We start from the raw sequence: 69,459 nt of genomic DNA on the forward strand, positions 1-69,459 counted from the left end.
GAAAAACAGTGTGAAATAGTAGACAATCTTTTAACTTAAAACTGTGTCTACCTGAAGATAAACGTTAGCGCTAGTTACCTACATCATGTAATTTGTCAAAATGGCAATATCGCAATTTGAGATTCATTCTCACTTCAGAGAGTATTTATGAGCTTCCATCCTATCAAAAGCTTCTGGAAACAAAAAAAACTTGTTATCCTTCAGAGAGAGATGATATTTGTGTGAGTTATCAATGATGGACATATTGTAAATTGGGCAACCTCTCGTATAAGCTACTTTTTGACGGCCAGCGGACCTATACATACGACGTTGTATTAAGTATTTCCCTTCATTTTAGTAGGTATGTATTGGGCATTCTAATTCACTTTTTTCTTCACCATTCGCTCTCTTCGATCGCTCATTCGAAAAAAGTGAATTAGTCATGCCCAATACATACCAAACGATTGTAATAATCAGAAAACATATTATCCATGACTGCTTGAACTACAATGCATGGATTCTGCGCACCTTATTATACTTACCAGAGCTAATGAACTTCTTTAAACTGAACTATTTAAATGTTTTAACGCGATGAATATTGTCATTATAATTAAGCTATTGCAGCACAGCGGACCTTTTAATTAGATAAATGAAGTTCCTGAAGCAAAAAGACTCGTTAAAATTAGAATGTGTTGGTCCTGTGTCATCAACTGTACCAAAACGTCATGGTAAACTATTACCTAACACTATACGCAGCCTTGTTTGTGGTCCATCCAATTGCGGAAAGACAAATTTAGTTATTAGCTTACTGTTACATCAGGATGGTCCGCGTTTTCGTAACCTTTACGTGTATTCTAAATCTTTGTATCAACCTAAATACATATTTTTAGAACACGTGTTAAATAGGGTTGCAGGCATATCTTATTACAAATATAATCATAACAGTGAAATATTGAGCCCGCATGAAGCTTTGCCTGACTCAATTATTATATTCGATGACGTTGCTTGTGAAAACCAAAATAACATCAGGGACTATTTTGCAATGGGTCGCCATAAAAATATTGATTGTTTTTATATTAATCAAACTTACACTAAAATACCCAAACAACTTGTGAGGGACAATTCCAATTTGATAATATTATTTAAGCAAGACGATATAAATTTGAAACATGTTTATGAAGAACATGTAGGATCTGATATGACATGGACTCAGTTCCGCGAAATGTGCTCTACTGTTTGGAGAAAACCTTACAGTTATGTCGTAATCAACAAAGACTGTGAACGAAATAAGGGATATTATAGAATGGCATTCGATACGTTCATAGTAGTCGACTAACAATGGTGGTGTAACATTCATAAATAGATGTTATATTGGTAATTAATCAGTTTCATTTGTGATTTCATGCTGAGTGGAAACTTATTAATATGAACAGAAATTTAAAGGAACAAATTGTTAAATCAGCAAAAGCTGTAAAAAGGAAAGTTAAGATGATAAAAAATGCTAAAAGTGCTAATGACGTTGCTTTGGAAACGATGTTTAAGCCTATTGTTGATCCACTTAATCGATTGGCAAACAAACCTTGTGAAAAACAGAAAATAAACGAAGACGAAACTGAGCAATATCATTCTATAAAAAGAGCTAAGTACAGTGAAAGCGAGTCATCGAACTCCCAAAGCGAAGATTATGAAGAATCTGTAGATGAAGAAGAAAACTCGACAGATGACGTTTTTCGAACATCTGACAAAACCCTCACGACATCGCCACCTGAAGAGCATAACGTGAGCGAGAATTCATTTAAGTCCCTTCAGTCTTCTCCATCAAGTGTTGGAAACGCATCATTATCATGGTCCACGTCATCTGATGTGATGAAAGACGTGCCTTATGGCGTTAGAAATGAACGAGGGAAACTTATGCTTGGAAAATCACGTGTTTACGATGATGGTCGAACACTAAAAATCGGAAATCGAGTCATGGAAAACACTCAAGGTCTAAAGGAATTATTGTATAAAAAGATTCCAAATCTAGATATTGTTTCAAAGGATGATTTGGAAAACTATAAACTTTTACTTATAGACACTAATGCACATAGGCGAAATTGGGATGCATCCAAACCAGTCAATAGTAATAAGGGATTTAAATATACGAATGTAATAAAACCATTATTTAAATTTGCACGAAACGTAACTAGTAGCATGGAAAGTGTTTCACAGGGGCGAGGTATTGATATTTTAAAAAAAGTAAAATCTGATACCGATTTGGTTTATTGGGACGATCCAAACGAATTAGTCGAACGATTAAAATTACTACTCGCATCAAGAGAAGCTGGCAACACTGGAGTAGATAATGAAATTTATGCAATAATCGAGGAACTGTCCGAAGCTGGTATAATAAATGTGAAATATAAACATCATCAATCAGCTTAATACAGCAGTCTTAATTGAGCAGAGAAAGCAGAAAGGTTGCAATGAACATTGATAAATTTGGTCATCACGTACATAAACGTTTACGACTATCTGAATTTATTGACACGCTCGCTGAAACATTAGTTAAATCAGATACAGGTGACTTCGATTTGAAATCTTCGCGATTAAAGGGATTACAAACTCCTGAAAATGATGATGAAGCTGTGAATAAGGAATATGTCGATAGATGCATTAAAGAACTTAAAAATGAAATGAAAAAAATCCAAAGTAATTTAAAAATTTACTTAAACAATTTAGAAAAATTAACTTCTAGTAATTTAAGTACATTGTATTACACAAAAAACGAAATCGATCGCATGATTGAAGCAAAAACAAGTAAAAATGAGTAAACTAGACATAGTTAACGAGCTTCACAAAGCAGCGAGACGAAATTTTTTTCGTAGGCATACAATTATAAAAGGAATAGATGATTTATGGCAAGCAGATCTTATGGATTTTAAAAAGTTTTCTCAATTCAATAAGGGATATAAATATATTCTTATTGTAATAGATGCTCTATCCAAGTATGTATGGATTAGTCCTCTAAAATCGAAAACAAAAAAATGTGTTTCGACTGCAATGCAAAATATTTTATTGGATTCCACACGAAAGCCAAAAAATTTGCAAACTGACTTAGGAACAGAGTTTTATAATGATATATTTAAACAATTAATGAAAAAATATAAAATAAACCACTATTCCACATACTCTGTAAAAAAAGCATCTATAGTAGAACGTGTAATAAGAACGATAAAATCTCATATTTACAAACTGTTTAGTTTACATGGACGTTATATATGGCTAGGAAACAATATAAACTCTGTAGTGAAAGAGTATAACAATACTGTGCATAGAATAACGAAATTTAAGCCTGTCGATGTTAATACCTCTAATCATATCTTAGTTAGATCAAACATAATTAAAACCCAAAAACAGAAAAAAAATCTTAGATCAACATTAAAAGTTGGTGATTTTGTTCGCATAAGTAAATATAAAGGAGAATTTTATAAAGGTTATACCCCTAACTGGTCAACGGAAATTTTTCGTGTAGTAAAAGTTAATCAAACAAATCCTGAAACATATACAATTGAAGATAAACACAGGCAAATAATTTTAGGCACGTTTTACGAATACGAATTACAAAGAACTAAGTATCCCGATCATTATCTGATTGAAAAAGTTATTAAAAGAAAGGGAAGTAAACTTTTTGTAAAATGGTTAGGTTTAAGTAATAAAGAAAACAGTTGGGTTGATAAGAGTGAATTAGTACAGTAAATGTGTATATATATATTAAGCAAACTTATTTTTCGCATTCACTTTAAATTTATCGATGAAGGAAGGCAGTGGTATTATTAATAAGTTAATAGACAATTTACCTTTTGAGTTACATTTACCTGGATATCAATTTTGTGGCCCCGGAACAAGACTTCAGAAAAGGTTGCAGAAAGGTGATCGTGGTATAAACAAATTGGATAACGCGTGTATGTACCACGACATTGCTTATTCAAACAGTGATTTAAACAATCGACACAAAGCCGACTTAGAACTTTTAAATATGGCGAAAAAGAGACTAAATTCAAAAGATGCTGGAAAAGGAGAAAAAATCGCATCATGGATAGTAAAAAATGCTATGAAAGCAAAACTGAAGGCTGGTGCTGGTGTCAAATCGTTTATGTCGGGTGTGAAAAAAATACGATCTCAATTAAAAAAATTGAAATCTATAGACAATCAATCAGCCATTAAATATGCCTATGCGGCAGCAAAGAAAGTATTCACAAATAAAAAAGGAATACGTTTACCACGCCGTATTGCTATTCCAAAATGTGGAGGGCTTTTACCACTTATCCCTATTTTTGCGGGATTGTCGGCTTTGGGTTCTCTGGCTGGAGGAGCTGCAGGTATAGCAAAAGCTGTTAATGATTCGAAAGCCGCTCAAAAAAATCTTCAGGAAGCGGAACGACACAACAGGATGATGGAAGCAGTGGCACTAGGAAAAGGCCTTTACATCAAACCTCATAAGAAGGGAGCCGGTTTATATTTGAACCCTTCAAAAAACTGAGAAAGAGGCTACCCAGACGTGCACTCACCAATCTAGATATTTTAGAACACGCTAACGATATTCCATTCTTTCGAGGTGTTTTTATGAGAGACAAATTACCATCAAAACCTAGAAAAATTGAGTGTGGAATACTAAATTTGGATAGTTCCAAAAACCCTGGAACCCATTGGGTAGCCTACGTCAAGCAGAATAATTACGCTGAATATTATGATAGTTTTGGTAATTTAAAGCCACCATTAGAATTAATGAAATATTTAGATAACTTACCTGTCAACTATAACTATTTACAACATCAAACTTTTGGCACTACAAACTGTGGTCACCTTTGTCTGAAATTTTTAAAAAGTTATTGGAAAAATCATTTAAATATGTAATAAAGTAAATAAAATTGTCAGTATAAACATGTCTTTCACTGTGTCTATCACTGGGAGAGGAGCGTCTTTAATAACAGATTACTCACCACCCTTAGAATTACGCGGAGATTATGAATGTGGACTTTTGTATTTTTCTACTTTTAATTCGATACCTAATATCGATGAAAGAAATAATAAGTTTTATTATGATGAGAGTGAAGTTATCGAAATACCAGAAGGATCATATGAACTTCAAGATATTTGTGATTATTTAAGAGGTCATATTAAAAACGCTGTCTTAAAATTGACTTGTAATAATAACACTTTAAAGACAACCATTTTTTGTTCTAAAGAAGTTCATTTCAACAAAAATAATTCACTTGGTACAGTTTTGGGATTCGGCAAGGAAAAAATAAAAGCACATATAAGCACTGAATCTCAGTACCCTGTCAGTATTCTACCTACAACCATCGTGCGCATCGAATGTGATGTGATTAGTGGATCTTTTGTGAATGGAAAAGCAAGTCATATTATTTATGAATTTGTTCCTAACGTACCACCTGGTTATCGGATTATTGAAATACCTAAGAATTTAATATATTTTCCAGTTAATCAAAGTTCAATTACTGCGATTAATATACGTTTACTGGACGGAGAAAATAACCAAATTAATTTACGCGGTGAAGAAGTGCAGTTGTATTTACATTTTAGACCAAAATGATCAATTTCAATAAATACCCAACAACCTCATGCATTCAAGTCAGTCCTAAAAGAACTTCCCGTAAAAGAACACCGGTGCAGCTGAAAAAAAGGCTAACTAAAAGCAATAAGGAATTTTTAAAGTTAATAGGTTTGTTAAAATGAATATTTTAAATATATCTCAACAAACGTCGTACGATAACAGCATTGAAAGTTTTGAATATCACTCATACAAACCGTATGTAACAAGTTTCAACAAGAATGATGAAATAAGAATACCTATAAATCAACAAGACTTGTATGTGTTACCGTCACTCAGCACTTTATATATCGAAGGCAAAGTGAACGTTTACAACAGCAAAAAAGAAAAAGTATCCAGTGTGCATTTTGTAAATAATCCGATATTATTTCTATTTCAAGATATCCGATATGAACTTAATGGAATAGAAATAGATAAAGTTAAAAATGCAGGTATTACAACAACCATGAAGTCATATCTATCCTTGAATGAAAATGAATCCAAAAGCGCGAGAGCTTGGGGATGGTCAACTACAGGCACAACTAATGTTGGCGATGGTACATTCTCTGCGTCTATACCTTTGAACAAAATGTTGGGTTTTGCTGAAGATTATGAAAAAATCATAATGAACTGTAAACATGAGCTAGTGCTGTTGCGAAGCAATACAAATCTCAACGCTTTGAAGTTAAACTCGGGTGAAGTTGTAGAAGATATATTAATTAATAAAATTGTTTGGCGGGTTCCTCATATTAAAGTATCAGACCGTGAAAGAATCAATCTATTAAAACATTTGGAAAAAGATCGAGCTATCACTTTAGCATTCCGCAATTGGGACTTATACGAATATCCTTTATTGCCAAAAACACGTAAACATACGTGGTCCATCAAAACATCATCTCAATTGGAAAAACCGCGATATGTTATTATAGCTCTACAAACAAATAGAAAACATAGGAGTGATTTGTCAATGGCCGAGTTTGATCATTGTCATGTGCGTGACATAAGAGTTTTTTTAAACTCATCATATTATCCATATGAAGGGCTAAATGTTAGTTTCTCAGAAGATAAGATTACTTTATTATACGAACAGTACGCAAGATTTCAACAGTCTTATCACGGACGTCGACCAGAGCCGTTGATGAGTTTGAAGGAATTCAGAGACGTAGCTCCTTTATTTGTGATTGACTGCTCACGTCAACACGAAACATTAAAAGGTTCCATTGATGTAAGAGTTGAAATAGAGTCAGATCAAGAAATTCCTGACCAAACGGCTGCTTACTGTTTACTATTAAACGATTGCATATTTGAGTATAAGCCTTTGAGTAATATTGTCAAAAAAATATCATGAACTGTAACACAATATTCTTGGATTTGCAAGGATTTAAAGATAAACATAATAAATTTATAATCAAAGAATTAGCTTTAGCTACTCAACAACATACAGAAATATTTTTAATAAAACCACCATATCCTTTTTTTGCGCTAACTGATGAAGAGAAGCGACATGTGAGGTGGATAGAAAAGAATAGAGGACATCGTTGGAGCGAAGGCATCATTGACTATAGAGAATTCCACAGAATTATAAAACCTCATTTGAAAAATAAGAAAATTATTGTAAAGGGCGAGGAAAAAATTAAGTGGGTCAAAGAATTGAGTGAGCATGAAAATGTACTAGACATTAGCAATCAAAATATTCCTAATTTAAAATGCCTTCATGAACTTTATTCTAAAGATACCTAGTTTTAAAAATTGTTTAAGTCATAGAAATATTAAATGCTGCGCTTTAAAAAATGTTCTGTGTATTAAAAAATGGTGTGTAGACAATAATTTACATTTTGAATAAAAACATGGTGTAAAAAACTTTTGTTTTTTTATTTTATGTGTAATGTGTACCTATCAAAATTATTACTAACCTACCTATGGAATTAAAAGATTAGACATTATAAAGAAACACATTAATTATGAAATAAACATTTATTTTATTTTAACATAATATTACGCTATAATAACATACACTAATAATATTTCAATACATTAATAACTATTATTGTCACTTATTTTCTTACATATTTTTTTTATTACCGTTTCCGTATCGTCCATTATGTCGTCCAAATCGTCTTTTACAACATATTGTGCACTTAACACTACATTTTCTTCATCGCATTCAATGTTCGATGTATCGGGTAATTCTCCACTTATATCGATCACTTTTATCTTGATGAGACGAGTCCCCCTCTGATGCTCGTTGTTGATCACGTACGAAGCTCTGCGCAGCCGAGACTTCTTGCAGCGGTGGCTCCTGCGCCGGGGCTGCCGCTCCCGCGGCACGGGCACGGGCACGGCGGGGCTCGGCTGGTACAGCTCAGGGCAAACTGGCCTGAACGCACTAGCAGCTCCAAATGGGTCTTGTGCGTACTGGTTGAACACAATTTCGCAGTCGGACATTTTCTGTAACAATAAAATAACATAATTATAAAATACGTTACACACATTATTAGGAAATAGATATTTTTTTTAATAACCTTTTAATTTGAATCAAATTATACTTACAATTTTGTGATGCAATTGCACACCGCTTCAACCGAGCTCGAAAAGTAAATGAATGACAAAAAAATATAATAATCTGATCGGATTCTAATTTCTTGCAAACTTAACATTTTTCAAGTCCAGCTACTAGGGTTGTCAATCTTTTCCATAACACATTCAATAATAAACAGGTACTGAGAAAGTAACGAAAGATTTACTCGTTTTTATATTGGTTAGGATATAAACATTAATAGTTGTAACTACATTTATTTATATATTTATATTTTAATATCACAAAGTTGGTACATAAGGCATACATCGGGCATTCTCTGCCAGGTAACCTTTGAACTGAACAGAAAAAAAAATGTATTCATAACGTCAAAGCGTTGTAAGTAATTATTAGAACCAACATTCTAAAATTTATATCTGACAACCCTATCGCGCTGCAAACATGCTGGAACTTGCACGGCAATATGACCCCGTTTGTTAACTATTGGCATGATTGCGATTTTTTTACAGGTATGTATTTGTAAAATATTATAATCTAAATGTTTCGTTAACTAGCAGTTCAGGGTTCGATTCCTAGGTTGAGTTTAGCAATATTTTAAAGTTACATTACATAAAAAGTATTAAATAAAACAACAAACGTATTTTAATCTAGTTATTTTATTTTATAGGTAATTTACAATTGTGTTAGCCTAGCCTTAAACTAAGCGCTTGCAATCTAATTAAAACATTTACATAATTAAAATATAAAATAAACTTAATCTAAATATTGTATTGCATGCTCAATCTATTCATATGAATCTAAGAAACTTATTGTAATTACCTAAAATAATCTGGATTTATGGCCCCAAGCCAATGTATCTATATTATTCCTTAATATGATACGTTTATCGTCATTAGATGACAAAACCACTTTATTAACAGATTGAGTAAATATTTGATGTTTGATAGATCTAAAAATTATATTTTTCTTGCGAATTATTTTTTTATCCAACAAAGCTTGATTGTAGTCTTTGAAAAACAACTGCTTTACCACGGGATGTTTAATGCCTTTTGCCTTCTTTATTTCTTTAGTTTTCGTTTTGATACAATATAATTTAGATCTCAGACCAACAAATTCCGTAATAAGTTGTCCGCCTAGTTCGTCTTTAAACAAGCCAGGAACCTTTTTGTTTTGACATATTATACCGTAAGAATTATTTTTTTCATAGTTGCTTGTATCAAAATAGGTTTGAAAATTATTTTTAAGGTCTTTATATACGTCAGTAGTCTTCACAGAGTAAAGGAAACTATCTGTGTCCGTATAACAAAGTTTCAAATTGCTGCCATAAAACGGTTTCATAACAGAATAATGAAATTGGTACATGTGGCTTTTTGAAATTTCTAACACCGTAAACCCTATATAAATAGGTTTGTTCAATATAACGGACTCTGGTTTCAATTGAACAGCAACAAAATTTTCAGAAAAAATAGTAGAACTATGATAATTTGGTCTCGCTATTAATTGTTCTGCAGTGAATTGTTTTTTTGTTTTATTTTTAATATCAACCCACTTATTGACTAACTTTACATCGAGTCTTTTTTCCGTATCTTCTAAAGTTTTACCGAAAATACTGTTATTTAGCAACTTAAAGAAATCCTGTTCGAAAGTAGATTTAGCTTTTTGTCGTAATTCTGTATTTAAATCAATGTATTGTTTTAAATAAGGGCTCTGTTTAAATTTTATTACTTTATGAATTTTTTTTAGCTTTAAACCATGAGTTAAACACGTTTTTAAATGTACATAATGGATAACGTAGTTGAATTTATCGTATAAGTTTGGTATTAGTTTCGGAGCTTTTGAACCGGGTGGACAAAATTTTTGAGGGCAAAAGGGTAATTCGTTATGTAAATCGTGTAAATTTTCTGGGTATTCTAAATCTACTTCCAAAATATAGCCTTCCTCAGAATCATCGGGTGTCTCAAGGATTTCACGACGATCAAATTCTGAACTATTTAATAGTCTAAATTCCGAATGTGGTAAATACGAACACATTGCATATCCGTACAAATTATTACAATCTATGTAAAATAAATAGTTATCCGGAGAAGTCGGTTCGTAATCTGATAAATATTTGTTATTTGCTTTTGCATATCTCGTAGAACAGAGACATACTCCTCCGCGAGTACCTTTCTGAATTAATCGAATTATTTCCAAGTCCTCGATCAATTCAAGTTTAACGTTCGTTTTAAGAAGCATAGCGTCAAAACTCAAACTTGGGGCTGTAAGATAGAACGAAGGGTCTAAATTGTAATTTGTCTTACACGTGTGGCGAAACTTTTCAAACACATCTGCTAGTAACAATACATCTGATTTCAAATATAAATCTGTGTATTCGCCCAGATTTTTTAAATTAAATTCTTTCCAGACATCATTAGCATGTTTATAATCAGACTCTGAAACAGTAGAATCATTTAAACTTGTATAGAAGCACTGTCGAGGAGGCAGTTCCTTTTCATTGTATGACTCCCAGGTGGACATATATTCATATGGGTACACACCTTTCCGTCTTAACAACTCGAACTTCTCATGTTCAGGAAAGAATTTAAGTAAATGTGCAAAATCTTCTGTATTTAAATTTGAAACTAATTTTTCAAGGCTTGTGCCCAAAAATTTAAAGGAGTCTACAAAACGAACCGCCATATGTTTATTGTCATCTGTCGTGAAAAATTTAGTAAATGATATGTAATTTTCTTTATTTTTAGCTATAACCTTGATGGGTCCTGATGTTTGTCCCAATTGACAAATAAATAAATGGCTATCGTAGCCCGACAAGTTATGAAAAAATACAGGTACGAATTGCGGTAAACGAAAATTAAGATTACAGTAAGAATGTGCCGCACCGCGATACTTGCCTGTCAGGTGACAGTGGTCTCTAACTCTATCGTCAAATAATAATTGATTGCACAAATAACAATATTTTGTTTTTTGAAACATTTCCACTTCGTAATTTGTTAATTTTTTCATGGGGATTGGATTTTTGTAAAGTTGTAATATTCTTGATACATCTCTCTTAATATTTTTTATAAAAACTTCAACACAATCTTCACCGCGGTAAGATACGTAACGGTTTAATAAACTATTATAAGAGCAGACAACGTAATAAGCAAAAGCAGCTGGTATGTGTTTTTGAAACGTTTCGGTACAATTTGAACTCGGACCATCCGGACTGGTTTGCAAAAGGGATTCGAAATCCGCGTATATTACAAACGGCATATCCTGCATTTTTTCAAAATTCTTAAATTCAATAAGTGTACCACGCTTCGGCAAAATAGTGGTGACACCACCACACACATGAGAATTTAATTTATGTTCATTCTCAAAAAATATCATACAATCGTCACAAAAATATATTTTGCCGTGATGCTTAGTTATTTGCGATCTCATTAAACGAGTAAGATTTTTTATTAAACAATAATGAGAACAATTTCCTCTTTCTATGTACAATAAGTTTATATGGTTTCTTTTTTTATTCTGGGTTCGATATAACGGACCAACAATATTTGTTTTATTTTTGAGCCCATAAACATTAACGCTTATACTAGGATTATTTTTTTCAAACGTTTTTATATCGGAAAACCTCACGGGAAACGACATATTATTTACATTCACTACGTTTTTAAAATGAGGATAAGAAGAAGTTCGATGCGCATTGTTTTTAGCTGGGAACAACGCAGCTATGACGCTCCACAAGAAACAAAAGTCGTCTCTATTTTGAATGTTAATGCACGCACGTTTAAGCTTTATAGCTTTTGGCAAGTCAATAAATTTAGATGCTCGAAGAGGATTATACTTATTGATATTAACTTCCAAGTGACAATTACGTAAAAATAACCAGCCGCTGTCCCGTTCTTCAAATTCGTCAATTTTAGTTGAAATGATGTCAACTATTTCAGAAAAAATGTCTTGAAAATTAAAATTCCTGTGAATGATAATGTTTTCCGTAGCGAAAGACTTTATTTCAGTCTTGTCCGAATCATTGGTTCTCAAGTGGAATTCAGCAAACAATTCAAAGTTCACCTTAATGGTGTCGAAAGTTAACTGGCGCGCGCGGAGCAGCTGCAGGACGCGCGCGCGCAGCCCGCGCAGGAACTCGGCCGGCGGCTGCGCGGCGCGCTCGGGCTCGTCCGCGCCGTAGCGCAATCGGTACGATGCGATTCGACTACGGAAAGCACTGGCTACTTTTTCTATACCATCACATACTTCAACGGCTGAGTTATTTTTATGAATCGTACTTCTAAGATGAGCTGAGAAAGCTTTACTTTTGACGGAAATATCACAAACCGAACAGTATATAGATCTGTTCGACATTTTTAATATTTAATTTTATGTTACAAATACAAAAGTTACTTAAGGAAAGGGTTGTTATAAATAAAATCAAATAGATTGAGCACTCAGTACGTTATAAAGTATAATCAAGTATTTATTATTTCAATAACTTACAACTAAGATACAAATTATAATAAAAACTAAAACTACTCGTACCTAAATCTACCTACTTCCTATTGGGGAAAAATGTACCTTCCTCAACGAATTCTGCGCGCGCTCTCTTAATAAACTGGCGCAAGAGATTCACTTCCTCAGCGTCAGAATCCGTCTGGTACTTGAGCGCCAAGACCGATTTCTCCCAGCGATTCTTGGGCGGCACCGAGCGGATGTCCTTGGCGTTGTAGAGCCGCAGCTCCACGAACAGGTCGCCGGGCAGGTTGGCGGTGCTGCGCAGGTTGCCGTCCGCCACGCGGCGCGTGAGCACGGACTGCAGGCGGCCGGGCGCGGCGCGCGCTCTGCTGGCTTCGACGTCTTCCTCGTCGTCCAGCTCCAGCTCCCAACCGTCAGCCCGAGCTCGTTTGCGCTTCAACGCTGCAGGTCTCTTCGTCTCTTTGCCGACTCTGAAAAGATCAATCATCGATAAATAAATGATAGGTAGGTACAACTAACATCTTATAAATTAATTAATATGACGTTTATAATATCTTTACTATCAAACAAAAGAAGATGAATTTAAAGATGGGAGCAAAATTATCATCCATAAGAGATTTCTAATAAACTTAACTACCAGAACCAATATGTGTAACTCTGTTAAGTATTGCATAATAACTTACCGCTTATGAACTTGTTCGTCTTCCGAATCGAAGAGATCTTTTTCAAGGCCTGCAGCAGACTTGCGCTTAGACGGTGGGGGCTTCTTTAGTGTCTTTGTACTGAAATTATAACAAAAATATCTGTTTAATCACAAAGTAATTTTAAATAAACATACAGTAATCATTGGTGATAATACGCGAACTCAAGTTATACGACAGTCAAGCCTAAAATTACTTAAACTCACCGTTTGCTAGCATGCTCGTCCTCAGAATCGTAAAACACCGCCTTGCTCGCCTTCCGAGGTCGCTGAATGGGGCGCTCGTCGTCCTCCAAGTCCTCCCGCTTGCGGGCAGCTCGAGGCTTGGCTTCAACCTTGTTGTAATACTCAATGTCCGACCTAAAGATGATTTAATAAACATAACACACTAAATTAGCACTCACACAATAAACACAATCAAAGTGAATCAGTAAAAAACTTACGAACATGATTTTTGCAGGGAATCCTCTCGTTGAAGCACAATCACAATACTTTGCAGGTTCTTGATGAACACGGTATAATAACACTGATTTAATTCTTTTTAATGAACTCGGGGTCTCGATTTATACCAAAATTTTGCAAATTCAGACAAAGAAATCGTAAACATTTTTGTCGTAAAAGTTAAAAACTTTTAGATAAACTTCAATGCAAAACTGTGAAAATTAACATTGCGAAAAAGGTTTACAAGCACTGTCTAAAAATGTTCCTTATGATCAGCAAATATAAAATTTTACCAATATTTTAACGAAAAACAAAAGTTTCAATTTACAGCAAAGGTAAGCATGTGTGATCAAAGGTTAGTTTAGGTACAGTTAGCGTTAATATTTTATTAATAACAACATTTAAGAGTTACTTAATACATAAAAAATGTAGGTAGGTATCTCGTCTTTGAATGTCAATTGTATTTGACAATCTTGCAAACAAATAACACTTAAGCTAATATTAACACCTAACTTTTGATCGTTAACCTATTTTTGATTGCAAACTGTAGTAACGTGGAGATTACGGTTTCTGTTTTAGTTGCTTTATAACTTGCTTTCTTAAACTTTTGAAGAACATTTGCGTTAGTATTAGGTCAGGTTATGTTTTTAATGTAAACGTAAAAATTTTACACATGTCGTTGCAGGTGACTGTACTTTAAGTTCAAAACTGTGTTGTTAGTTAAACATATACGTGAATTGACATTATTTCATAATTAGAGTATTAGGGTTCCTTGTTGAACACATAAAATTCAAACAGTATCCCGCCCGTCAGTCATTATAATTCCATTTACAATTGATATCTTGTAATAAGTTTGTTTAGATTTTGTTGTTTACATTTTAATGACTACATAAAGAATATAACTCAACATAAATACTTTTAATGTTTTAATATCACCTACAACCAGTGCTCACACACCAGAGGGTTATAAAACTAATGAAATCAAATTATTTTAAATAAAAATTAAATTGTCATAATATGAAATTCGTTTAGTTCTAAAGAGGAAAACAACATGTGCCTGTGGAATATCTAACAACAGCGTTTATCAAAATGCCTTATTTTATTTGGGTAATATTCTACAGAACCTTTTCTAAAGTAACATTTCATAATTATTCATTATAGCATTTTCCCACGGCTTCACCCATGTGAAATTTAACTTGTCACAGATCTTTATAAATTATAGCTTATAATGTTATTCTGATGTACCTATAAACAATAATACCTACTGTAAAGTTTCCTCAAAATCCGTTTAGAAGTTTTTGTGTGGAAGAGTAAAACCATCCACACATCCACACAAACATTCGCATTTATAATATTAGTAGCATTATTTCATACAAGCAACAGCTACCTATAATATCATGTTGCAGTATCCGTCGGGCTGACGCTAATACCAGGGAACCAAGTGCTGACAAATCAAAAATGAATCAATTCTATCGTTCATTTGTGTTGCACCAGTGTTATAGTGATCGCCATGGGTTTCGCACTGTCTTGCGAGGTTTCTTTTCTAGGTACTAATTATTTCGAAACAAGTAGGACGCATAGCACAATGTGTTTAGTATTTGAAACTAAGTTCAGATTATGTTGATACGACCAATCGGGCCTGAACGAGCCACTCCATAGCGAAAGGTTCCGGTTCAGGGTGCCGACATTTTCTGGCAAAAGTGAGAAGAACGACATGTGCTTGTCCGAACGAAGTATGAAATAAAAGTACGACGAATCGCGCTAGAATAAACCTTCAGCAATAAACAGGCTAAGCGGTTCCCATCGAGCGTGATCTAAACAGTGAAGTGCAGTTTTGTGAATATTTTGTGTTGTGTTGTGGATACTGAAGCATAGCTGATTACTGGTGAGTTTTCTGATTATTACAATAAATCGTTTGGTATGTATTGGGCATGACTAATTCACTTTTTTCGAATGAGCGATCGAAGAGAGCGAATGGTGAAGAAAAAAGTGAATTAGAATGCCCAATACATACCTACTCATTTTTATTTTATTTTATTAACAGCTGATGCATACGAGCGCGCGCGAGTGCGAGTCGTTGTTATGTGTCATCAAAGGTGTCCCTTATACACCATATTGTAATTTTGGCAATTTTTCGTGGAAATATTTAATATAAAAAAATCGATTTTTCAACCCTCGACAACTCAAAAGTACGCAAAGATAAGTGACAAGTATCTTCGCATGAAATACTCAGAATCACTTGTTTTATAACATGTGTGATCGGCATCTTGACATCGTTTAAGAATTTCGAAAAATTTACAGAAACGTAATTTCTTCCATACAAAAAATATCTATATATTTTTTTTTACTACGAAATAGACGTCGTAGGATTGTAATATTTTTTTGCCTTATTAGTTATCATAGCAGTAACCATCAAAAAAAATTTCGTGCTTCTAGCATCAATGTCCATGTTTTATTAAATCGGGACCACCGTGCGCCGGCTGCGCTCGATTCGGATATAGTGACGTCACGCGGCCCTGCGTACGTTGACTTTTAGCGGCAAAAACGGCCTATGTTTATTACTTAATATCTTCGTAAGTAATGGTCCGATTTGGATAATTCAAAAAGATATATCTTTCTTATGTCTTAAAGATTAACGTAGATACTAGTTTTATTGAATTTTCTACAACAGTACTGATCCTCATTATTTAAATTCACAAAACAAGACTGTGCGCAATTAATATAATGTAATCCCTATGTTATAAACCTGTTATAATTTTACATTTTAACAGGTCAGCCTCAGATTTTCAAAGCAAAGCAAAGGTCCTTTTTTGAATATTTGGAATTTAGTATTTAGTCTTAGGTAGCTGGACTATTTATTTATATCATTATCGAACACAGAAAAGACTGCCATTGTACCAAAGGACATCATCCATTTTGGTCCAAAATCAAAAGTGCCGGCCAAAAAATAAAAGTGCTGTATTCTGACAGAATACGTCCGCCTTAGCATTTGTTACTATGGCACCAAAGCTGTAGCACCACTGTGCATCGTAGTATTTGAGTTCTAAAAATATATGAAACCTGACTTTGATCTCAAATACTACGACGCACAGTGGTGCTACAGCTTTGGTGTCATAGTAACAAATGCTAAGGCGGACGTATTCTGTCAGAATACAGCACTTTTTTTTTTTAGGCCGACACTTTTGATTTTGAACAAAAAATGTATGAATCGTCGATGAATTTTAGATCTCAAATACTCGACGCACAGTGGTGCTACAGCTTTGGTGACATAGTAACAAATGCTAAGGCGGATGTATTCTGTCAGAATACAGCACTTTTTTTTTATTGGCCGACACTTTTGATTTTGAACAAAAAATGTATGAATCGTCGATGAATTTTAGATCTCAAATACTCGACGCACAGTGGTGCTACAGCTTTGGTGCCATAGTAACAAATGCTATGGCGGACGTATTCTGTCAGGAGGATACAGCACTTTTTTTTATTGGCCGACACTTTTGATTTTGAACAAAAAATGTATAAATCGTCGATGACTTTTAGATCTCAAATATTCGACGCACAGTGGTGCTACAGCTTTGGTGCCATAGTAACAAATGCTAAGGCAGACGTATTCTGTCAGAATACAGCACTTTTTTTTGTTGGCCGGCACTTTTGATTTTGGACCAAAAATATATGAATGAATCGTCGATGACTTTTAGATCTCAAATACTCGACGCACAGTGGTGCTACAGCTTTGGTGCCATAGTAACAAATGCTAAGGCAGACGTATTCTGTCAGAATACAGCACTTTTTTTTGTTGGCCGGCACTTTTGATTTTGGACCAAAAATACATATATGAAACGTGGATGATGTCCTTTACCATAGAGTAGAATTAAATTGTAGATACATAGTAACCGTAGTTATACAGGGTGTTAGGTAAATGGGTATATGAGCCGACACTAGCCCATGTTAACATGGTCATATAAATGGTATGGTGAAGTCAGAAAATTGATATCTTCATTTTAATTATTTTATTTTTCATACAAATCGGATTTTATAAAATTAATTTTGTATGAAAATTAATAAAATTAAAATGATGATATCAAATTTCTGACTTCACCATACCATTTATATGACCATGTTAACATGGGCTAGTGTCGGCTCATATACCCATTTACCTAACACCCTGTATAAGTAGGTAAGTCTTTAGGACTAGATACACTATGTAGGTAGGTAGCACGTTTGGTACACGTAAGTAAGTAAGCTTAACCTATTATTTAGATAAATTTAATTAAATTAACGTACGTACACGTGAAGTTCGGTGGGATAAAAAGGATGGGAGGTAAAAAAACCTAAATGACCAATATAGACAAACGGTTAAACCACAGTAGATATAGGTACTGTGGTTAAACGCTTCGAAAACTATTAAATGATTATTAAGTAAAATATTAACAAACTATGGTATAAAATATTATTATAACCAGACGAAATTCTAAAATATGTAATTGTTTCTCTATCTTTGATTTGTAACCACAGAGCACGCATTTGTAACTCTAATCTACAACACTACGACGACTCTTCATGTTCTGTGTTCATGTTATCATCAGTGATGACGATGCGCAGTGCGCACACGTCTCGCGCCATTTCCGCTGAACGTGGCTGAGTGTGCATTTATATTTACATGAAATTAAAACACAGTAGATTTTTTATTGTTTAATTTTATTACATTCTTATGCGAGAACAATAGGAGACATAGGCCCGGTTTCTGAATTGAGATTTTTTGATTCCTTGAGCGTGCTCATCTTCAGGAACCAGGCCCTACATAAATGCAGTTGTACTATTTTCTTCTGTAAATTAAGTAGGTGTAGGTAGATAGGTATTTAGGAAACGTCATGTTGGCCAACAAGCCCCTGCATATTAAGATCTGTCACTAATTACCTACCTACCTGTTGTACATAGTCTGTCTAAAAATCATACATTCTAAGTTGTTCTTGCAAAAAAAATATCGTACAAACAATAAATTAATGACTAACCATCATTATCATATTCGTGCCCTACTTTTATTGTCACGGTATACCATACCTAGCTACTTCATCAAGTAGGTACCTAGGTAGGTTTTTTTATCCGCTACGGGGAAGCTCTTGGCCTGTATCTCACCTAATGGTAAGTGATGGATGATACTTGTTTTGATATTAACTAAACTTAAATGAATTCCTTATTTATTTATTTATTTTTCCATACTAAACGTTTCCCGGAAAAAAAACTTGTCTGATTAGAGAATAAAAGTAAAGTAGGTACTATTTATAGTAGATATTTTAACAAAGGAACCAAACTTACTACCAACTAAAATCATTAACACGCTTAATTTAACTTTGCACATGGAGCGGACCTTTTGGGTGCCGTTAATTAACGACGGAGAAACGGAATCTTTCGTCCATCGATGCATTATTTATTTATCTAAGTATTGCACAGTTATACAATATCAATTTAGTAGGTTTAGTTGGGCCAGACGATATTTTCTATCCAGTCGATGTAGTGCGCGACGCGCGTGTAGACACCCGGTGTGGTGGTGCCGCAGCCCTTGCCGAACGACGTTACACCAACGAGCCTGTAAGTCACGTCTGACTCCGAGATTTGAAGCGGACCTCCCGAATCACCCTGCAATTAAAGTCTAGGTTAGTTTGGCGGTTACTAATTCGATATAGAGTCATTGAGTTTTCTGTGTGCAGTATTTTGGGTCTGTAGTCGGACGCGTCCCTGGATTGCCGATAGGGGAATCCCCAATCATGGGGGACGGTTTACTGGCGCGGGCAAAAACACAGGGCCGGCAGGTTTTGTCAACTCGGAGGGCCTGTTGAGCAACCCAAAATTAATGTGCCGGGGAGGCCGTCGGGCGGATCATTAGCCCGGGCCGCGATGCTATAAGGACATTTTTTAACAACCCCTGTGTAGACGGGGCTGGCGAGATATTTTTGCTGGGGCCCATTCTTTGGAGAGCCGTTCTCGGTACTCCTTTGATCAGCAGAACTGACCAAGCAGCGGCATTTGGCAGACCGTAACCTATACCACACCGGAAAACGTAAAGTGGGACGTCCACCCACAAGGTGGACCTACGACCTGATAAAGGTAGCAGGGAGGCGCTCCAGGCGCTGGATGCAGGCAGCTACCAACCGTGCGATGTGGGAGTCATTGGAGGAGGCCTATATTCAGCAGTGGACGTCCTGTGGCTGAAATGATGATCATGATGATGAAACTATACCGGGCCGGTACTGTTTCACCAGGGTCGAGAAAATCTCTATAAAAACAACGGCGCGGAATGGTGGTGATGGTGGTCCCTCGAAGCCAGATTCTAAGCACTTGCACAAAATAGTTTAGGTATCTATACCTGGCAGGCGTCGTGTCCTCCCTGGGGATCGCCGGCACAGAGTTGGCCCTCGATAATCCCGTTCGGTAGCTTGCGCCACCCTGGGTATTCCGGGGTGCAGCGTTCCCGAGTGACTGGGTTCACTTTTGTTTTCAGGAGCACGTTACTTGTTAGACTTTCTGAAAAGACATAATAATAGTCATTAGTTACGGTCCACTTTAATTTGAAAAATGATTGTTGATAATTGGTTTCATTCTCAAAATCTACAAATCCTTCTCTTTAAAAGGTCCTGTCTAAGAAACGTTGAGTTAGAAGAACCAATAATGAATCCTATGGTATTTTGTATTAAATTGAGATCGATCTACGATTAGGTGCCTACAGTTAACACGAGTCAATAGTATAAATAATTAATGTTTCTTACGTGTAGTGCTAATCCGACCCCATCCCGTTATCGTGAGTGGGCCGAGAGGATCGGATGCGCTGGTGTACAAACAAGCAGCGTGAAGGTTTTCTGATACTTCCACAGGATTTGCTAATCTGAAACACGATTTTAAGACCACAGTAAATACCGGTTAAGGTAAGGTAGCTTTGATTACAATAAATATTTAATTGTAGGGTACCCGAAAGTAACTTTTGAGAAAATAAAATTGTTCCAATCACGCAAATTACCAACTTGTAGCTAATATAGCAAAGTTTGTGCCATGGAAAAAGTTGCAGTTAAACATATGTTTTACTTATTACTATGGTTTTAGTGACTGTAAAAAAATTGTTGATTACAAACCTTAACAACGCTATGTCGTGGTACTTTGAGCTATGCGTGTAGTTAGGATGCGTGATGCTCCGTGCTACCCTGTAGTCGGAATTTTCATTCCAAGTGTTGTCGCCTAGCACGATCACTCCAGCTCGTATCATTTGCGGTTCCACTCTGAAATATAAAGCAAATCAAAATCAAAATTCGTTTATTCCTGGAACATAGGTAAATTACATATTAAAGGTGTTAAAAAATTATTAGTTAGTTTTATTAGTTAGTTTTAACTAGCTGATAATAAAAGCAGTAAACTAGATAGGCCTATACCTATCGTTTGTTGCTCCCCTAATGTTTTATTTTTATCATTAGCTTAGGTTGAGCGATTTATTAATTAAACATCGTATTAACAGATTGATTGATTGATTATTTATATTAGGGAGCAAAGTAAAAAAAATGGTATTTTCATTTTCTTAATTAAGTAAGCGTAAACAAGTAAGGTAATTTGGTGAAAGTAGCTAACAAATTGTGTCATTTCAGTGAAATGTTCTATGGAGGTTTGGAGTACTTACTCCACTTACGTAGGTATTTCACTTCAACAAGGACTATACTTACTGAAACCAATTTTTAATCCAAATTACGAAAATATTATGTACCCACCGTTCTAAGTTGATAATACAATGTGCAGCAGTTAGAACGTAAGTATCCGATATCAAGGCGCCACCGCAGTCAAACTGGTAACCATTTCCTCTGTCGTATCCAATTGCCACCTGAAATGAAGACCTTTATGTTATGTTATAGAGTTTGAGAGTGTTATTGACTTAAATATCTCCTTCAATCAAACCGACTGTAGCGCTTCTAAGCGAGTTCATATTCTGCGAGATTTCCCTGGCAGTTGCTCTCCCCTGCCTGAAGTTTTAAAGTAAGTAGGTGCCTACATAATATTTGGCAAGTGTATCCTATTTACAGTGAATAGAGTGGCGGAAAAAATGTCTTTCTTCTTCCTACAGCCGGATCTTTCTTCACAGTGTTGGGTGGTAAACTTTCTCAGTTAGGTACCTACTACTTACTAAGTTTATCATATTGATATTCCTATTTTCTTCCCTAATGTTTCTATTATGTTCCAATAAATATATCCACTTTTGAAGTGGCTTGTGATTTTTGTTTTCCTTATAAGGAACAATTATTTTCCTTATTTATTAATAATAACCAATATAACTATATAGTTACGAGGAAAATTAGTAGGTACAAACCTGACTTCATATATCACGTAGTGAGTATGTCATGTCATCTTAATAGAAATTAATATCTTACCATATGAGGAAATTCACCCAGCGTGGCTTTTTCCCCACCAATTATATGAAGATCCAGTGGTGGTCTACTGGTCTCGATGATTTTCTTACATTCTGTAAAATGATACAACTTACTTTTATACAGTGCACGTAGAAAAATATACCTAGATTTTATGTGTTTAATTTACCTCTTTCTGCTTTCCGCTGACTATTATTTCCCCCTCTATTGTCATTTGTAGCACCTGAAAAAGTGGATTAAACAAACATCTACATTAGGTACTTACATTTGAATTACCCAAACATGTTAGTGCGTAATAGACTTACGTTTCACTGGAACCAAAAAAATAGGTCCAAGACGTAATCTTTCTTAATGTTTAATTTTATCAAGTTACTCGATCGTATATTGACTACGTCAGCTCTAGCAAGGTATGTAGATAAGTTGAGGATGCTTGTGATGTGCAAAATGGTTGTACCTACTTGTAATTGCTTAAGTATTATGACTTAAGTAAACTTCATGGTTTTGGGTTTAGTGGTATGGTAGGTAGTATGTATTGGGGAAATAATCATTTCGAATGTACTCTTAACATGTAGGTACCTAGGTACCTAATGAAAACTTAAACCTACAAGTTACAAGGATAACATTCTGATAGATGTTACTAATAATTTAGTAGGTAGGTTCCTTATCTTGGTGGCATAGAAGTCTTTTAGATAACTTTATTTCAAACAACATCAGGTACATAGGGCGAAATTAACGCCTTAGGACGTTCTCTTCCAGTCAACCTTTAGGACAAGTAGTGTAGGCACAAAATATTCTCGATCGCCTTATCGGAGATTTCTTTCAGGCTAACAACAGATAGGTAAAGAAAAAGAGCGTCGTCTTCTTTTTTAAAGTTAGGAAAAAACCCATATCCAAAGGAGATCATTAATAAACCGAGTCATTTGCATTGCATTTCTTGCTAATGACATTAGTAAAATCAAAATGATCGTCAAAATGAGGGGCGTTTATGATTTGTAAAGGCCACATCTAATCTAAGTAAGCATTATTTTTATATAAAATTAACAATAGGTAGTACGAGTAGGTAGTTACTATACAATAGGTACCTACTTAAACTATACTAGTACTTACCGAATTTTTCGGTTGTACGTGGACAGCAAACGACTTCATTGCTACCACTAAAACCACATCTTTGGTAGTTATGGAAGTTTCGCTTCTGTATAGCTCTGCAATAAACAAAGGTTCTTAAAATTTATGTTTTAATTTGACCTAATATGAAAATGATATTAATATTGTGTTGTTACACTGGGTGATAACGAAATAGGTAATGTCCTTACGTATAATTTTCTAAGTTTGCAAAAATAACGTAGGTATAGTAAAGTGATTTAAACTTCCCGCCTGTCCGAGATTAACCGGTAGATGTGATGAGATGAGAGATTGATTACTTTACCTTAGAGCCACCTCACATTCAGTTATTACTGTGCACACACCATCAAAAACTTCGTTATTTGGAACACATTCATCACCAACTAGAAAAAAGTGTTGAATAAGTAGGTAATCCACTTTAACATTTATGATAAAGTAATAAAGACCGTGCCTCACCATCTTGTGCTGCAATATTTTTTAAAATAATAGCAAAACTTATCACAAGGAATTGTTTACAGCACATTATTAAACGGTGACCTGCGTCGACACTCGACCGGACGAAGTCTCAACGTCAACGACACGAATATGACTAAAATGTAAAATGAGCGTGTTTTCCTCTTCGGCCGACCTAACAAAAATAAGTCTGATAAGTTCAAGTCAGACGCTGATGATTCGAACCGGTTTACATACTGCTCGTCCATGCATTATTATTTATTGTTGTAAACAATTTAACGTCACTAGACAGAACATTTGTTCAATAGATATACGTGGGTAGTTAGTATCTACTTGCCTTCGTTAATTTAATAAATCAAAACTATTGCATGTGGCTGTATGATTCTAAGAAACATTAATCTTTATTCTTAAAATTAGGATGAATAAGCAGTTTATATTGCTCTTTAATTTTATAAACAATTATAACGTAATAGGTACTTAAGCGCTAATCAAATATGTCTTTGATTGCTATATAATCATCCTAATCAACCTAATTATAATACAACTCGTAGGTACATAAGTACTTAGTCACCTCCTAATTTTCTCAGTGATTGGGCATAGGTAAGTAGCGTAAAAATAGATAAATAAATTTGTTCTAAAATAATTGTAATGAGTTTATGGAATAAAATAAATATCACTCCTCCACCCAATCCTAAAGTGTACTTTTAAGTCCACTCTTAACTACTTCCTAAACTCGATTCAGTTGAAATTCGAACTTTGAATAAGACGAGGACTCTCCTGATTATATAACGAAATAGTTCAGTCATGTGTTTCATGACCAAAGTATTAACTAGGTACTACCTAATCATTAAAATAAAATAATAAGGAACCATTTGGTCATTACAGAATCTTCTGTAGGTATTTAAAATTACAAAATAAAACAAAATAAATATGCGCACGCGTTGTCTCCCCACCGCCCCCTCAAGCCCTCCGCCGCACACTGGTTCAAGAAACGATAAAAATGGAATTAGCGATTTATTCACTTTTTTCGATGGAATCATGTGTAGAATGTTATAAAAAACGTTTTGTTTAAGTTCTATTTTTCTGAGAAATGCGTAGTTTTTGCTATATTACATGTTTTGTGTTTTATTTGTATGAAACGTTTCCTTCACGAGGCTCTTATTCAAAATGTTAAAATTTGTTAAAGATTACTACTTATAGGTTTTAAAGAGTTATACTAATAGAAGCTAATACAGTATCAACTTTGTCCCAGTGCGTCCCCGTTTAGGATATAAGTGATATTTTCTAAGGTACGAAAAAGTATACAAAATAATTATATGGATATAAGGCAACTTAATGATAATTTTTTGAATTTCTAAAATAAAAAGAAGCTAACAATCATTCCAATCTTAATCTTTTATTATTCAACATCATCATCAACATGTATAAATTCAAAAGTTTTATCATTATTTGAAGCTAGTTCATTAGGAAGAGGAGATTTTGGACACGCACTCATTTTTGGTCCTGTTGTTGACAAAAAATGATCCGAAGAAAGAAGTTTATTATTTAAAATATCACGATTGGTCACTTTTCGATTAAACTTACGCGTATGATTCTCTCTGATCTTTCTAAAATCTTTGTTCTGCGATTCTGCAGCTTCTTCCGATAGTGCTCCTATTGGCATAATATCTAAGTGCTTTATGATGTCACCTCCATGTATAAGAAGCTTATGCATGCTGGATGGTATGTAATACCAACCGTATAAACTGACGAACAACTCAGCGGTTTCCCATCCATATTGAGTGAGGTTTTGGTGGTTTATTTGCTCACCGGAAGCCATAGCCCATAATAATACAGACAACATAGCGATCAGATCTTGACTAACTCCAGTGATGTTGGATGTTTTTTCTGGATCTGCAAAAAATCTACGCGCAGTATTTCCGTTGTTTATTGTTCCAGCCCCTTGCTGCACAATATCTATTAGCAATCCAGTTTCATCGCGAAACCGTTATTGTATTTCAGCTTTTCGTTTCTCCATAATTGCTTTTTTATTTCCTCTTGCTGTCCAAGTTTTAAATTCTAGTCTATAAGCAATGTGTAATATAGTCTCCATAGCCCGTATCCATGCGTGCAATGAAGATAGGCCATTCTTGTACATATCGATATTTAAAGATCAGTTGTAATTTTGTTAAATTATTCATGTCAGTTGGTTTTGCTTTGCACTTAGATATTATGCCAATAGGAGCACTATCGGAAGAAGCTGCAGAATCGCGGAATAAAGATTTTAGAAAGATCAGAGAGAATCATACGCGTAAATTTAACCGAAAAGTGACCAATCGTGATATTTTAAATAATAAACTTATTTCTTCGGATCATTTTTTGTCAACAATAAGACCAAAAATGAGTGCGAGTCCAAAATATCCTCTTCCTAATGAAGTTAAAAATTTACTAGCTTCAAATAATGATGAAACTTTTGAGTTTATAGATGTTGATGATGATGTTGAATAATAAAAGATTAAGATTGGAATGATTGTTAGCTTCTTTTTATTTTAGAAAATCAATAAATTATCATTAAGTTGCCTTATATCCATATGTTTTGATTACTTTTTCGTACCTTAGAAAATATCACTTATATCCTAAACGGGGACGCACTGGGACAAAGTTGTTACTGTATTAGCTTCTATTAGCATAACTCTTTAAAACCTATAAGTAGTCATCTTTAACAAATTTTAACATTTTGAATAAGAGCCTCGTGAAGGAAACGTTTCATACAAATAAAACACAAAACATGTAATATAGCAAAAACTACGCATTTCTCAGAAAAATAGAACTTAAACAAAACGTTTTTTATAACATTCTACACATGATAACATCGAAAAAAGTGAATAAATCGCTAATTCCATTTTTATCGTTTCTTGAACCAGTGTGCGCCGGCCTGGCGCGCCCATCGAATACATTTTTAGCCGTTTCGTTTTGGCTAATGTGCACATTAGCCGGCTAAAGATGGAATATCACGACGCAAACTAACATGTTATCGAACTTTAGCTGCTTCTAGAAGATAAACTTAAGTTTAGCCGGCTAATCTTAAGTTTATGTTCACAACTATGTTTAGCCGTAACATATATACTTTCTATGTCTAATGTTTTATAGTTTAGGAGATATGTCAATTTTTATACTTTTTTCAGATTTTTCCGAAATTTGACCTAAAAACTGCTTAATTTTTTTTTCTCGCGTAATTTCAACAGTTTTTTTTATTAGATATTAATATCGAATATGTCTTTATTCAAATAAAATAGATTTCTGATCCAGATAATGATTGAATAACTAGTTACGAGCCGCCAAAGTGTAACAAAAGTACAAACCACGAAAAAAAATTGTACTTCGAATTCGATTAAAAAAAAACTAATGGTGATAATGGATTGCCAATAATCTTAAAAATATCTCTAGCTTCTCTTCTTTCCAATGATATATCACACGTTGTAATTAAATATTGGAATTTGTCAAAAATTCAAAGTTTATGGAAGAAAATGGAGTAATAATACAAAAATTATCCATACAAAGTTGATTTTGAATTTTTTTTTAATCTTTTCTTCATACTGTGATTATTATTTTAAATTAATTTTTCAAAAAACACACAAAAATAGTAATGAAAAGGAGTATAGCAGAAAATATGAGATGTTTGAAGAAACTTTGTATGGATAATTTTCGTATTATTACTCCATTTTCTTCCAAAAACTTTGAATTTTTAATAAATTTCAATATCTAATTACTACGTGTGATATATCATTGGAAAGAAGAGAAGGTAAAGATATTTTTAAGATCATTGGCAATCCATTATCACCATTAGTTTTTTTATAAATCGAATTCGAACTTGAATTTTTTATCGTGGTTTGTACTTTTGTTAAACTTTGGCGGCTGGTAACTAGTTATTCAATCATTATCTGGATCTGAAATTTATTTTATTTGACTAAAGGTTTATTCGATATTAGTATCAAATAAAAAACACGGTTAAAATCATGCGAGAAAAAAAATTAAGCAGTTTTTAGGTCAAATTTTGGAAAAAGTGTGAAAATTGACATATCTCCTAAACTATGAAACTTAATCATAGAAAGTAAGGTTCAATAATTAGCAAATGACCTCCTCTATACGCGTATTAGCTATGGCGGGTTCAGTTCCAGTCACCCTGTATAATAGTAACGGTATTTTATATCGGTATTGCTCAATCTACGACTTATATGATCAATGGTATTTTATGTCAAAAATGACAGCAGTTGAACGGGTGAATGAACGAAGAATGTATGGTTGAATGAAATAACTTGTCAACGAGCGGTATATCTGTGAGCGGTACGAATGAAAAGGCAGGGTTGCCAACTCTACGTATTTTTACGTAGATCTACGTATTTTAAGCCTTCCTTGCAAACCTACGAACTTTAGTCCCAGAATCTACGTATTTTCTATCAAATTTGCAAAATAGGCTGAATGGGCAACGTTTCCTTTTTTATCGGGTTATTAGTCCGATCACGGTTATTTGGCATGTGGCAAAAGTCGGAACTAATGTTATTTTGACATTTTCCCATAGAAAAAATGCTGTACAGCGCCCCCCTGTAAATGTCACTCACTGAAGAACCTTGACCTGTGAAATTTGAAATGAAAGAAAGAAAGAAATGGGACGTGACGTGACTGTGTGTGTAAACCGTCAAACGGTCAAAGTGAATCTTCACTATAAAAATATTTCGAACTAAAATTGTGCTAAGATTTCGAAGGTGTTGTTGTATTTCGATATTTTTCAACTTCATTATGGCTTAAAATAGAACCGCGAGCCTTCGCATTAACACATTATGCATTTTAACAAATATATTTTATGTATAAATTTAATTTGTCTGAAAACATTTCTGAAAATGATACACAATAAAAGTGTACTTTACTACTTTTAGGGTAATATAAATTGTCGTTTTATTACTTTTAACTACTCCTATTCTCTTTATTTCACTCAGAAAAAAAAGTACGTAGATCTACGTATTTTCTATATGGAAATTGTACCATTTCTACGTAATTTTCTAATCTGTCCTACGACTTTTTCAAAATCCGAGTTGGCAACACTGTGAAAAGGCTCAAAAAATTTAGTTGTCTGTGGTTTGAGTAACCGAGTTGTCGTCCGCATGTTGCGCGGAATAAATAGATTTTTGTTTTAGAGTGGTATCCTAATTATTAATAGATAACATAAAGCAATTGAAAATATAATTACAGCTATTTTAATTTAAAACTATGTGTGCGTTTTATCAGTGATGATTATTAGGGACACAATCAGTGCAATATAGTTGTCAAAGTCGATATGACGTCTTTGAGTGGACCAAATATCAACAAACACGCCGCTATGTCTACAGCTCAGCTGGGAAGCGGAAACCAACCTGCAAACTTCGGTATGGCTGTTGCAGTGCCTCCACCGCAAGCCATGCCTGTTGGATATCCACTGCACACAGCTAGCTGCAGCGATTCTTCATCAGAATCCCATTCTCCTGAAATGCCATCAGCCAAAGCCAGTGATCGAGAATCGAGGATTATTGCAGAGAAACAACGGAGAAGTCAATATAATTCTCATATAACACAATTAACTGCACTGTTATCAGATATTGTTCATGCTCCCCGAAAAGTAGACAAAACAAGCGTGCTAAGACTCGCCGCAAATAAGCTACGCAATGAGCATGTATTTGGAGATACTATTAAATGCGGCCACATTGAGACATGGTCCTCATCTTTCGTCAGGTTTTTTGATCTGTTCGGCAGTATATTGTTTTCTGTTACTTGCCGTGGAAGAATATTCCTTATATCTCCAAATGTGCAAGAAAAGTTAGGTTACTGTCATGTTGATCTCTTGGGACAAGATTTCTACAATTATGTCCATAATGATGACCAAAATATTCTACGACAACATATTTACCCTCCAGAACTACGCAGTGGCTGTGAACCGAGACTTTTTGAGCAGCATCAAAATTTTCATATTCGGATAACGCGGGCTGGGGCAAAAGCCGATCCACCTCGTTATGAGCATTGTCGTATAGATGGTGTGTTAAGGCGCTCTGACCATGCTACAGCAAATGGAGTTCAGGATCAACAAATTATCAGAAGGCAGCGTGTGAGAAGAATTCGTACTTTTTCATCTAGTGGCAATGATTTTGTTTTTATTGGCATGATAAAAGTTTTATCAAACTCCTTGCCAACTCAGATTTTACCTCCAACTGCTTATTCAGAGTATTGGACGAGACATTTAGTTGATGGACGAATTGTACAATGCGATCAAAGTATATCTTTGGCTTTAGGGTACATGACAGAAGAAGTCACTGGCACATCTGCATTTGTATTTATGCACAAAGATGACGTAAGGTGGGTAATATGTGTTTTGAGACAAATGTATGACCAAAGCAGGGAATTTGGTGAGTCTTATTACAGGCTGATGTCTCGATCTGGTCATTTTATTTATATGAGAACACGTGGATTCTTGGAAATAGACAAAGATTCAAAGAAAGTTCAAAGCTTTGTGTGCGTCAACAGTGTTGTTGGAGAAGATTATGGTCGGCAAATGATGGATGAAATGAAACGCAAATATTCTGTCATTGTGGACATGGCTAAGCAAGAACCAGAGAATGTAGACTTTATAGATGAAGCTCCTGTAGAGCATCCCAAACGGTTGGAGAGAATTGTAATGCATCTGGTTGAGCCATCAGGTGGTGATAGCGCTGATGAATTAAAATTACTGCCACCTTCAAAAGAAAACATAATTTCTGCTATCAAAAATAGTGAAAAGGTTGTTCAAGAAACTGGAGTGAGGTTCGATTCACGTAAAAGAAAAAATCCGGATAGTGATAATAGTGACCACTTAAAACGGCACAGTGGATTGCAGGACTACAGCCACTTCTGATCAGTGACAGACTCATTGTAAGTTTTGTGATTTTGTGTTCCTACATAAATAAGTTTTGTTACTAGTCTGAATTAACAGACGCATAGAAGTGTGACCAAATTGTTGATATTAACTAATGAATTTAGAAAAAGAAGTGTTTTTATGTTTTATCATGTTTGGTCATTGCTGATGAATAAATCTCAACGACATGACTGTTAATCATAGGTAATGGCATGTTACTGGGGGTATGGATACAAATAACAACAACAGATATAGGAGTGGTGGAAGGGCAAGTTATTTTTGGGATGCTGAAATAAAAGGGCCTATTACTAATAAAACAATAAAAACTAGTGATAAATTAATGTCAGGATCACTTGAAATTATGGTACAAGTTTTTCAACAATTGCTGCTGACTTAGCAATGAGTATTATTTTTTTTTAAATTGACCTATTATGAATGCAATTTTTTTTATTTCATATAAAACATAACTTGAATGAAATACTATTGCAAATATATTTTTTTATTTCAATTTACAAAGCAGTTTCTCACCAAATCATGTGAATTCTAATTTCACAATACTCTTTTATCTGGCCCTGTTTGAAGTTGCCCTCTACTCTCCTATTATTCATTAAAAAAACTTGTTTATTTTATCAATAAAATTATTTTACAGTACTTGATAGTACACTAGTTTGACAATAGTTATTAAAATTGACATGATTAAAGAGAAATATAAAAATGAAGGTATTAAATACTATTGAAAAAAGTATTCTAACTCTAACCAAGTAGTTAAATAAGCGTAACTTGCTGAAATAATAACACATAGCTATGGTAAACACTTTTTACTAAAACTTTGTAATTTTTTCTGCAAAACCTGCTGTAAGCGAATACTTTAATTCATATTTTCTTCACTTTCCAAAATGTTCATATCGTAAACCTTCGGAGAGACCAAAAAAATATGTCAATTTTAGTAATACATACGGTAAATATCATTTTATTTATTTTTTACTCTATACAGTAGGTAATTTTTTTTGCAGTAAGTATCTACAAAATGTTATTTACTGTGTTTGTATATATGTTACGGCTAAAGATAGGTGTGAACATAAACTTAAGATTAGCCGGCTAAACTTAAGTTTATCTTCGAAGAGGTGTTAATGTTAGTTTCTTCTATCTTTAGCCGGCTAAACTTAAGTGTAACCGCAGGCCCTTGGCTAAAAATGTAGAAGGAAATGGAAAAGGAAACAATGTAATAATGTTTACTATTTTGACACGAAATTCACGAAAACTTTATTAAAAAATAATCACTTTCATTACACATACTTTTATGTACCTATGTAGGTATTCAAAATTACAATTATTACAATAACAAAATATTATTTACTTAGAACAATATCTACCTAATCATTAAAATAAAATAATAAGGTAAACCATTTGGTCATTACAGAATCTTCTGTAGTTATTTAAAATTACAAAATAAAACTGCGCACGCGTTGTCTCCCCACCGTCCCCTCAAGCCCTCCGCCGGCCTGGCGCGCTGATCGAATACATTTTTAGCCGTTTCGTTTTGGCTAATGTGCACATTAGCCGGCTAAAGATGGAATATCACGACGCAAACTAACATGTTATCGAACTTTAGCTGCTTCTCGAAGATAAACTTAAGTTTAGCCGGCTAATCCTAAGTTAATGTTCACAACTATCTTTAGCCGTAACATATAGATATTATATGTGCCAAATAAAGGACACGGACCTCCGTATCATTTATGCCAATGTTTAGTATAATGTTAGCATGTGGTAAGGAAATTTGGATAGGTGCAGTGGTTTGGTACAAAAGTAAGATCCTGAGGTATCAAAGCCAGAAGATGTGCACTTGCAAAGCATATTAATTATTTTGGCGAAATTTAGCTGTGTTACAAATGTGTATTAATCTTGCTATAAGTAGGTATACCCTAACTAATGTTTGTCCCTGGTGGAATTTAAACCCGCTAATCCGCTATGCGAATCAGCAGGCGAGAATTAGATGGCACAGCTATTGGTCTTGGTAACTACTGGCTTTCTACAAAGCAATACTTGTATCTCTTGCGAATCCATGATCAACTGATAACAGTACCTGTACTTGGTATTGTTATGCACACCATTTGTACATTTGCTTTTATCTGTTAAGTGTTAATATGTCTCTGCCTCTACTTTTATCGCCATCTGTACCTACCAAATTATGAAAGTAGGGGTATAATGTAAGAAGATGTTGTTGTTTTTTAGGAAAGTATTTGAAGTGTTTGATACAATTGTTATTGATGTACAATCTTTAATATGAATAAAGCCTATTATACATACGTCCTACTGCGGGGCTTAGGCCTCTACCCAACCATGGGGTAGTTTATCAATTAAGTCAAAGGTTTTATTTCCAATGAAATATTGGTGTTAATAGGCTTCTTCAATAATTAAATAAGTAAATAAATATGACACAAAGTTCAATACTACATTTTTGAAACACTAATTTAAGTTACTCGAAAGTAAATAATTGCCTAGTTTAAATATTATTCCATTTTCTTATTAAGTAATGTGGACAGTGGCAATTTAAACCTACTTATGCCTATCATTTCATCAATTACCTACTGAGATATCAATAAATTATAAAAAATAATTGTCCTAATTTTATACAATCATTGATAAAATTAAATTTTGTTGTCACATAATATGCTACTATTACTATCTTGATAATATCTGTTTGTGTCAGGGTTGTAAAAATCATGATTTTTATTAGATTATGCAATCATTGCGTCAGTTTTACTTGCGAAAAACATTTTTATTTAGGTAGAATGAAGGTCTAATAGTGCTGGAAATGCCGCCAAAAAAAGTAAATTATGTGTAGATTAGGATGGTTTGTTATACCTACATATTTTTTTTGGAAACAAAAAAAAAACTGTTCGTCAAAAACAGCTTGTCTTAAGTGATGTCCATTTCCATTATAAAAATACGAATATCTTTTTACTAGTATAAATTTTCGAAAATCATGATTTCAATCATATAACCCTGGTTAATGTAAGTATTAAATACAATTAATAAATAATCAAATTACTGTCTCTTACATAAGTCACAACCTATTTGTAATCTTAGGGTTTCGAACTCCTCGAAAAAATACAGGTTGTAATGTATTTATGAGTGTGCAATATTTTGGTGAGTTTCTGCTTAAATATATTTGACCTGTGTTGTTATTTTAGAAAATAATAAAGTCCGCTTAAAAAAGAACAATTAAATATTGTTAAATCTACTTCATGGCGGGTTCAATTTAATATAGGACTGATGAAAGTGTGACCAGTTTTTCTGACTGATAACAAAATTATGGAGATGTCTGTAACTTTTGGATAATTCTATTAACTTATTCCTTAGCTATGTTGAGTGGTAAAACACGAAAAAGTGGATAGGCTAGTTAGCACAAGAAAATGTTGTACTTTTAAATAAGTGGAAATTCGTTAAATGTAGTTGTAAGATTAATAGTAGATAGGCATCTATCGAGTTACTAAATAATCAAATGAGATACAATGTTATCTATCTGAGTAAAGTGATTTGACATGTGAAGTAATAGAATTATTAAGATATAAGAACAATCTCAATCTTCTGACTGAATCTAATAGATTTCTTTTTCAAAAACAGTTGACTTTTAAATAAAATCGGCCTCAATATTTTTGACGTAAATTAGGCAGAGCCTAAGCTAGATAGGTAGGTAGGTACTTACCTATTTAAAAATATTGAGTGGAATAGATATTTTCAGCAAAAGCAAATCAACAACAAAAACAACACTGAGAAAATTGATAAAAAAAGAAAAAATGTGACTCGGGGGTTTAATTGAGAAGTAATAGTGTCCTCTAACACCAAATACTCGCGTTTACACCCTTCACGTGACGCTGTATACGTGTCCCAAAATTCAACGATAAGCCGGCGCCTTAGAGTGGAGATGGTCATGTTGGTTGAGTACTTTAGAAAAAATAAGAAAAAAGCTTACATTTTTTTCTCATTTTTCCTAAAGTAGTTATGATGACCATGTCCATCCTACGGCGCGCCGCGTCGTTGAATTTTGGGACACGTTGTTTATTTGGTCGCCTTTAATGAAGAAGAGTTGCGTTGCTATTCAAAATGGCCCAATAAAGCAATAGATAGTATAAACAGGCCTAGGATTGATCATGTAAAGTCATTCATTTAATGGAAAGCCACTTTTTCGTCGAAGGTCTATTTATTTCATCGATGTGCTATTTCAACGATGGGTCATTTGACCAAAAAACATTAGAACGACTACTAGTTCATATAATCTGTAATACCTATTTTGGTGCTAGCTAGGGCTAGCAGACAGCGGTACTTTTACATTTCGTATAAATATAATTAAAATAGAACTTATCTCTTATTGAAATAAGAACTTTGTGTTGCATAAAAATCTTGCCACGTACTTTATTGTTATAATTTTTAGTACCTAACTACGAGTACTATTCATTTGAAATAGGCGTTGTTGAAAATATTTTACCTATACTGGAAAGATATTGGAAATTATGGACGTGGTCGCGCGCGAGCAATTTGATTTGAAAATGCGTCATGAATACCTACCGTAAAAAACAGCGTCTTCAATAGTTAGGAGGAACACAACATCATTAAATAACGCATCTTTACCGTAGATGAAATTAATAATTTATTAACAGACATCGTTACCTTCGGGAAAATCCACAATGATGGCGAATTTTCAGGGTATTATATCCAGGGTAGATTGTGTTATGAATGGAAGTCCATTTCAAATTAACTACATAAATGTAAGGTGGGATTAGGATAGACTTTTGGATATTATAAAAATGTTCGGGTTTGTGAAAAAAAGTAATGCTATTCTTATATTAATTAGCATCATGCGGATTGATTATAATGTAGACAGACAGTCAGATGGCGAGTGTTGGAGTGTGTTTTTGAGGTCAACGTTTACAAAGTGACGCGAATTACTGTTGAATCTGCCATCTGCCATACTGTTGAACCTGAAGATGGGCATAATATTTCTCTACACATAACTCGGGTCTTTTAAAACTATAATTAAAATTAAATATTTCAATTTCTGCTTTTGATAATGCCTGCTTTTATAAGGAATTAACAAGATAATAAGGGAAAGCCGGTCGTTGTATCATGTTATGAATATACTATGTCTCGACTTCCATGTCCTTGAGGAATATGTTATTAAAGTAATATATAAAAGTCGCATCTATAGCTATCTATACAATCCCTGCATATTATGATTAAATAAAACTATCTTCAAAGGTAGGCACGTTAGATATCGTTGAGCATTTTCGTTCGATTTGCTCGGAAAAACGAGAGCACGAAAATATGGTGTAGTTTAAGGGACTTTCAGAGGACCGGATAATATTAAGTTGATTGCGATAGAGATGGCCGACCACGCGATTGCTCACCAGAAACCTCAAACTAGGTTTTCAGAAAGGCCAAAAACTTAAATCAGGCGGCTAGTAAAGTAATTGTTATAATTGTGTATGATTAATGATGTGTATCTTTTCATCTAGAAATAAATGAAATCCTGTTAAGGGTTTGCTATGCAAATCGAAACATGTATTTAATATTAAACGATGTTAGTGTATTTTCATGGATACTAATAAAATTAAATGTTAATTACTGTAAACATTGTATGAATGTAAAGGTTGTGAATTTATTCAACATCCATTGTGTTACACGATTGTTGTAAATCAATTCAATAATTGTATTCTATATCTATTGATATCTATTGACGTGAATGTGGAATAATTCAAGTATAATGAAATGATATTTAACTTGTATTTGATGTCCAGATTTTAATACGATATTAAATAAAATATCTATTTGGGTATGAGCATTTAAGCTGCACGAGGGATAAGAATATTCTGATTGTATGTTACATTGATAATATTTGATGTAATAAAAAATATAAAATTTATACGTTATTTTTTATTAAAAAATTGCCCCTTTGATTTTAATTAGTTTAAGCACAATATTAGAAGTAATTATGTCTTGAATCGACTGTCATCAACTTGCCTTACTCGATTAAAAATAATCATGAGTGAAGTTGAATTTTTGTGACTTTGTAGATTTTCGTCATTTGTGGCATAAAAAGAAAAAGGCATCAAAGCGTAAGATTCAATAATAATTCTAAAATTATTCTAAATTAAAAACTTAATGGTGTCACCACTGTCGATAGCCTGCTCAATAGTGCTCATACTGTGCCTTGAGAATGTTTACCTACATTGTTGCCCAATGTGTAGATAGGATTAACGTCGTTGGCGTCAGTCAGCGTAGTCAATTACATCAGTCTGATTTGGGCCACGGAATGTCAGTGAACGGGTGTGACGCGCAAGGTCAGGGCCCGGCTGACCCTGACCACGGTCAACGGCAGCGTTTGAAGGTGCCCTCCCGAAAGAAGCGCCTACGTTCCCCTTCCGACCATGTACAGTCAAACTTATACGCCACACTCGATTTTAACATGCGCTACAAATTATGCACGCTTGTATTTTTAAATAAAGCGCAGTTGAAAGTGCTTGCGGTAATAAATAAATAAATAAATATAAATATCTTTCGACAATTTCACACAGCGCTATCTAGCCCCAAAGTAAGCAATTAATATGCTTGTGTTATGGGTGCTAGTTTAACGGATATACTACATTTATACTTTTTAAATACATACATATTATACATAGTAACACCCAGACCCGTCACAGAAATTAAAATTCATCATTTCAATTTCTGCCCGTGAGGAATCGAACCCGGGACCTCTCGGCATAGTAGTCCGTTTTAGAACCACTACACCAAACGGCCGACTCCGAAGACTAAAATAACCCAGGGACGTGAGCGTTAGAGAATGTGCACTAATTTGAAACAGTGCCTAAACTCCCGGTCGTCGGGGCGTTTAGTACTTATCTGTTGACGTGATAAGAATTGAAGAATGAGGATCAGTACTGTTGTAGAAAATTCAATAAAACTAGTATCTACGTTAATCTTTAAGACATAAGAAAGATATATCTTTTTGAATTATCCATATCGGACCATTACTTACGAAGATATTAAGTAATAAACATAGGCCGTTTTTGCCGCTAAAAGTCAACGTACGCAAGGCCGCGTGACGTCATTATATCCGAATCGAGCGCAGCCGGCGTACTAATGGGATGGAAAATATTTTTTTCCGGCTAAACTATCAGTTTTAGAAAAAAACTTTTAATAACATTTATTCTTCAAAATAAAGTAACCTATCGACCAGTAATTTTTAAAAATAAAAATTGTGAAAAATAAGTATTGCTATGTCCAAAAACCACATTTTCATAGGATTCGATGCAATGCGGAGACGCGGTTGGGGTGAGTGTAACTTAATGATTGTTTGTATTGAACATAATAATCCCAACTAATATTATAAATGCGAAAGTAACTCTGTCTGTCTGTCTGTCTGTCTGTCTGTCTGTCTGTCTGTCTGTCTGTCTGTTACGCTTTCCCGCTTAAACCTCGCAACCGATTTTGATGAAATTTGGCATAGAGATAGTTTGAGTCCCGGGAAAGAACATAGGATAGTTTTTATCCCGGTTTTTGAAACAGGGACGCGCGCGATAAAGTTTTTCTGTGACAGACAAAATTCCACGCGGGCGAAGCCGCGGGCGGAAAGCTAGTACATAATATGATGCTAATACCCAGTTTCTGGCCTGGGGGGGGGATAAGTCATACCCAGCTTAGAGCCTGGGGGGAGGGGCAAGCCTTACCCAGCTTCTGGCCTTGGTGGGAGGGGGGAGAGGCAAGTCATACCCAGTTTCTGGCCTGGGGGGGGGGGGGGGGTAAGTAATACCCAGCTTCCGGCCGAGGGGGAGTCATACCTAGCTTATGCTTATGGACTGGGGGAAGGGGCTAGCCTTACCCAGCTTCTGGCTTGGGGAGAGGGGGGGGGGTCAAGTCATAACCAGTTTCTAGGGCTGGGGGGAGGGGCTAGCCTTACCCAGCTTATGGCCTGGGGGAGGGGGGGGGGGGGTCAAGTCATACCCAGTTTCTGGCATTTCTGGCATGGGGGGGTGTCATACCCAGCTTCTGGCCGAAGGGGAGTCATATCCAGCTTATGCTTATGGCCTGGGGGTAGGGGCAAGCCTTACCTAGCTTCTGGCCTGGGGGGAGGGGGAGGGGTCAAGTCATACCCAGTTTCGGGCCTGGGGGTAAATCATACCCAACTTCTGGCCGAGGGGGAAGTCATGCCCAGCTTATGACCTGGGGAGAGGAGAGGGGCGGGGTAGTCATACCCAGCTTCTAGGCTAAGATTAAATAGATTTCCAGCACGGAGCGGCTGTCCTTTCCTGCAGCAGCTGGCCCGCCCATGGGAACGGCGAATAGATAGGTAGGTGCGTAGGTTTAACTCAGAAAAACTAAATAACAGGTAGGTATTAAGTAGTGATGAAACGGATAGTTGTTTGGCCGGATACCGGATACCGGATATCCGGCCAGCTGCTAGGCCGGATAGCCGGATATCCGGCGGCCGGATCGTTGGCCCATTGTCTCGTTGCATGTCGTGACGAGTTTAGCGCCGCACAGGTGTTTCGAACGCGATCAGTGGGTCTATTAGTAGACTAGACTAGTCACTTTTCGAAAATCGAATTCATCCGAATAGAATGTCAGATTTTGCCACTTGTCTAGGGGGCAGATTAATTCGGGCGATTTTGGTTGCCATCGTGAGTGTGTGATTGAATAGCGAAAATTTATTTGGCAATATTTTGACATTAACAGATATTTACCATTTATGTAGGGTAAACCACCCAATCATTGGCACTCTACCAATTTATTGGCATGCTCCAGTTTTTAAAGAAAATTAAGGTTTTTTGTAGCCAAACCTTATATTTTTTAGTAGAAATTGTACAGTAATATCATTTATTACTCAACTGGCTACACACGTTTTTTATTTTTTCAAACATCGCGGCGCATCAACCATTTGTTTGACAAACCGCGACCTGTGCGAAAAAAGCAATCGAAATATTCGTTTTTTGCTAAGGTAAGAGCTATCATAATCTTTTAAAAAAATGCAAATCTATTTTGTTGTCCCTATACATAATCATTTTGTCTTATTATTGAATATATTAACTGCCTTTTTAAAACATTATTTTATAATTTAACCGCCAACTTTTAATTATTTGTGGTGTGCCAACATTTGGTATGCGTAAAATCTGTTTATCCATTTTATTGGCACACATGCCAATAAAAGGGTATTTAAAATAATTTGAGTTTATTAAAAATTATACCTTGTTTGTCTCAAAATTGAGTTTAAATTGCAATTAAAATATTTTTTAACGTTTTGGATACACCAATCCAAATGTTGGCCCACTGCCAATTATATAAAATCCATTTATTGGCACGGGTGTCAAACATTGGTTAAAAAGGTGCCAATAAAAAATATTATCTTTTCAGTCACTTTCAAAGCCTTTCAAAGTCTTATTTCACTAATCCCCGTTGACAATCCCCGTCAAAGGGGATTAGTGAACTTTTTGTTCATTAATTCCCGTTAACGCCAATGGAGTTTACGATGGGGATTAATGAACTAAAAAGTTAATTAATCCCCAGTACGTTAAAAATAAAATACTCATGTAAGAATCAGGTACCTTCTATTTATTACTGGATAAGAACTCACTTATTATTTTTATTATCAAATTAAATTAAATTTAAGACTGATTACAATACTAAAAAAAAATTAACACTTACCTGATTAACCAAAAGCACTATGGATATTGAATCATTATTCCCCATTCATCATTTAAAAGAAGATGGAAACAATTAGGTACAAATTTGGGCCAAGATGTAACAAGATAAAAATGGTGTAAATTATAAAAATAATCACTAAGTGAGTTCTTATCCAATAATAAATAGAAGGTACATGATTCATACATTAGTATTTTATTTTTAACGTAGTTTTCTGAATAAAGAAAAATAAAATAAACTAAAAAGTTCATTAATCCCCATTATAAGCTCCATTGGCGTTAGCGGGGATTATTGAATAAAAAGTTCACTAATCCCCGGGATTAGTGGAATAAGGCTTTGAAAGTGGTACCACGGTCTACTATACAATTCAGATTGAAACATCCTGATCATCGCTCTAAGCCCGGTCCGTTCACAATTTTAATTGACGAGGAAGAACAGCTTTTTGTTGACTGGATAAAATAAAAATCAATAGCAAAAAAGTATTTCCGAAGAGAAAAGAAGATTTGATAAAAGTGTTTATGGAAAGTTTAAAACCATATTTAAATATAAGCGTTTGAACTGATATGGTATGTTCCTATACAAATAAATGTTACTTTTCTTATAACAAAGGATTTTATTTTGTTTATTTCTATCATGAATCTCTTTAAAACCTGTACATAAGACCTAGCAGCTATTTTTCAGTCTTGCGAGAACAGTGCCAATAATAGGTAATTATCACTGCCAATAAAAGGTTTGACTATGCCAATAACTGGTATTTTGAGGTATTTTTTTAAAAGGTACACTATATTGAATAAATGATTTAATTTATTAATGATAAGTACTTTATAATATTCTGCAAAGATTAAAAGACCAATATAAATGTTTTTTTCTTTGATAAAACATATTTTTACATGCAAATTTTACCGGTTTTGTGAAGTAGCTACTTAAAGTGCCAATAATTGGGTGGTTTACCCTATTCGTCATTAGAGATAATAGCCCAGAAAAAGAAATTAGTTTTTTGAAAGGCCTTAATATGGCTTTTTTGTAACTTTTTGGACTTTAAATAAAAGCCGTCATTATTATAAGCCATTTTATTGATATTTATTTACCCCAAAGATTTAATGTATTTCATTTTATTAATAGGAAATTGTCGTAGTTTTTTAATATCCGGTATCCGGCCGGATAGTGAGTTACTATCCGGTATCCGGCCGGATAGTAAATTTAGGCCGGATATCCGGCCTACCGGATAGTTACCGGATATCCGTTTCATCTCTAGTATTAAGTGTACATCGAAATGATTTTCATAGCAATGTCTTATTGTTAGAAGTTATACCTTATTGTTAGAAGTAAATAAATTAATACTTATACATTTTTATATTTTACTTGGAAGAAGATATGACTCTAACAACACTTATGTACACTTTATTTGAATAAATCGCCAAATATACCACCGCGGAGACCCCAATCGCGTCTCTGCGTGCCATTGAATCGTATGAGCGTATGGATTTTTTGCGTTATTTTTCACAATTTCCATTTTTATAAATTACCTATCGATAGCTTACTTTATTCTGATGAATAAATGTCATTACAAGTTTTTCTCTAAAACTGATAATTTGTCTAGAAAAAAATATTTTCTATCCACGCAGTACGCCGGCAGCGTTCGGATCGGATATAATGACGTCATCGTCCCCGCGCCGGGCGGTCAGTGAACTTTTTTAGTAATTTGGCCATAACTTCGTCAATTTTTGTCGTAGAACAAAAATTTTTGCACTGTGTATTAAGGATTTCTTAGCCCTATAAATCTGCATTCACAGCTAAAAATCGAAATGATCCTCATTGGCTGGGTACCCTACAAAGGCATGACCTAACGTTTTTTTTATCGGGTCACTGTACTTACACAAAGAACTGCTTTTATCTAGTTATATGTTCATACGACAAATAATATAGGCAAAAATTGAATGACACAATTCATTGAATTATACAGTGTGCGTCACGATAAAGTGCACATATGAAAATAAGTGAAACTAGGCCTATTTTTATCCACAAAAAAGAGGCCAAAATTTTTATTTATTTCTTTATAGATTTTTTTTTCTTTCAATTACTTATTGTAAAGAAAACGTAATAACTTTTAAACTAAGAGGTACCTATATCCTGATAAAATAATGCTAAATAACAGGCAATAAAAAAAAAACATGAAATACTCAGAAAATGGCAACAAAATAATAAAAAATATATACAGGATGTTACTTTGCATTCTTGCCATATTTACAGAGGTAACTATATTACTGATACTGAACACAAATCCGTTAAAAAATAATGCCCGAAAATTTTGATTTTCAATTTTGAGTATTTTATTTTATCGACAATCTGTTAAACACATCACTAATTATCGTAACGCATGCACATCACTACTTGTTAGCGATGGCGATGGAGACTTTTTTACTTTTTATTGTATTTTTAAAAATCTATTGCAATCTATTGTCTTTAAAATGTCTTTTTGACACTTGTAAAAAAACTGAGAAATCCATCAATCACAAATCACGTTATAAATAATACAAAAATGACTGAAGTGTATTCAAACAACGAATAATTTAATCAAAATGGTGCTTGGAGTGTCTGCAAGACGTCTTAGACGGAATGCTCGATGACGTACCCTTAGCGTTACACCAAATGCTCTACTACCAGCAGGATGGTGCTCCCCCACAATAAGGACGTCAAGTGCGCGAATAATACGTTTAGTGAACAGTGGATTGGACGAGGGGGTCCAGTAGCTTGGCCACCACGATCCTCAGACCTAACACCAATGGACTTGAAATGACCTGGTATGCGCAGAAGAGATAAATAGTGTAAACGTGTTACGTGAAAGTATTGTTTCAGCGAAACTGTGAGACAAAACGTTTATGTGTTGCGAAAACTAAAGCGAAATACCTACTCTTCGCCGTGCTAGACTGTGCCTTCATCAGAACGGAGGACACTTTGAACACTTGCTTCGCAGTACGTAAACTTTGTAAGTAGGAACTTATAAAATTAAATAATTAATTGTGAATAAGGTGATTTCATTTCATACTTAATTTATTAATTTATAAAAATAGAGAACAATGTTATAAATTAATTAAAAGCCTAATAATTATTACGTATTTTTGACGGTCCTAATCCCGTAAAGTAGAAAGGAAAATCTAAAATCAACTGAAGAGTATTTTAAAATAATTATTATGACTGGATAAAAAGGCTGGTACCCAGAGCCAAAAAACATCACAGATTAATAAGAACTAGGCCACGCCCACTAGGTTTATTCCACTTGCACCTGTAGAACGTGCAAGACAAAATTGGTTTATTCTAATTTGTACTGCAAAACCAAATTTACTAAAAACTCAGTGTACTTTCTTTATGGGAGTCTCTTGTTTATCTTAAATTATAGGTATTGTTCCCTACTTTTATCTCTGTGAATATGGCAAGAATGCAAAGTAACACGGTGTATATTTTGAGAAAAAAATGCATTTTAATTCGTGTTTTTTTGGTTATTTGATAGATTTCTGCCCCCTTAACAGGTTGTTTTTATTACTTTGTGTTATTCTCTATCGTTTTACCTTTGTAAAACCAAAAATCTTATGTCTCTATCCCTATCACAACATTTGCTATGATCGTTTGAACTAAGGCCAGTCACCACATTATTCTCCGAGTCAGGTAGAGACAAAGGACAATGGGCAAAATGGTACCCGGCTCCAATAGTTATGTTTGTAGTGTCATTTGAAAGGTCTTACTAAGACGAACAACATTTACTATGGCCACCAGCCTCAGATCTGGTTGCGTTCGAAGATAAACATACCTACTTTTTGTGTAGTCGAAGTATCACACGTGTCCATCGTATGGTACTTAGGTTATACGAGACATGAAGGGTTTACTGCTCCAGCATCCTTTCTTAACTCTATAATTATTTATAGGGATAATTGTGAAATAAATATTTTTATTTGAAGAACTACTACCCCTTATTAAAAGTTACACCTAGGATGAACCATGGATTAAAATGACATTTCCATACCAAATGACAATTGAAGCCACAGTTCAACTAGGGTGTAACTTAATTTTATTAATAAAGGGGTTAGAGTTTTATTACTTCTTAAGGATTTTATTATGGGTTGCTAAAGCGAAAAAAACCCACAAGACCCAATAAGTCCACCCACAAGATAGACCGACGACCTCATATAGGTAGCGGGAATACGCTGGATGCAGGCTGCAACCAACCGGCCATTGTGGAAATCATTTGGGGAGGCCTATGTTCAACTGGACGTGCTATGGCTAAAATGGTCATGATGATGATGATGAAAGAGAATCAAGGGCTAATAGCTTGGGTAGTTCATCGTAGGTATAATCCTTTCCTTTTCAATGCTTCTTTTAGTTATATTGATAGATTGTAGTCATAGTACATACTCGTATACATGGATGATTGTGTTATACTTTCTTATAATATTTAGTGGAATTACTGCTTTCAAAACGTGAATTAGAACTGGCCCCATAGCAGATATTTTCCTACATCTAAAGGCCTTTTGAAATATACAGTGTGTCCGGGCATGTAGTGATCAAACTTTAAGGGCGTAATCTATGGACAATTATATCGGTGAAAATACTTTAAATTTGGGGCTTGATCCATTTCTCGCATATTTACAAGGATTTAAGTTTTTAATTTTAAATTTTCACCTCTTCCTTCAAAAACAAGTGACAGCGTGGGTAGTTTAACATTAATAAGCAAATATTTTATATCATGTGACAGCCAATAAAATTATCTACTAGTAGAAGTAGAAAACAGACACAAGTTTCATACATTTTAAGGGAGTAAGAATAGATTTAATTAGAAAAAAACATGACTTTTTTCACTTCATTTTCAATTATTTTCCAACACAAGAAAAACCAGGTCGTTAAAGTATGTTTTATTTGCATTGTATTATTAGTATTTGAGCCATTCTACAAAACGAATGTAAATTTATTAGTCTACGTCTATTAGTTTCGACGTAATTGTTGAACATAGATACGCATTCCCAGCGGTTTCCATAGTAATCGGAATAGGTTGTGTGATTCTTTCAGGCAGTGCATTTTTGCATGTCGCGTGCGCTATGGAAACCGCTGGGAAGGGGTATCTTTGTTCAACAATTACGTCGAAACTAATAGACGTAGACTAATAAATTTACATTCGTTTTGTAGAATAGCTCAAATACTAATAATACAATGCAAATAAAACATACCTTTACGACCTGGTTTTTCTTGTGTTGGGAAATAACTGAAAAAGATGTGAAAAAAATCATGTTTATTTCTAATTAAATCCATTCTTACACCCTTAAAATGTATGAAACTTGTATCTGTTTTTTACTTCTACTAATAGATAATTTTATTGGCTATCGCATGATATACAATTTTTGCTTATTAATGTTAAACTACCCACGCTATCACTTGTTTTTGAAGGAAGAGGTGAAAACTTAAAATTAAAAACTTAAATCCTTGTAAATATGCGAGAAATGGGTCAAGCCCCAAATTTAAAGTATTTTCACCGATAAAATTGTCCATAGATTACGCCCTTAAAGTTTGATCACTACATGCCCGGACACACTGTATATTGGTTATGGCTATTGGAGCGGGTACCACTTTCCATACATTTTTGCCCATCATCCTTTAATTTTAATTAAAGTGCTAAAATCTTTACTTCAAAATCTTTTGTTTTTATTTGAAATCTAACTTGTTCTTATCCAAATTTCAAATCTAGAGCCACTTTCAGCTTCGTTGTTAACGAAAAGTTTAATGGCGCGAAAATTCTATAAAAAAAATTCAGAAACTTTTTGACCTCTTTTTTGTCGATAAAAATAGGTCTAGTTTCACCTATTTCCATATGTGCACATTATCAAGACTCACACTGTATAAATCGTTCATTACAAAAGTGATAAAATGCTCCAGAAAGCTAGGTACCTACCTACCCAGTTGTAGTAGGTATTTTAAGATTGGTTCTTTCAGGATTTAGATTATGCCTATTAGATTTAGATTGCCTATATATTAGGGGGATTGAGATAAATATAAAGGAAGCTAGCAACAGCTATCTCCTCCCTCTACAATTTTTTGCCGGACTGTAGATTTTAACGTAGCTGCGTTCACGTTAGTGAAGATAAATGGTCGGCTGGCGAGAAGCTTGGCTCATAAATTACACTACTCGAATGAGTTGTTGAAAGCAATATTTGATATTTCCGATACATGTATGTATTTAGTATCTATATCAATCAAACGAACTATCCTTTCGTCACAGTCGCGCTAGCGAACATTAGTTATGGACTAGAAAGGTATAACGTGCTTTTTATGTGTTAAAAAATGCGCATGGCTATTGGTTCTCATTTTGGATTTAGTGTAAGTAGACCTTAGTTTGGTAGTAGAGCATTAAGCTTTGTTTCATAATAATACGACGAGTATTCAAGCTAGACATGTCTGCCGGACCGGGTATCGCTTATCTTACTTTCTTAGTTTAGCACACAAGCACAGAACGGGTTATTTCGGCGGGAGACAACCTTCACAATTTCGCCGCCCTACCTACCGCCCTAGGTTGCTACCTTTTTTGGAGACCTTTCGCTCCAGTGCATTTCTGTAGGACGTTTTATCAATAGACGACACGAACCCTTCCTTACTTTTTTTTTCTTTTAAAGCATTTTTTTTTTGTCTTATCGTAAGGATCTCTTTCAGACCAGATAATCGGGGAAGGGGAGAGTTGCTTATAAGTAATGGTAAAACCTAGGCTAGGTAGGTAGGTACTGCACTAGTATACCCCGGGCAACCGCCCCCTCCCCCGGGACCTCCTGCTGCCAGAAGCAGAGGACGCCGACACCACCCAGCCTGCGGCGCCTGCGAGACCCGCCTCCGCACCAGCCGCCACAGCACCAGCAGTCACAGCACCAGCTGTCGCAGCTCCGAAGCCCCGCTTCAAAATAGTGACGGCCCAACGCCCGCACTAAGGAGAAAACCAACACCAGAACATTATGTGACTGCCTGAAAGCTCCCTGGCATCCAGGAACCGCCCGCTCGCTGGTCGTTCACTGGGCCTCGACCAACGTCGACTCACCCGGTGGGCTGGTACCGCGCCGAGGGCGGGACAGTGGTGCCAGGTAGAAGCCCAGGCAGTCCGTCGCCAAAGCGACGTCAAAACCACCGACTGGCAGTAGCCAGTCGAGATGCAGCACGGGCCATGAGCACAAGCTCGACGCCCGAACCGGCCAAGAAGGTCGAAGACCTGTGATCGATCGCACTAGTATAAGCTAGTATCAAAAGCAGAAAAAAAACAGAAATTTTACTATGGTTGAGTAAAGTTTTAACTATTTTTTTAGCTTTATGCTATAAAAGGTGCAATTCGAGAGGGAAAACGTGGAAAATATGACTTGCAACCTAAGTAGGTAGGTACGAGGTAGGTTACTGCTATAACGCACTATTCAAGAAGAAGTCATACCACAATATTATTATGCTCGACAGGTACTATCTAAAACTAGACTTTAATAGACAATTTACTGATACAGATAAATGCAGCGGGCAAGAGGAAACGTTATCTTGTCATTAGTTACAAAGGTGACATTGCTCGGTCTTCGAACCCGATGGCCTTGCATGTGGCAGCCCGACAATGCGCGGCTGTCAGTTAATGGGCCAGTCGCCCCCCCTCCCCCCAATCGCGCGGCCGATGCGATGCATTACCATTACGTCACTGATGTATTTTTATACCTATCTAACTCTGTGCAAGCTCTTATTGCGCGCTTGGTTCTTTATCACTTTGTTTGTGATACCATATTCCAGTCTGTTACATTATTAAATTACTAACAATTTACAATTATATCTCTATTTTACTGTCTCTAGTCCAGGTTATCTGGGTAAATTTTTCTTTTTCTCATCTTCCCAGTATCATATTCCACTTCGTTCTCAGTCAGACCCTTTATCACATTATTCATCCATATCTTACTCGGTTGTACTATACCTACTCGTAGTCTCGTATATCTAATGAGTATCTTACCTCTTCCACTATCATTCACACTCATCATAATTCATTGTGCTTCTTCTCTTTATCCTTCTTATTATACCTGCCTTATTCCCTCCAGTTCATCTTCTATGCATGTTGTGCATCTTATTTAATCAAAGACTACCTCTAACACAACTTAATCACCATCAATAATTCTGATTCTTCCTTGTTCCTTCTGTTTTGAAATAAGGTAGGTACTTATTAAATAAATAAAAAATGATTGGGAAATGGGAAAAGCTTTGCGCGTACCCACTGGTCGATGGGGACGGCCACTGGGTTATATGGGACTCTCCCCGCCTGCTCACTAAAGGCGGGGCCTACTCACTAAAATCCGACGGTGTCCACCAGAGCCCAAAGAAACGGAGCCGCGAGTTATTGTCTTAGTTGGACATTCGTCCGCAGCTCCGCCTCAGGCTAGAGGCTCGCTCACGAGCGAGCCTCTCCTGCGTTGAGGGAACCCCCAATCCCGTCAGTCGTCCAGTTGTTTTTTATAGAGGTTTTCTCCTCGCGGCCCTGGTACAACAGGACCCCCGGCCCGCCGTAGCTGGTTACGATCTGCTCTATGCCGCTGTTCAGTCAGCTCTGCTGATCAGAGAAATACCTAGAGCGGCCCTTCAAAGAATGGGCCCGGGCAAATGCCCCGCGCCAGCCCCCACCTGTGGGGTTTTTATAGATATCCCCTGCATTGTGGCCCGGGCAAATGCCTCGACGGCCCCCGGCCTACTCAATTGTGGGTTACGGGTTGTTGTACGACAGGCCCGACCGAGTTGACGAGACCTGCCGCGTAGGTGAGAAGTTAGCCGCCCGCGTGAACAGACCACGCGGATGTTGCCCAGGGTGCACCACGAGGAGGTCCCTCACCATCGCACCCCGTTATATGAATACCTATCCCGTTGCGCCATTGAACCATGAAAATCTCTCCCTAAGAATGGTATGGTGCGCCCCCCAAGGATGTTGGGCTAGGTCCCGAAAAAGACCCCTAGATATGCCATCGCTCTATGCTTTCGCTAGAACGGTAGAGCCTCCTTACTTAACAACACTATTTAGGTACGCTGTTTCAGATATTTGTTAACAGTGAGAAGAAAGATACCCCGAATATGCGACAATTTACTTGAGGAGCAGAGCAGGAGAGGAGAATCTCCGATCTGGGTTTGTGCAAAGAACAAATGCTGCTATAAAATAAAATTAGGTAAGTTTATGCTATTATTTATAACGTAGCGTACCTATCATGTTTAAGTCCATTATTATAAGGTTTTATCACATAATGTATTTAGTTCAGGTAACGTACTTATTTCAAATGTCTGGATTAACATGTACCTGTTTGGTTAAATTGCGTAGTATTACGACAGTATTGATTTACAGCACCGGGGTAGAGCTGTGGCGATCATCCTGCAAAATTGAAATCCTTAGCGCGAAATGTTTTACATTTTCAGTAAGGCTCCTTACAACGACCACAAGCGGTCAAGGTCAAGATTTCTTCGACGATTTCATAATAAATACTCTTTAAAACGGAACAAAGAAATGACATACTCTACTATTCTTATCGTTTAATAATTGATATTTTATATTCATTTTGTTGACTGACAAATTAGTGAAACAGTTAAACATGGCTTCCTAGCCTACTACGAAACCTTCTTTTTACCGTCCTAAAGAAACAGGAACCATAATAATACTTGTTTTTTTTGTTACGTCACATCAATAGTGTTTTATTATGAATAATTTATATTAATTTTGGCAATTGCATTAATAAATAAATTTTATGTTTGTTTCATTGGTATTGACGTTCATCGGTCATTTATTGGTCTCTACTGCAGGAGCACGACCCTCTCTAACTTACCAGAGGCAAGAGGATTTGGCCTACAATCCCCACGATGGCCAGACGGGTTGGGGAGGCCAATTCCAATACGTTATCAATTGTAATTCATTGTTTATAACTGACTAAACGTTTCCTATTTTTGATAACGATTGATTTTTCAGCTTTCAGTTTATGGTTGATTAAGTTGTGTTTTTAGACTTACCATCGAGAGTCATTCTAAAGAAACCCGTTTAGTCGTTCGATTAATGGTTTCGTTTCGTTTCAGCCAAATGACGTCCACTGCTGGACAAAGGCCTCCCCCAAGGTTTTCCACAATGAACGGTCCTGCGCTGCCCGATTAATGGTTTATTTACTGAAAATTGCTTCCCATGACAGGTAGGTAAGGTACCTACATTTCTTTTGTTACCGCTATTATACTTAGTTAGATAAGGTGACCATTACCTCTATTTAATCTAAATTATAAATATTTTTATGTAAAGGTAGGTACTAAGTGGTAGTTATATTTAAACCTTAAATGCTGGAATCTCTTCATCTCAAGGTCTTAGGTTCTAATTATGACTGTTAACTTTTGGAAACATTAGTGAAAACCGCAGGTATCTACCTAATTTATATCTAAGAAGCTTTTGTAATATTTTATCTAGAATTGAGTAATTTATTGTGATGATGAAAAATCTAATTAATGGCAAAACTCCATTTTGTTAATTGAAATTCAGTATTAAGGCACGAGTAGGTCAAGAGATAATAGAAACTCAAGTTAATTAAGTAGGTATATTATCACATGGTAATGATATAAAATTCATGCATTTATCAAATGGAAAGTTTTATCAAATTCGTGAAAATATTTTAAGAAAAAAATGAAATTAACTAATTATTAAATGTTGAAATGTATATTTATTTAGGATACCTACTTACTGAATAAGAAGAACTTTTTGTACTTTTCTCTTGTTATCCTTGTTTCCAGCTACTAAAATACATTCCGTATTCCCCTGGAATACCAGGAATTAGCTGCGGCGCCCTTGAAACCGGAGCATGGTCCGGCCCACGGAACACAAGAGGAATATTGGTTACCCTTGAGGTAGGTAATTAAATGCCTATTATTAATGTACTACCTAAATTAATTATGTTAAATTGTTTGACGTTAGCTAATATGAGAATTAAGATATAAGTAGGTAGTAGAAGTAGAAGTGACAAACTAAGTAGGTATTTTGCAATAAATCTGTATGCGACATAGCCTTCGTAAAACCTCGTATTCTGTTAGGTACTAGGCTACCATTATTGATGTTTTATGTGAAGTGACTTGTTTACTTCATGCATCTAACTAAGGACACAATCATTGAAAACAGCACCTTCGATTTACTAGAAATTAGATCGAATTTCTACAAACTCGTAGTTAGTGTTGAAATATTGTGATACTAATAAAGTGTACTACCTACTCAGGTATCTACTTGCTTTTAAATTGCTTTCATCAGCATTTAGAGGTGAGTCCTTATTGGTACGGGTTTAAGGTTTAAAGCTTTTTGATAGCTAGCGGGGTGTAGGGTGTCGGGTGGGAAGGGGATTGCAGCGAGCCTCAACGTGGTCCGGATGGTTGCTAGGCAACGGGCGCAAGGCTTTATTATATCTAACAGGTTTCCCATAACACGTTAGCTGTACTACCCATTGTGCTTACTTGGAGAGTTTCATCTATACAATCTGACGAATAACTTTCATTATTATTATTAAGGAAAAGGCGAGTCGATATAAATGGAACTTTCCAGTTACCCTGGGCATACGCTCCGGGTTACCCGGGAGACGTACCGTGACCTCGTATCGACAGCCTACATTTTACCACTTGTAAACATTTGATAAACATTATTATATTTGACCTATATGTGTTTGTTTGTCTTAATTATAAAGCCTTACAAGAACATAACTTAAATTTAGATATCGACATATTGACTTTGTTCGAGGTCAACTTATGGATTTTATAGATACTTAATCACTTAATTGTTATGGATTTTATCGATGCCTACGTAATAACTAGTTTTCAATCTTGAAAATATCAAATGTGGTGGAAAATTTTGTCTAAATAAGCTCAACAATGTAACTATCTCGATATTACACGTTACACAAACTAAAATGTAATGTTGGTTGAAAGCGAATACCTACATATTTAATAACTTAGTTCTTAAATAGAAGCCAAGAGAAAAATAATCACTAAAATGAAAAATCACCTTTCAGAGTATCACAGGTACTTAAGTAGGCAAATTTTCTGTGGAGACGTTGAAATCATTTGTTTACCCGCTGCAAGAATTCCATGATTCTGAAATGGATAGTAAACCATAAACTAATAACTCCAAAGCATAACTCTTAAAAAGGACACACACTTAAATCCGAACCTGAAACCGTATTTTTTTTAAGTTTAGCACTTATGATATGGAAAGGTGACGTCATAACTCTTCCATACAAACAAAAGTAGGTAATGTCCCTTAATTGGTCACCCTACATTTAATAATAACTTACTATTTAATACAATTGCATATTGCATTGTGTATTTATACTTTATTCAAATAGGTAGCTAGGTTGGTGTATGATTACAGAATAAATGCCAAGTTTACATGAAGCAAATACCTAAATACGATAGTTGGACTGCGTTCCACGTTGCACTGGCAAAATAGATTTAATGTAAACATATAAACATCTACACATATAATATGTAATATCTTACTTGTTTAACTACAGTACAAGTGTTGAAGTCCATTTCATTCTTCTTTTATTTTATTTGACTCTTCGACAGTTGGCAATGTGCCAATATTCATATCATCTCAAAGTTTCCAAATCGTCGATGGTGCTGATAAGTTTTCGAACAACGAACAAAAATCAAAATCAAAATTATCTTTATTTGTTTAGACTAATTAAATTAGTAGTTACTTGCAAAACTCATTCTTTTTTTGCCCTACCAGCGCTTCGAGACAAACATTTGGCAAGTGCTGAGAAGAAGCGCCGCAACAAACTCAGTCACCACTGTCTGCCGGTTTAAAAATATAAAAAGTAGAAAGTTACAATACATTCAGAAGCAAGTTACTTACCACGCGCTCCCGTTGATAGAAGGTGGCTTTTAAGACTCCCATCTAGCACGTGACCGCGTGGCAGTTTTGAATATATTTCTTTCACAAGTAGGTTCTATCTAACACTACAGTTTTAGTTCCAATGTAAAATACTTGTAGTATAAAGTAATTATGAAAAATAAAGTAACCACAATATAATATATCCCGTTTTATACGATAACAGCTCGTTCCAACAGGACGGAGTCCTATCTCTACAATGATTACGTTGGAAAGCAAAAGAGCAGGAGTCATTAAACGGTCACGTTGCATCGCACGCGCAGTCATGGCATCATGACACTTGTTTTCATACAGTCATTGCTATTTGCAATGGCCCTCAATCTTATCCATTTGTGCCATCCCTAGGTACCGACACAATAGCTAGGCACTCAATTGCGTGTTATAAATAAATAATAACCCACTTCCTAACTAAAATCGTGGGGTAAAGTAGAAACACACATAGTGAAATTTAGTACATGTTGTTCTAGCAACTATGTTTGCTATGACTGAGTCTATGACGCAGTTCTCTGGGGCTCGGCACATATCGAAGTTTGAGAAACACTCATAAATACTCGTACGTACACTCACTGTGGAATATCTAGGCACTCTATAAATTGTGTTAGTGCGTAGGTTAAAATTAAAATAAAGTAGCATTGTTTAAGTGTTTTAAAAAAAATACGAAGAAAACGTCAATATTACCTACTGCTTTTTTGTAGAGTCATCTTATTTTGTGGAGTGAACAGATAGATAACTTTAAATTTATTATTATTTTAATTATTTAATTAAATGATAGCTGTAAATAAATAATAATGTCGTTGTTTTGAATAACTGATAGAGCAATACGTCATAGTTAAAGGTATTATTAATGACTTAATTAAGATTCGTATTCAAGTTCAAATAAAATCCCCCGATTAACCAAAAAGAATTGACGATTGATCTTATAAAAATAAAGATGAAAGCTAAGATATGATGCACTATGTAGAATTGTAGATATTATACAGACATATTAACCTTACATTTGCATAATTGCAACACAAACATACATTATTAAGTAGATAGTTTGTTTGTTCATGCAACCAATTTATACAAAAACAAAATAACTATAGTCGCTAACCGATAATCTTGGGCTAATCAGTTTCAAAACAGCGCTCATGAGCAGCATGAAACAAACTCAATATCATTATGCATGCAGTTGCTATGGACAAATGACAGTTGATATGATTATGTCGTCATACACTTATTAATATTTTTAAAACTACATAGCTGTGCACGCGACTTCGTACGCGTGAACCCGTTTTTGCAACATTTTTCATCTTTAACCTAGTCGTAACGTGTTTGCATAATAGCCTTCCTCGATAAATGAGTTAACCAACATAAAAATATTTTTTCAAGTCGGACCAATAGTTTCCGAGGTTAGCCCTTAGGCGTTCGATTTTTTCAAGTTCAATCAATACTCAATACTTTTATTGCTTCCATAATAGTCATATAGGTGTTACAATGTGAAAATACAGTTAATTATGGACCCTGTTGGGCGCTGCAAGTTATTTTTAAGATTAGCGCGTTCAACAACACAAACAAACTGTTCAGCTTTATAATATTCGTATAGATGAAGAGTTGCCAGACGAGTTCTTGGGCGACAGTTGCAGTAGACTAGGTTAATAAAATACATGTTAGAACAAAAAAAATATTTTGAAATGTACTCGTGTCTTCTAATAAATAATGAGCGACTCCTATTTCTCCTGGCGCTAGACGCCCCCTTCCCCCTACGTTCGCCTTGGCCTTTTTCCTTTTTAGCCAAGAATAGGTAAGTAATAATTTGTGAATCTAATATTTACTGGTCTCTTATTATTATAATAGGATAAGAGTTTTTACTTTGTATCGAAATTAACGTCTCGCAATGAGAGACAGAGAATAACGGATACCGTTTACCTACTTGAGATGACTAGTTTACACTAGGTTAGGTACTAAAAACTATGGAATAATAAGTAAGGAGGCATAGTCTCTCTATTGTTATGTACAATTTCATTGTTCTACGTCAAAATGATTCATCAATAGGTACCTATTTAAGCTTGCAGGGGTGTTTACGGACGATACTAACGATAGGACTCATGCTTCGCGTGCATTGCATTCTTGTACCAAACATAAAAATTGATGTAATTTTTATGTTTAAAAATATATCCCTGTACACTGTAGGTAGGATTACTATAGGCATAGAAAAACATAGACCAATATTTTGTGCCAATATTAAGTACATAGACGAAGGTAGCCGCATACGCAAACATTTTATTGTGCGAGGATCAAACCACTCCACAGTATGTTATGGGACGGTATAATCGGACATTCTCATTTATTTGATGAACCGTATAGAGCTCAGTTATACAAACATGATAGTAAAACTCCCGTTTGAAAATTCCAAGTAGTTTTCGCGGTATAAAAATTCAAAGTTACCTATTTTTTTACTTCAAAATTATGCAAAAATATTCTCACTCGTTAACTAATAACATTTAATTCAGAATTGTTATAATACTTCATAGAGCTCTTAAAACTACACGTAATAAGCGTATTAAGTGCTTCGTAAACGCATTCAGTTAATTAGGAAAAATGATTTTAGTGATTTTTGTTTTTATTTTTTTTCTCAATTATACCTTAATATATGCAAACATTTTTAATTGCAAGATATAGTCTGATATTTAATCTAATTGTATTAATAAAATCAGCTTTAAATTCCGTGATATATTTGAGGAAAATCAAATTGAAAATATGCGCCATATAGAATTGTAAATTTCCCATCACTTTTTAATAGCAATATTTCTTTTGGATGTTTAAATATCATCAGCTCGATTGTACCAAATTATTATATTGACATTCGATTTACATAGGTTTCAAATCGATGAGAAAATTATTAAAGGTAGGATAAATTCGACTTCCTAGATTTGTTTACATACTTTTTTAGTTAGTTACTTACATACAACTTAAGTTAATATAAGATTGTTAAAAAAGAAAAAAGACTCGACTTGAGAACCTCCTCCTTTTTTTGAAGTCGGTTAAAAACAATGTGAATGTGACTTTTTAGAACCTTCAACACTATGCACATAACAGGCGGGATTTGAAACTTTTTAGACATGAATTATTCCTTCCAAAATTGTCGACCCTAGACTCGTAAAAATTTTATTAAGACGTTTTATGTTTTTTCTCAAATATATCACGGAGTTTAAAGCTGATTTTATTAATACAATTAGATTAAATATCAGACTATATCTTGCAATTAAAAATGTTTGCATATATTAAGGTATAATTGAGAAAAAAAATAAAAACAAAAATCACTAAAATCATTTTTCCTAATTAACTGAATGCGTTTACGAAGCACTTAATACGCTTATTACGTGTAGTTTTAAGAGCTCTATGAAGTATTATAACAATTCTGAATTAAATGTTATTAGTTAACGAGTGAGAATATTTTTGCATAATTTTGAAGTAAAAAAATAGGTAACTTTGAATTTTTATACCGCGAAAACTACGTGGAATTTTCAAACGGGAGTTTTACTATTATGTTTGTACTAGCTTTCCGCCCGCGGCTTCGCCCGCGTGGAATTTTGTCTGTCACAGAAAAACTTTATCGCGCGCGTCCCTGTTTCAAAAACCGGGATAAAAACTATCCTATGTTCTTTCCCGGGACTCAAACTATCTCTATGCCAAATTTCATCAAAATCGGTTGCGAGGTTTAAGCGGGAAAGCGTAACAGACAGACAGACAGAGTTACTTTCGCATTTATAATATTAGTTGGGAAGTTGGGATAACTGAGCTCTATACGTTTCATCAAATGAATGAGAATGTCCGTTTATACAGTCCCATAACACACTGTGCACTCCTTTCATATAACTGCTACGCGTCATTTAAACGAGTCTTTATTGCCTGCTACGCGTTCAACAGTATTAAACATAGGATTTTTCGCCCATTCCAGCGATGAAACAATTTTGTATGTTTTCGAATTTCGCCCTTTTTCATTAACCTGTCCCGGTGTCTGTGTGTGCGTAATCCTTAATCGAATCATTCAAGGCGAATTTCGTTCATTTCCGGATGTAGTGCTGAGTTACTGCCTAATTTTAGTGGCGGAGTCAATACAGTGATAGAGAGGCTAAAAGAAAGCTTGATCACTTATGTTTAATGCCTAACTTTATAAAATAAGTAATGAAACGCGTGGACAATGCCTACATGTCAGTTAAAGTTCTTTGACACTGGTTGGTATCTTAATTGATATGCAGTTTGTGTGTATGAGCCAGCGTTGCCAGACGTCCCGATTTTGGCGGGACGTCCCGATTATAAAATAAAATTTATATGTCCCGCGCGGGACAGGCTCGGTCCCGCTTTTCGGAGAGAGACATTCACTTCACCAGACTATTGTTTGAAACGCCATATTATTCTAAAGAATAATTTTTTTTATTTCGATTTTGGTTTATTTTTTATTTTTTTATTCTAAAGACGAATTTAACGATAGAGTAAATCTGATTTAAAATATTATTTTTTTGTTAAAATACATTTTCTATGGCTACTTTTGCTATCTATTGTCACGTAAACGTAATCCCATCAAAAACAATACTTGTCAAAAAAACCAAGTCTCTCAACTCAGTTGTTCTACGGTAAAAAGTTGTGAGATCCATGTAATACCAAGTCCAAGCCAGGAAATCTTTAACGTTGGTTGGTTTGGTTTTTTTGACAAGTATTGTTTTTGATGGGATCTCATTTCTTTTTGTATTTTGTAGACAGCAGTTATGTATCTAGAAAACTGGACCGAAATTGAAAAATTTTGCTCGACTTGGCGGTTGCACTACCGTGCCCCCAAATATTTTAGTTTTTCCTTGATTCATACACCAAACACTACGTATATTCCAAATTTGAAGCTTCTAGGTCTGCTAGAAGTGCCTTAGAATTTTGATGATCGGTGAGTCAGTCAGTCAGTCAGTCAGTGAGTGACAAAATTAAGTAACTTTGACCCGTTATAATTCTTAAACTACTGGTTCAAATTGAATGAAATTTTAAATATACCGTGTCTTTACAATGCCTGCATAGCTAATGAAAATTCAGCCTTCTAGTTTTATCCACAACGAAGTTACAGGCGGTCGAAAATGGCCTGAATTGCTTCGAGAAAAGGATGGTACGGCCGTGCCGCTTTTTTGCTCGACTTGGTGGGGGCACTGCCGTGCCCCCAGATTTTAAGTCAAATAAAAAGATAAATATTTGAAAACCTTTAATTGTATACGTTTTTTTATTACTATGTCCCGCTTTTGACGGAAGAATCCCGCTATTTTCACTCAAAAAGTACCAAAGTCCCGACTTGGCGAAAAAAAAAACTGGCAACGATGAGCCAAGATAAGTAAGCACTCTTATAAATTCGAATACAGTTTATGTAGGTATGTGTTCGAAAATAAGAAATTAATTAATAAAATTTACTTTGAAACACAATAATTTACTTCTTTAAATATATGTATACAGTGTGAGTCACGTTAAAGTGTACATATGAAAATAGATGAAACTAGACCTATTTTTATCGACAAAAAAGAGGTCAAAAAATTTTTGAGATTTTTTTATATTTTTTTATAGAATTTTTTTTCTTCCAATTACTTATTGTAAAGAAAACGTAATAACTTTTAAACTAAGCGGTATATCCTGATAAAATAAAAACAGTAACAATGCTAAATAACAGGCAATACTAAAAAAACACATAAAATTCACAAAAAAGGCCAACAAATAATAAAATATGATACTTTTTGAAAAAAATCTGCTTTAAAATTCGTGTTTTTTTGGTTATTTGATAAATTTCTCCAAAAAATGCCCCTATAACAGGTGGTTTTTATTACTTTGTATTATTCTCTATCGTATTATCTTTGTAAAACCAAAAATCGCATGTCTCTATCCCTATCACAACATTTTGTCGATAAAAATAGGTCTAGTTTCATCTATTTTCATATGTACACTTTAACGTGACTCACACTGTATAGAGTCAAAAGTTTTCATGTTAACAAATGAAACATTTTTCTACTGTTCTGAATTTTTTTTTGCTGGTTACACAGTTTTTCCACATAAGTATTACAGTTAAGACACTTATACCTATGCTAATATTGTAACACTAAATTCTTATAGAATTATTAGGTAGGTAGGTACCCAGGATTTTTTGGCGCTAGGATCTGAGTATAATTTTTAAAGCTATGCGATGCGGCGTTATTGGGTTATTGAAGACTGTATTTTGGATCTAATAGTATGTGTTACATTTGGACCTTGCTTTATTTAAATTATACAGTTCTATAAATCTTTGTCCATAATAACAACAATGTGAATAGAGTCGTTGTGTTTCAGTAGTTGGTAGGTAAAGTCCAGTTCCTCTGTGGTTGAGGTTCTGGATAAGTTCTCTTCTCTGCACCTTCGGCTTATTCATCACTTTGCAATTAATATCACTAAAACAAATGTATAAGTCGTTACGTAGGCCACTTTCCTCGAGTTTTATCAAGCAACTAGCTGTGCCCACGACTTCGTACGCGACAAAACTCGTTTTCGCAACATTTTTCATTGTTGCTCTGCTCCTATTGATCGTCGCGTGATGTTGTATAGCATATAGCCTTCCTCGATAAATGGGCTATCTAACACTGAATTTTTCAAATCGGACCAGTAGTTCCGGAGATTAACGCGTTCAAGTAAACAAACAAACTCTTCAGCTTTAAAATATTAGTATACAGGGTGGAAACGATAAGTGATCTCATTCGATTATTTCTAAACTATGCAAGATATCGAAAAACTGATTACTAATCCTGAAAGTACTTCACAAGCTCTATCCAACGGTACCAATATTAGGTTACAGAATTAACTGGATCTATCCGAAAATTTAATGTTTTCAGCCTCCATACTAAATGTATGCCAGCCAAACAATAATAGAAGTATTAATTTTTTTATTAAATAATAAACACTTAAAATGAACTCGTAAATTGCATTATTATTTAAAATTATTCTTGGAAAACATTGGTTTTAAGCTTTACTTGCTATAATATTAACAAGACATGAGTGCCATGACTGTGGCTGTACTAAATGTATGGAAGCTGGAAACATTGAATTTTCGAATGGATCCAGTTTATTTTGTAACCTATTATTGGTACTGTTGGATAGAGCTCGTGAAGCACTTTCAGGATCAGTAACCAGTTTTTGAATATCTTGTATAGTTTTTAATATTATGTGGTTTTACTAAATGTATGAAAGCCGGAAACATTAAATTTTCGGATAGATCCAGTTTATTCTGTAACCTAATATTGGTACTGTTGGATAGAGCTTGTGAAGTACTTTCAGGATTAGTAATCAATTTTTGGATATCTTGTATAGTTTAGAAATAATCGAGTGAGATCACTTAACGTTTCCACCCTGTAGATAATATCGGATGACAAGTTTATTTGGCCTCTCTCGTATATCTTTGTAGCCAATTCTTAAATTATTTTAGGTTTCATAAATTTCACTGGTAGAAATAGGTGTAACGGTTATATTTAATTTAATCTTGAACCTTGACTCTGAGCATTTATATGCGATTGCAACAAGCGAGAGGTGTCGTGTATGTATAATGCAGCAGTGTCCGACAGCCGCCATTAGCATATAAACATGCTGAAATTGAAACGGTTTCAAATCAATGTCTTGTCCCCATGAATACGGTAAATAAAATGTTTTTACCTACTTATGTATAATTTGTTGAAAATCGCTTCAAATGCTAAAGGAAATTTCAATTTTAATTTTAGTTAAATATTTTCAGGAACGAATTCGATACGATACGATGTCTTTCAATATCTAGAAAGGTAACACCACACTGAATTTAAATTTAATGAAATAGTTCATTAATGTTTAACTATTTAATGAAATTCCCACCAGTGGACAACCCTGATGAGGACAACGGATTTCACATGAATTATAAAACTAAAGTAGGTACGTGTTAAACTTGCTTCATTTAATTTTGAGTTTCCATTCAACTTATCATTGTATATCGGGGTAGGGAGTTAGGACAATTCAACGGGTTTCTCAACTTTGAATTTCATTGTTGGTCCCAGTTGTTGTTGTATAAATAATGACCTCATTCGGCTTTGTAAATGGCACAATTACATATCTTGCCAACACAGTAAGATTGTGCCTAGGTATATTTAACTTCAAACTTTGTGTATTTTCACGATACCATTCGTATTATTTATTCGAAAGTATTTAGTTACAGGAAAATTGTTGACCAGTTGGATCAGTTCACACGTAAGTACTTAGATTAAGTTTGAACCTTGTTAAAGATATTAAATTATTGACCTATTTCTACTTGGCACGTTTGCTACTGCGCTGCAACGCAACCATAGCTGTAGCTGCATAGCAGCTGATAAGTTTGCTATCTTGCAAGGTCTTGAAAAATCAGCTGCAAGTACCTAGTTAATTTAAATCTCAGAGGACTGGCAAACTGTAAACCGTCTGGGAAGGTGTCCAGTCAGATAGAATGATATTTGACTTTAGTACTTAGGGAATTATGCATGAATTGGTTATCACAACGATTTAATTTCCATTCGTATCAAGGAGTGTATTCATCGATTAACTGTTTATTTAAATTAACATTAAGGTATAAAGTCACAGCTAACACCTGACGTATTCTGACAAAAAATATGTAAATGTTAAGTTGATCAATATAGAGTTAAGCGAAAACGTGAAATTTGAACGGCCTTAGGTTCTTTAAACAATAGTAGTCACGGCGATTCCGTGTTATCGGACGCTGACGAAGGCGACACGTTACGCGGAACGATAACGTAAATCGTAAAGTGTACTTACGATACTAGCGTAACATGTAAGACCGTGCATCGTATTTCGCGTGTGCGTCGTTCGATAAAAAATAATATAATCGCACTAGCTACGGCCTTGGCGGTAAAATTGAATTACCTTGTCATTTTCCCATGCAGAGATAAGCTGGAGTAGTAAACGAAAAAATATTTTACTTGAACAATTCAATAAAGATTCCAACTTTCCAAATTATTGTTTCTTGTGATAAACATAAGCGTGTTAATAATACTTAATGGATCTTTCTGGGATCTAACTAGGTAGATATTTTAATCGATTATTATTTTTTAAAAAACGTTAAAAAGGTAGGTTGGTATTGAGGCCTCAGCATTTTGAAGCGTTTCATCAAAGTTTTAAGCTGTTTCAGATATTTAACATAAATAGGTAGGTACACGTAGGCATACTTACGTGGGTGTAAGTTTAATCTTACTAATAACCTTGGTAAGAATGTATTTTATTCTGTTGCTACCACAGATTATAAACGATAATAGCTAAATTAAAGATACCTTAATTATTTAACAGAAATTACGCTCGTGTTACGATTGACTGAAATTAATTTGCTGTAAAACGATTTACTTTAATGAAGATGTAATCAGATTTATTTTACTGTAGAATTTAATAAATAACGATTAATACGAAATATTAAAGTATCTTCTGTACACATAAAAAGAAAACTGCTGACTGATTTATCGACGCACAGCCCACACCGCTGGGTCTGTAGCACGTAGGTTCCTTTATGCGGTTGAGGTCTATGGCTGAACTAAGAAAGGATTTGTCAAAATTCGCCCTCTAAAGGGATGAAAGTCCAAACTTTGTATCCGATATCAAGATTATTAGACTATTTTATTAGAAACTTAACAGGAGTACTGCTTTAGATAAATGAAGAAACATGTGTCGTGTTTCAGGTTTTTTCAGAATTCATCCCTAAAAGGGGGAAATGGGATGACACTTTCTGAAAATCAACTTGGGTTTTGGTTTATCGGGTCACAGATTAAGTACTGTGACAGACCGAAATAATAATGTAATTAAAAAAAACCACTGGTTTTCAAGTTACGAGTAAATGTTCAACTTTTTGAAGTCATTTAAAATTAAGTGTCCAAAGTTGAGATGGATGCTGGTGATTGATCGATTTACTATTTCATAAGGAACGATACTACGGGAGAATGTATTTTGAAATTTGAATAAAATTACGCAGTATTTTGCATAATGGTGTGACTTTTAGTGCGACCTCTTATTAGTGTTGATTTTGAAATCAAAACAGACGAAGAAATTAATTAGAGTTAGTCCTAAGATCTATAATGCGGTTTCGTTTTCAGTACTTGGCAGCATTGATCAAGTAAAGCACGCGCCAAAGTCTCGAACAGGAGCTTTTGGCAAATTCTGCGTGCAGGGTTGGGCGGAAAATTCTCGAAGGGCGGAAACCCCCCGCGCTCTTCCCCCGCACTGCATGTGCATTTTATCGATTACACGTGTCCACGGCGTGCTCCCCTCCCCTCCTCCCCTCGCCCGCTGTTTACACCGCTGCCCTGGCTTACATTGTAAAATAGTTTCAAACTGTACAATTTAACTTTGAGCGTACACAAATACGAGTACTCATTATTAATTTGCGCAATATTTGCCGGTAAAGAGGCATTTTAATTACACGTTAATCTGAGACATACCTACTTAAACCTTGACCTTGACTATACAGGCGGCCACCTTGACTTCCAGTAAGGGCTATCATGGTAGTACCATAAGTTATTAGCTTCACCAATGAAATTGCTCCAAATCTCAAGGGAAGTCATTTTGCGCTGCGCTATTACTAACCTGCCTTACGTTGATTTGAATACGAAAGGGCGCGTCAAGGTCGACAAAAGCTTACCAGTCATTGGTAGTCCTTGGACAAGTACATTTCAGTCGTAAAAACCTGCTGTCACTGGTTGCCTACTTATGTTTTTATAAATCGTTTTATATTAATCCTATTTCCAACTTTTGATGTTTCTGAATGGATGAATAGGTCTTCGTCTTTGTTTACCATTATGTACCTACCATTACCACATTTCCCTGAATTTCTTCTTAAACTGCGGTGGTATAAAAAACATGAGAAGTAAGTAGATATAAAAGTTTTTAGCTTTAAAAGCTACAGTTTGAAAATGAAAATTGGTAGCGATTGTATGTGAATATTGAGATACTTATACGTATACCTACTTACTTGAGAAACAGGCTACCCAATGTTAATTACCTATTTTTGTATAATACCGGACAGTCCTTTATGTTATTCCTATCTCATTGAATGCTGTTTTGACGCGACTGCCTTTGAAGTTCACTGATTTTTGATTGTCTTTTTGTCCAGTGTCCGAGTAGATACCTAGTACGTACAAGTGTTGGCCGTGGAAGGAAAACTAGCCAAAAAAAAAAACCTTGGATAGGAGTCACTTAGAGCACTTGGTCGGTGAGGAAGCCCGTCAATCAGTTGATTTTTATGTCGGAAATTAAAATACCAAACATAAGTACCTATAATAGTATCGATGTTCAATCCTTCATTCTTTGGGTTAGTCGTTTATACTATGCATCTTTCTTCTGGCACTAAATTGTTATTTATACAATCATGAATAAAAGAGAGATTGTAGGTACTGTCTTATATTCTCAAAGTAAGCTTCCCACTAAGCTTTTGGCACGGAAAACAAAACTTTGTTTAGAAACATGAGCGTGTTCTTATGCGTTCAAGTACCTACCTATCATAATATGTAGGTACTTAATCAATTACTGCATAATTTGTTAGAAGTGAATGATGAACCTACTTACTCGCTCTGCAGCTGATTTAGCGATTTCATAATTTCAATGAAAACTCGGAGCAATTTGAAACCATCAAATAGGTAGGTACCTACTTAATCAGCTTTTTTAACAAATCAACAATCAACATACTGGGTGGTGGGTGTTTGTTATACGAGATACTTGATATTAAACCGCTCCTTATACCTACATACATAGAACTTGTATACACAGTGGCATGCAATAAATAATTTGATTTTTTACGACGTGGTGCAAATGGATTGACCCAGCTTAACACGTGCTCGGAGAGGCTCAGGCATTACAAAAATAAATGTTAATTCGTAATAACGGTTATAGTATTGCTTACGTAGCTTACAACTGTGGCACAAATTACGTCCACAACCATAATTATGTTCTTCAATGAATAAATTATTATAATAACTAGGCTCTGTTCTGAAGGATTTTTTTGTAATGATTAAATAGTGGAATTGTTACTTGTGTGTTTTTACCCTACAACGTTGGCCTTTAATGATGTTTCTTCGTTTCAGACGTTACTTTTTGTTTCTTCTGCGCCTAGACTAGGACATAAGTTGCTAAAAATTGAAAATGACAGTTACTTACTTACTCTAATAGAAGAAGTAGAAGTTTACCTTGTTTTTCGTGAAATTACGAAGTATACGGCTACTTGCCTAGTGAGTTCTATGAAGCAAAAAAAAACTTAAAGTGGAAAATAGAACCTCCTTTTTGAAGTCTGATAAAAAAGAGGAACACGATAGTAGAGCTAGAGCTAACCCTCGGCTTCTGCAACAGGCTGAAATATACTTACACCAATAATAAATAAATATTAATTATTTACGTTAAGTTTGTTATTTTGTTTAGAAAGCAATCTCCCTGTGAAAAAACCAGTATGAAGTTCTACTGGTCAGTTGAAAAATAATGTAGTCATTATTTTACAATTTTACTGAACTGACAGACTGAAATTCAGGCGGTAAAAGACAATAGCAACAATAGCAAAGTTGAATAATATAAAATTACACAAACTTTAGGTATTGTCTTCTTCTTTTCGTGTTGACAACAATACTACACAGTGTCAGCCCAAAACTGTTTGTTACCTACATAATATTTTAGTAAAATATAAATATGTGCAGTTACAAAATGACGTAGCCGCAATGTTAATAATACTTGTCATGCTATTAAAAAAACTATGCGACAGCTAGTTTTTTAGGAAGCATTTATTCATTTTGGTAACATTAAACCTACGTGGTATGTATTGAAGTGTGGACACCATTTTGCCTCTTGACCTTCATAAAAACTGGTTTTCATAAAATTACCTATTTATTTTATTGAGATATAGGCCGCGTCTACACTATGTGCTGCTTACTAGGTGTAAACGGAGCCGCAAACGCAAGAGAATGCCGCAACTTTTCAGGTGGGTAATTGTATTCCAGGGAAATATAATAAGTATTTTTATTTTACTCCAGTTTTTAATCTAGTTAGAAATAAATAAATAAAGTCAGTCTAATCTTTTAAAGCTTAGCATTAAAAAAATCCTATTAACTATGGATACGAATCTCTTAACATGGTAATTTGTTTTATGAACAGATATAAATTTTTTAAGAATAACTTTTAAGAAAGACTGATTTGCTATCCTATCATAAGGCAGAAACACTATCAGTTTTGAGTTATACAGTATACAGTAGTTAGTTACTTGCTAATGTTTAGCCAGCTTTATAATTAAAGCATAATGGTCGCTGTTTTATATGTTGGTTGCAGTGACATATTTATAAGCATAATAAACAACAGACATGCGAAAATCATGCACACATAGACACACATGAACCTACTTACTGTTCAGAAGTGAATGGTCATCGGTCGGTCTTCGGGGTAATCATGAGGATCGCAATTTGATCGATAACTATCGACAATAGATAATGCAATGTGTAAATATGTGTCTTATTATAACTAGGTGTTTTCCAACATTCTGGGACCTTCATTCTGTTTTTGTTAAATTCAGATTCGGGTTTTTCTGATTTATTCCTATAAAATTCTCCACCGTTTACACAAAATTTTATGTTAAATATCTAATAAATTACAGTGTATCTACAAACTACAATATTTACAGTCTGCGCTAATAGAAATTGAGTCATATTATTCAGCTTTATTTGTTTAGGTGCTGCAAACTACTGTTCCCATGTTTCTAATAAGTTCCTTTATGTAGCCTGAATTATAATATAGGGAAGAAGTAGGCAAAGTCCCTTGTTTTTTCATAGTTAAAAGTGATCTTCTTTAATATTTTTTAGTAAATTAAGTAGTTACTTATAGCATACTCAATAGAAAGTAAGTTGTAGTCTGTCGCCGATGGTTCCGGAATTGCTGAGACGTATTAAACAACCCATTCTCTAATAATTTCCATACTAAAGCGGTAAATAAAACCGGTTGATAAGAGTTACATAAATTAAAGGAGCAGTATTTCTGAAGCACTCGGAATCCATAAAAAAACTATTAGGTAGGTAATTGAATAGTAGGAGAATTTTTCAACAAAATATTGGTAAGTATCGCTCATATTTCAAAATCTGACTGATAAAGACGTAGTAGGTACCTAAGTACCTATAAAAAACTAGTAATTGACATTAATCAAATTTTAAATCTATATATCTTATATCTATATTATATAAAAGAAAGTCGTGTTAGTTACACCACTTATAACTCAAGAACGGCTGAACCGATTTAGCTGAAAATTGTCAGGGAGGTAGTTTAGAGCCAGGAGAAGGACATAGGATACTTTTTATCCCGTTCGAAATAAAAAAAGTCTGCTTATTTATTGCCATTAGGGCGGAACAAAGTTCGCCGGGTCAGCTAGTTTTTACTAAAAACGTTAATTTGTCAAAATTATGAGCTATTGAGTTCCGGTTTTCAAATCTACATGAAATAAAAATTTTCCTATTTAGGTAACACTACTTTCAGAATAAGTAAGGTAAACGGCTACTAGTTCGTGATAGTACGTAAGTTCGTAAGTTTTTTTTCTAGCTCAAATAATAAGCAAATGGAACATTACTTATAAAAATTCTTCATTACTACAAAAACTCTATTATTTAAGCTATCTAAAAAACCAAGTACCAACATTGTGGCGCCAAAAATGAGAGCAATACGAAGCGTCAAACTCTCAGAGAGCCAAAAACAGCCGTGCGGCTTGCAAAGGTTGCTCTCACCGTAAGGTTAGCACTCCAACTTCTTAAGCTTATAAAAAGGCGAAGGAACGTCCATTTAAATAAAACTTGTAATAGTGGTTTCATGTGTTCCTTGACAATTGATTTGGATTAGAAAATAGTTATATGAAAACGTAGAATTCCTTTAAAATTGCGATTAATTGACTCACGAAATAGCGTACATATTATTTTTCGGGTGTCCCCTATTTCGTGACACTACCGATTCAAGGATATTATGGATAACATTTTGATGCTTGGTTTTTAAATAATTATTTATAATAATTTAAATGTAAGTTATGAAACAAATAATGCATTTATTTAAGTTTCTCATGACCTAAATTCGGTATATGTTTCGTTCACTAGAATTTATATGACACGAGTTTGAAGTTCACATATATGACCAATTTTAAGATAAATTAGCATAAGTAGTACCAGCATAATTTTGGTTTTATTTCGATTTGTTTTATTTATCTTTGTTTATTTGTATTGTATATGGGATAGATAATAGTTAATTGACACATTTTGACAGTAATCCATGAATTTTACTTGGGGAATTTGGAATAATCAGTATCACGAAACAAGGAACCGTATTATTGTTACTTTTTTCCAAGTTCGTGATATATAAATGTATGGTGTTAGGTACTTTTATGACACACACCATCAAAGAAATCGACATATTTTTTAGTTTTTAATACTTACCCACCTAAGAAATTAATTAATTACTTACTTTTTATTATGAGTCATTGGCGTATCTGGGGTTATTTTCAGGGGGGGGGGGGGGCTACCCTCACTTGAAACAGCTCCAGGGGTGGGATTATGGGGAGAAGGGGGTGTGGGGGGTTACAAATCAAAATTTTATGGGTACGAAGGGGGGGGGGGGGGTAGCCCCCCCACATTTCTAATGGTTAATATAAATATTTTCACATATCGCTAAAAATAACAAATCTAACTTTTATGGGTACGAGAAGGGGGGGGGGGGGGGTGGTTAAGTTCCCCCCCCCCTACATTTCTAATGGTTATATAAATATTTTCACATATTGTTAGAATTAACAAATCAAAATATTATACTAGATTCACATTATTTCTTATGAATATTTCAGGTAAGTAATATCGTCAATTTCACATAATTATTTTATTCTAAATTTTTATTATCGTTTTTAAATTTATTAAACCCTTAATCATTATTAAAATATCCTAACTGTATGCATAAAACCTTATCCCGAAATAGGGGACATGAGTTCACGAACTTAGAAACAGAGCAAAATTTTGTCACGAAACAGGATCCAAACAAGAGGTCCGCAGAACAATTAATATAAAAAAAAGTTCAAACTATATAACTATAAATTATGTATTAACTTACTGTCAAAAGACCAAAGTTTAGCATACAAAAGCTTTCATACTGATATCATGCTTGGTTATTTTTAAATAAAATGTTAAAGTCGTAAGAGCCTTAATATACCGAAGTAGGGGGCACTTACCTTATAGCTACGTAAAACTAGAAGGACC

The 69,459-nt window shown here is 34.8% G+C and overlaps 3 protein-coding genes and 1 long non-coding RNA gene across 4 annotated transcripts; 1 reads left to right on the forward strand and 3 right to left on the reverse strand.

Moving 5' to 3' along the window:
* Positions 1-7,586: 7,586 nt before the first annotated feature.
* On the reverse strand, positions 7,587-8,205 carry LOC135075549 (uncharacterized). The gene is made up of 2 exons (XM_063969970.1): positions 8,123-8,205; positions 7,587-8,020 (listed from the first exon to the last, which is right to left on the reverse strand). The coding sequence occupies exon 2, from the start codon at positions 8,015-8,017 to the stop codon at positions 7,607-7,609; it is 411 nt and encodes a 136-aa protein (XP_063826040.1). The 5' UTR covers positions 8,018-8,020; positions 8,123-8,205; the 3' UTR covers positions 7,587-7,606.
* Positions 8,206-12,946: 4,741 nt separating this feature from the next.
* LOC135075550 (uncharacterized) lies at positions 12,947-14,755 on the reverse strand. Its single transcript, XR_010258050.1, has 3 exons — positions 13,471-14,755; positions 13,247-13,345; positions 12,947-13,033 (listed from the first exon to the last, which is right to left on the reverse strand). It is a non-coding gene; the product is annotated as an uncharacterized LOC135075550 (long non-coding RNA).
* Positions 14,756-18,380: 3,625 nt separating this feature from the next.
* LOC135075771 (serine protease persephone-like) lies at positions 18,381-23,915 on the reverse strand. The gene is made up of 10 exons (XM_063970253.1): positions 23,679-23,915; positions 23,527-23,605; positions 23,208-23,302; positions 22,270-22,323; positions 22,104-22,195; positions 21,450-21,559; positions 20,826-20,969; positions 20,466-20,581; positions 20,066-20,223; positions 18,381-19,338 (listed from the first exon to the last, which is right to left on the reverse strand). The coding sequence occupies exons 1-10, from the start codon at positions 23,743-23,745 to the stop codon at positions 19,177-19,179; spliced, it is 1,077 nt and encodes a 358-aa protein (XP_063826323.1). The 5' UTR covers positions 23,746-23,915; the 3' UTR covers positions 18,381-19,176.
* Positions 23,916-28,793: 4,878 nt separating this feature from the next.
* On the forward strand, positions 28,794-36,493 carry LOC135075772 (basic helix-loop-helix ARNT-like protein 2). Its single transcript, XM_063970254.1, has 2 exons — positions 28,794-31,623; positions 32,263-36,493. Exon 1 carries the CDS (start codon positions 28,987-28,989, stop codon positions 30,568-30,570), a length of 1,584 nt encoding a protein of 527 aa, XP_063826324.1. The 5' UTR covers positions 28,794-28,986; the 3' UTR covers positions 30,571-31,623; positions 32,263-36,493.
* Positions 36,494-69,459: the final 32,966 nt, after the last annotated feature.

The sequence above is a fragment of the Ostrinia nubilalis genome, chromosome 10 (assembly GCF_963855985.1).
Source record: "Ostrinia nubilalis chromosome 10, ilOstNubi1.1, whole genome shotgun sequence".
Taxonomy (NCBI): Eukaryota; Metazoa; Arthropoda; class Insecta; order Lepidoptera; family Crambidae; genus Ostrinia; species Ostrinia nubilalis.

What these genes read in the sequence shown, in the direction of transcription:
- LOC135075772 (XM_063970254.1), top strand. Translation starts at nt 28,987, where the DNA reads ATGACGTCTTTGAGTGGACCAAATATCAACAAACACGCCGCTATGTCT.
- LOC135075771 (XM_063970253.1), bottom strand. Translation starts at nt 23,745, where the DNA reads ATGTGCTGTAAACAATTCCTTGTGATAAGTTTTGCTATTATTTTAAAA. An exon ending in TCAGCGGAAAGCAGAAAGAG is followed by an intron (nt 22,196 to 22,269) that starts GTAAATTAAACA and finishes ATCATTTTACAG; the next exon opens with AATGTAAGAAAATCATCGAG. An exon ending in CACGACATAGCGTTGTTAAG is followed by an intron (nt 20,582 to 20,825) that starts GTTTGTAATCAA and finishes ATCGTGTTTCAG; the next exon opens with ATTAGCAAATCCTGTGGAAG.
- LOC135075549 (XM_063969970.1), bottom strand. Translation starts at nt 8,017, where the DNA reads ATGTCCGACTGCGAAATTGTGTTCAACCAGTACGCACAAGACCCATTT.